The 71541-nt window shown below is 48.4% G+C and overlaps 1 protein-coding gene across 1 annotated transcript; it reads left to right on the top strand.

Moving 5' to 3' along the window:
* Window positions 1-23377: 23377 nt before the first annotated feature.
* On the top strand, window positions 23378-28778 carry WNT9B (Wnt family member 9B). The gene is made up of 3 exons (XM_060255264.1): window positions 23378-23723; window positions 27326-27591; window positions 28305-28778. The coding sequence occupies exons 1-3, from the start codon at window positions 23378-23380 to the stop codon at window positions 28776-28778; spliced, it is 1086 nt and encodes a 361-aa protein (XP_060111247.1).
* Window positions 28779-71541: the final 42763 nt, after the last annotated feature.

Raw genomic sequence — 71541 nt, 5'->3', positions numbered from 1 at the left:
ATCATAGTCTCTTAATGTTCTAGTTAATTTATCCATTTCACTCCACGATAGAACTTTCATAGTCCAATCCCATTTATCCGGTATTTTTTCTTGCTTCCAAAGCTGCGCATACAATGTCCTAGCAGCTGATAGCAGGTACCAAATTAGAGTCCTATAAATCAGATCCTTCTTGATAAGTATTGGAGCATTGCCAATGAGTATGTTGTGTGAGAGTGTGTATTCTTGACAGTGGAAGTATGGATTTGTTGGGTGCGTGCCTGTGGGTTTCCTAACTCCCCACCTGCATATGGGGCAGTTCTACGGTTCAAAACTCACCTGTTTTTGCCCATGAGTGAAAACGACTTGCTCAATCATGACGAGCGATTGGATTTACTGATTTCTGTAGCTTCGCGTCCTAGTTTACCTGACAAGGGGAAATGCCTGCTCCCCTCTAAGTGGTGCTCATTTGCCCCATGGCTATTAGGGAGCGGCTAATTGGTGGCCTGCTGTTTATGGAGAGGTGCGGTTTGTGTCATCCAGACTGGGGCAACTCTGGCAGAATGTGGATGGTGCCTCCATTCTCTGGGGAACTACCCGAAATGTAGTACCCCAGATTTTTTTTTTAAAAACCCTGCCTCCTTGCAGTCCCAGCTTTGAAGCGGCATTCATGGAGAGAAACACATTCTGCAAAGCTGTGTTGAGGGGGGATTGCTTCTCGCAAATCTCGCACAGCCTCTTTTTGTCTAGGTGCTGCGAACCAAGAGCTTGTAGAAAAAGAGCTTTTATTTGTAGAAAAAGCCCAGCAGGAACTCCTTTGCATATTAGGCCACACCCCCTGATGCCACCATTGTTTCACACACAGCTTTTATTTGTAGGAAAAGCCCAGCAGGAACTTCTTTGCATATTAGGCCACACCTCCCAATGCCACCGTTGTTTCACACACGGCTTTTATTTGTAGGAAAAGCCCAGCAGGGACTCCTTTGCATATTAGGCCACACACCCCGATGCTACCATTGTTTCACACACGGCTTTTATTTGTAGGAAAAGCCCAGCAGGAACTTCTTTGCATATTAGGCCACACCCCCTGATGCCACCATTGTTTCACACACGGCTTTTATTTGTAGGAAAAGCCTAGCAGGAACTCCTTTGCATATTAGGCTACACACCCTGATGCTACCATTGTTTCACACACGGCTTTTATTTGTAGGAAAAGCCCAGCAGGAACTCCTTTGCATATTAGGCCACACCCCCTGATGTTTCACACATGGCTTTTATTTGTAGGAAAAGCCCAGAAGGGACTCCTTTGCATATTAGGCCACACCCCCTGATGTTTCACACATGGCTTTTATTTGTAGGAAAAGCCCAGCAGGGACTCCTTTGCATATTAGGCCACACCCCTGACACTGAGCCAGCTGGAACTGCGTTCCTGTGCATTCCTGCTTAAAAAAAAAACCCCTGCTTGTAGGAAATGGATGCTGAATACTGGTGCTCTGGATGGGCCCAGGCAGATGGTACTGAGTCACGGCTATGGCGGTGAGCTGGGAAGAGTTGGTGATTTTTGCCTTGGTATAAGGCAGCCTTACCTTTCTGCCATGGTCACGCACAAGCATTCCTGTAGGAATAAATACTAAAAGGTCAAGGTAGTCCCCTGTGCAAGCACCAGTTGTTCCTGACTCTGGGGTGCTGTCGCATCACGATGTTTTCACAGCAGACTTTTTTATGGGGTGGTTTGCCATTGCCTTCCCCAGTCATCTGTGCTTTTCCCTCAGCAGGCTGTGTACTCATTCGACCGACCTGGGAAGGATGGAAGGCTGAGTCAACCTTGAGCTGGCTACCTGAACCCAGCTTCCACTGGGATCGAACTCAGGTTGTGAGCAGAGCTTGGACTGCAGTACTGCAGCTTACCGCTCTGCGCCACGGGGCTCCTGAGGAATAAATACTGAGCTACCTTATAGGGTTGTAAGAACAAAATGCCTGAGAGAATGCTTTCCAAATGCCCAGGGCTGGAATTTCAGCAGGAGCTCCTTGGCATAGTACGCCACACCCCCTGATGTAGCCGATCCTCCAAGAGCTTACAAAAAAGAGCCTTGTAAGCTCTTGGAGGATTGGCTACATCAGGGGTGTGTGGCTTAATATGCAAAGGAACCCCTGCTGGAATTCTATCTCTGGACCCTGTACTAAGAGCCCTGTAAGCTCTTGGGGGATTGGCTACATCAGGGGTGTGTGGCCTAATATGCAAAGGACCCCTGCTAGAATTCTATCTCTGGACCCTGTACTAAGAGCCCTGTAAGCTCTTGGGGGATTGGCTCCATCAGGGGGGTGTGGCCTAATCTGCAAAGGAACCCCTGCTGGAATTCTATCTCTGGACCCTGTACTAAGAGCCCTGTAAGCTCTTGGGGGATTGGCTCCATCAGGGGGATGTGGCCTAATATGCAAAGGAACCCCTGCTGGAATTCTATCTCTGGACCCTGTACTAAGAGCCCTGTAAGCTCTTGGAGGATTGGCTCCATCAGGGGGTGTGGCCTAATATGCAAAGGAACCCCTGCTGGAATTCTATCTCTGGACCCTGTACTAAGAGCCCTGTAAGCTCTTGAGGGATTGGCTACATCAGGGGTGTGTGGCCTAATATGCAAACGAGCTCCTGCTGGAATTCCAGCCCTGCAAATGCCGAGGGTTTTTGGTTTTCTCTGGCAGCCAACTGGCATGAGTCCGGGGATTGCACAGGGCCCAGACTGTCACTCGAGGAGACTCTCGGAATGTCAGCACATTTGCACAGAAGGCCCAGGCAAGCCTGATCTTGTCAGATCTTGGAAGCTAAGCCGGATTGGACTTGGATGGGAGACCTCCAAGGAATCCTAGGGCTGCTACACAGAGGCAGGCAACGGCCAACCACCTCTGCTCCTCTCTTGCCTTGCCTCTGTGTAGCAGCCCTCTCTTTGCATATGCCACACCCCCCTGACATCACCGGAAGGTGGACTAAATTAGATCTACTCAGCATCTACCTTAGAATGCTTCTTGAATTAGAATTGTCCTAATAACATAAGAACATAAGAGAAGCCATGTTGGATCAGGCCAATGGCCCCTCCAGTCCAACACTCTGTGTCACACAGTGGCAAAAATTTTTATATATACACACACACTGTGGCTAATAGCCACTGGTGGACCTCTGCTCCATATTTTTATCTAAACCCCTCTTGAAGCTGGCTATGCTTGTGGCCGCCGCCACCTCCTGTGGCAGTGAATTCCACACGTTAATCCCCCTTTGGGTGAAGAAGTACTTCCTTTTATCCGTTTTAACCTGGCTGCTCAGCAATTTCATCGAATGCCCATGAGTTCTTGTATTGGGAGAAAGGGAGAAAAGTACCTCTTTCTCTACTTTCTCCATCCCATGCATTATCTCGTAATCATTATCTTGTAATCAAACCTGACTCCCATCATACTTTTTAAATTCCTTTCTTCCTCTGTGGCCACAGTGGCAGGAACACAGTCGTAATTCCAGAGGTGTGGAATAATGCATGAGCCGCAGGTATTCCGGGGCGATCTGACTGGATTGGAAACATCTGGGGCGGGTTGCTGGCCTTGAAAACAAAGCCCCCAAGAACCCCCTGGCAACATCTGTTGAGATGGCAAACTCTGGACCTGGGGCGTCGAACTCATTTGTTATGACCGCTGGATCTGACATAAAAGAGATCTGATTGGGCCGAGCCATGTCAGGCCGGGCCATGGGTGTACCTATTTCAGATTAGGTAGCAGAGATAGAAATTTTATAAAGAACACAGACAAACACAAATATATATATTTTTAAAACTTAAAACATGCTTAAAACGTTAGCACTCGTTGGTCTCCAAGTGCTTTATCTGTATTTCTCCCAGGGGATCCAGGGAACTGGGCAAAGGAAGCTCTGGCTCTTTCCTTCCTTTCCCCAAGGAGCCTCAGCCAATGCAGAAAATAGAGGTTTTGGTCTGTTGCTCTTGTGCGATTGAGCAAGCCTTGCAAAGCAAGCTGTGATGCAGAAGGAAGCGAGAGAGAGGGAGAAGGAAGCAGATGACAGCCAGTTGCTCAGGGGCCTGAAAGGAGCCCTCCGAGGTCCTGATTCGCCCCCCAAATTGCATGTTTGATACCCCTGCTCTGGAAAATTCCTTCTTCCCCCTTAGCAGGTGTTTGGTCCTGGAAGCCATGCCCAGAGGCTGCAGGCTCTCCTTGGGGTCCCTAAAAGCCCAGTTTTCCATCCTTGGTCTTGCAGAACAATTTGGCCACCCCGTTTTGCCAATTTCCCAGACTCCTGGGAAGGAGCAGGCAGGGAGGGAAGCGTTCTCCCTTGCAGGAAGTGCACTTGCCCTGCAGCTTCGAGGAAGCCGAAAGCAATCTCACTCCCTTTTTGCTCCCGGCTATCATTTCCTTAATGCAAAACAAATATTGAATATTGCCTTAGGTGGATTTGGTTGCTTAAGGGAGCTGCAATCTTAACAGCAGCTGCTTTCTTTGGGTTTGTTAGGACATTTCACCCAGCTGTTAGTGGGTAAAAAAATAAATAATCATCACGCATCGTTTCCTCATTTATTACCGGTTACTGCAGCACCTTTCAAACTGCGTGTGGAAAACGATGGGGGGGTTCCTACAAAACTTATGAGATGTCCAGCCTTTTCGAAAAGTCTGGCAGCGGGAAGCAAGCTGTCTTCGGGAGAAGACACAGCAGCATTGGGTGTAAGAACATAAGAGAAGCCATGTTGGATTTAGGGGTGGAGTCTGGGGAGGACAACCGGGACCTCAGAGGGGTGCAAGACCATAAAGTCCATCCTCCAAAGCTGCTATTTTCTCTAGGAGAACTGATCTCTATAGTCTGGAGATAAGTTGTGATTCTGGGGGATCCCCAGGTCCCTCCTGGAGGCTGCTGGCATCCAGAGTTTGTTAGCAGGCAGGCAGAATAATTTGTGGGGGAGGGGCACCCAGATGAATGCCAGGGTCATATTTTTTGGTGTAAACTTGAGGAGCCTGAGGTCGATACAGGTCTCCAAAACAGCTGCTTGAAGTGGTACCCCCAGGAGTGGAATTCTAGCAGGAGCTCCTTTGCATATTAGGCCACACCTCCTGATGTAGCCAATCCTCCAAGAGTTTACAAAAAAGAGCCTTTGGCTACATCAGGGGTGTATGCAAAGAATTCCACCCCTGGGTACCCCAGAGGGTCTCAGCTTGCTCCTAGCCCAGGCATACCTGGTTTGGGATAACAGAGTACCTTGAACCAAAATTGTTGGCTAAAGTCTTACCTTGCCTAGGTAGCTGTTGGGCTGAACTTGATGTGACCACCCCTATCTCTAGATTTGCTTGGCTGATCACAGGTCTTCACGATTAATGCCTAATCTCTGAGAAGGGTTGTGCTTCTCGCACACTGGTGGGGCTCGGGTAACCACCGGCCAGCTCTGAGTTGGGAAATTCCTGGAGATGTGGGGGTGGAGCCTGGGGAGGGTGGTTTTTTTTGGGAGGGGATCATCAGGGTATAATGCCATTGTCTGCCCTCCAAAGCAACCATTTCCTCCAGGAGAACTGAGCCCTGTAATCTGGATAACTGTTGCAATTCCAGGAGATCATAAGAACATAAGAATAGCCAACCCTTTGTGTCACACAGTGGCCAAAAAACCCAGCTGCCATCAGGAGATCCACTAGTGGGGCCAGGACACTAGAAGTCCTCCCACTGTTGCCCCCCCAAGCACCAAGAATACAGAGCATCACTGCCCCAGACAGAGAGTTCCAACAATACGCTGCGGCTAATAGCCCCTGATGGACCTCTGCTCCAGATGTTTATCCAATCCCCTCTTGAAGTTGTCTATGTTTGTAGCTGCTACCACCTCCCGTGGCAGTGAATTCCATGTGTTCATCACCCTTTGGGTGAAGAAGTACTTCCTTTTATCCGTTCTAACCCGACTACTCAGCAATTTCATCGAATGCCCACGAGTTCTTGTATTGTGAAAAAGGGAGAAAAGTACTTCTTTCTCTACCTTCTATAACCCATGCATCATATTGTAAACCTCTATCACGTCACTCCTCAGTCAACGTTTCTCCAAGCTAAAGGGCCCAAAGCACTTTAACCTTTCTTCCAACCCTTGAATCATTCTAGTTGCCCTTTTCTGGGCTTTTTTCAATTTTCTATCTATAACCACTGATGGACCTCTGCTCCAGATGATCACCAGGTCCCAACTCGAGGATGCATCAAGACAGGGAGCTGTGTTAGTCTGTTTGTAGTAACGGAAAACAGCAAGAATCCAGAAGCGCCTTTAACAAAATTTGCAGTAGGAGATGAGTCACTACTCACTACTTCAGATCCCTGAAGAAATGAGGCAGTGACTCACGAAAGCTCTTCCGTGGCCTCAGTTGTTGTTAGTCTTTAAGGTGCTCCCCATTTGTGCCACAGAGCCCTCACCCTCAAGAGTTGTGGGATGCTGCCGTAGCATCATTGTATCCAGGACATTTTTTTGAAGCAGGAACTCCTTTGCGTATTAAGTCACACCCCTCTGATGTAGCCAATCCTGGAGCTTCCAGTAGGCCCTGTACTAAGAGCCCTGCAAGCTCCAGGAGGATCGGCTCCATCAGGGGTGTGTGGCCTAATATGCAAAGGAACCCCTGCTAGAATTCTGTTTCTGGACCCTGTACTAAGAGCCCTGTAAGCTCTTGGAGGACTGGCTACATCAGGGGTGTGTGGCCTAATATGCAAAGGAACCCCTGCTAGAATTCTATCTCTGGACCCTGTACTAAGAGCCCTGTAAGCTCTTGGAGCATTGGCTGCATCAGGGGGTGGGGCCTAATACGCAAAGGAGCCCCTGCTGGAATTCTATCTCTGGACCCTGTACTAAGAGCCCTGTAAGCTCTTGGAGGATTGGCTCCATCGGGGGTGTGTGGCCTAATATGCAAAGGAACCCCTGCTAGAATTCTATCTCTGGACCCTGTACTAAGAGTCCTGTAAGCTCTTGGGGGATTGGCTACATCAGGGGTGTGTGGCCTAATATGCAAAGGAACCCCTGCTAGAATTCTATCTCTGGACCCTGTACTAAGAGCCCTGTAAGCTCCAGGAGGGTCGGCTACATCAGAGGGGTATGGCCTAATATGCAAAGGAGTCCCTGCTACAAAAGAAGCCCGGATTGTATCTGCATGCTGCCTTTCACTCCATGGGGACGGTGCATCTCATTGGATTAAGATTTCCCGGTGGGGGCAAAGGGATGCAGGTTAGGAGAGCGGTACGTTGACACAGGACCTGTCTCTGGAGGAGGAGGCCGCAGCCATCTTTCTTGGGGCTGGTAATTTGGAAATTTACTTGCTTAACGATTAACCAGTCTGGCTCCCTGGCCGGAAGAAGAACTCTATGTGGGTGTCAGGGTGGAAGCATTCCATGGTTGGGCAAAGGGTAAGCGATAAGCATCTCTCTACAGGCTCCTTCTTCTGTGGCTGGAGGCCTTTTGGCTTGATGACGAGGCATGCATGAGGGGTCACAGGCTGCGATGCACACAGTCTCCTGGGGGAAGACCTGTGTGGTCAGGTCCAGCAAGTGCCCCTTTATGCTTGTCATAACCTTGCGCCTGGCTCCACCCCCAAAGTCTCCTGGCTCCACCCCCAAAGTCCCCAGATATTTCTTGAATTGGAGAGCCAGTTTGGTGCAGTGGTTAAGTGTGCGGACTCTTATTTGGGAGAACCAGATTTGATTCCCTCTTGGCCCCACCTACCTCACGGGGTGTCTGTTGTGGAGGGCGAAGATATAGGAGATCGTAAGCTGCTCTGAGTCTCTGACTCAGAGCAGTTTACAATTTCCTATATCTTCGCCCTCCACAACAGACACAACAGATTTGATTCCCCACTCACCCACTTGCTGCTGCTGGAATGGCCTTGGGTCAGCCATAGCTATCATAGGAGTTGTCCTTGAAAGGGCAGCTGCTGTGAGAGCCCTCTCAGCCCCACCTATCTCACGGGGTGTCTGTTGTGGAGGGAGAAGATATAGGAGATTGTAAGCTGATCTGAGTCTCTGATTCAGAGAGAAGGGTGGGGTATAAATCTGAAGTCGTCATCGTCTTCTTCTTCGGAGTGTGCTGTGTACAAAGCAATAGAAGACAAAAAACTTCTACAGGACAATACGAAGTGGAGTGAATACCTTTCGAAGTCCATTGACTTCCATAGACTTGGATTGGGTATAACTCTGCTTAGAACTGCACCGATAGAAGGAAATGGTCTCTGGGTAATTTTGCATCTCTTCAGGTAACCTCAGTAGATGTTTCTTTTCGCCCCTGCGGAGATTGACTTCTTTTTATACTGCAGAATATGGTCCCTTCTTGCTTTTGACAAGACAACATGCATTTGGCCAGATTCTTACCAGGGCTGGTGATTGCCTGGAGCTCTGGTCTTCTGGGGGCGCCGAACTGGCCTTCTGGGGGTGCCAATGGGACACCCCCGTGTGACACAGTGTCATTATCAGTGAAGGGGGGCAGCAGAAGTCAGCCAGACGGTCTAGGGCCGGCCTTGAGTCTTACAGTCATTAGCTGAGGAAGCCAATGTGTCCTTCCCACCCCCCTGTGTTTTCTCACTGATTCTCCCCCTCTTTGGTTATAATACTTGGTCTGGCAATGTACTCTTATCTTTATTATGTTTTTTCTCTTGTTTTTCCTCCAAGGCATAAGAAGTGGTTCTTTCCTCCTTGGAAAGTGGGTTAGGTAGAATCACAGAATCATAGAGTTGTAAGAGACACCCCAGGGTCATCTAGTCCAACCCCCTGCACAATGCGGGAAATTCACAAACGCCTCCCCCCTAAGTTCACAGGATCTGCATCGCTGTTAGATGGCCATCTAGCCTCTGTTTAAAACCTTCCAAGGAAGGCAAGCCCGCCACCACCTCCTGAGGAAGCCTGTTCCACTGAGGAACCGCTCTAAACTCACAGATCCTCCCCCTAAGTTCACAGGTTCCTCATTGCTGTCAGATGGCCATCTAGTCTCTGGTTAAAAACCTTCCAAGGAAGGCGAGCCCACCACCTCCCAAGGAAGCCTGTTCCACTGAGGAATCGTTCTAATGGTCAGGAAGTTCTTCCTAAGGTTTTTTTTTTAAAAAAAAATATTTGAAACATTAGGAACACAAAAGATACTATTAGTAACGCAAAGAATAATATAAAATCCTAGAATGGACAGCGATAGAAGGAAGGACGGACATTCAGTGGAAGATTAAGACTTTGTACCCGTGGCTGGGGGGAAGAGACTAGGAGTAAAGAGGGGGGGGGGAGGGAGGGAGGAAGGGCGTGTTGGAAATATAAAAAATATTTGTTGTAATGGATTTAAAAGATTAACAAATACAGATTATTTATTGTGTTTTAACAATTTTATTGATAATATATGGTAACAATATCTATTCATATCATTACTAACCTTAACCCATATGATAATTTCTAATCCCCCCTCCCTCCGCTACTAGACTCCCGCCGAAGTTATATACTTGAAGTTCACTTATAAGGGTACCTTTAACTATAACAATCTACATTCATATTCTACCTCTTTCTAATCCTCATTATTAAAAAATTGTCCAATGTCTTTTTACGTTCCATTCTTTTTCTACATATCCTCTAAATTTCTTCCACTCCCTTTTAAACACTTCCGAATCACAGAGTTCTTGTTAGTTTATCCATCTCACTCCACGATAAAACTTAAATAAAGATTATTTATTTATATAAAAAAAGAATAATATAAAATATGAAACAAAACTGCAACCAATCTAAAACCCTAAGCAAAAATTTTTTCCCTATAATTCGATACTATGTTATTCCCCTGTTCATTGTACATTAATCTGTTATCATTTAAAAGTGATTTATCCTTTTATTAAAAATATAAGCTTCTGAAACAAAAGATTAGATGACAGAATTTCTCTCTCTTGAAGAAACTGAACTATCGGAAACCAGACTGTTTGAACTAATTTACGTGCAATTTCTATCTTAGCAATTGCTAATGGTGTCAACATTATTAGCAATTGTTAAGATTGAAATGGCATGTAAATGGAGACAGCAAAAAGGGCCCAGGTTGGAGGAATGGTATAACGCTGTCTGGAATCATTTTGTGCTGGGTGAATTAGATCTCTTTTCAGGGTTACGAAATTTAGTTCCTTATCAGAAAAAATTTCAATCAGTCTGGTTTCCGATAGTTCAGTTTCTTCAAGAGAAACTAGTTCTTCCTCATGTTGAGCTGGAAACTCTTCTGATTTAATTTCAACCCACTAGTTCTGGTCCTACCTTCCGGGGCCACAGAAAATCATAGAATCATAGAGTTGGAAGGGGTCAGCTTGTCCAGAGAGCTGCCACACAGATCTGCCACACGGAGAGCTGCCACACGGAGGCCAGTAAGCCTCCGAATTAGGTGAGGTGCCGGCTCAGGGCTGGGAAATCCCTGGAGATTTGGAGGGTGGAGCCTGAGGAAGGCGGGGCTCGGTGAGGGGAGGGGCTTCAGTGGGGTGTCATGCCATAGACTCTGCCTTCCAAAGCGGCCATTTTCTCCTGGTGAACTGGTCTCTGTCACCTGGAGATCAGCTGTAACCCCGGGAGATCTCCAGCTACCACCTGGTGGTGGGTGCAGCTTTGAACCCTGATATCTTCTCCCACCACTCTAACCACTACATCGCATTGCCTCTGTCTCGTTATAGGAAGGGCCTGCAGTGCTTTCCCACACTCCAAGAAAGTCACTGAGAGCTAGTTTGGTGTGGTGGTTAAGAGCGGATAATCTGGAGGACTGGGTTTGATTCTCCACTCCTTCACATAAAGCGGGGTGCTGGGTGACCTTGGGCAAGTCACAGAACTCTCTCAGCCCCACCTGCCACAGAGTGCCTGTTGTGGGGAGAAGAAGGGAAGGGGATTGTAAGCAGTTCTGAAACTCCTTCAGGTGGTGAAGGGCAGGGTATAAAACCAACTCTTCTCCTTCTTTCTCTTTCTTCTCCTACTTCTCTTCCTGAGGCCAGTTTGGTGTAGTGGTTAAGTGCACACTCTTATCTGGGAGAACCGGGTTGGATTCCCCACTCCTCCACTTGCACCTGCTGGAATGGCCTTGGGTCAGCCATAGCTCTCTTATCTGGCAGAATAGGGTTTGATTCCCCACTCCTCCACTTGCACCTGATGGAATGGCCTTGGATCAGCCATACCTCTCTTATCTGGGAGAACCGGGTTGGATTCCCCACTCCTCCATTTGCAGCTGCTGGAATGGCCTTGGGTCAGCCATAACTCTCGTAGGAGTTGTCCTTAAAAGGGCAGCTTCTGGGAGAGCTCTCTCAGTCCCACCCCACCTCACAGGGTGTCTGTTGTGGGGAAAGAAGATAAAGTAGATTGTGACTGCTCTGAGACTTTGAGATTCAGAGGGCAGGATATAACTCCAATATCTTCTCCTCCTCCTATCTGTTTTTTTAAAGTAGACTATGGATAGTTTTACTGTATTCAGCTAGTGCCTTTGCTAATGGATACGTGCTGCTCAGTGCTGCAGGATAAGCTGTAAACTTTTAAGAAGTTCAAATTCTTTGTTTAACTGTGCAGCACTGTTGGTGGTTATTCCTGTTTGAATTGCATGGAAGGCAAATATTGATCTGAGTGTGTAATAATTGTCCCTGCCACGGCACCATCCAATGTCTCTGGGAAAACTCTGCAAAGCAGCTCATTAGTTGCAAATCATCATGTTCTGTTTTGGTGAAACAAAATCAGCGATGCCACATGAAAGAAACCGGAACTTGGTTTTCCTGAGGAAATCTTGGCATTTCTGCCCTGCCGCTCATTTCCTCACCATCTTCAATATTTAGGGTTGCCAAGTCCTCGACAGCCTCCGGTGGTGTGATGACGTCACCCACGAGTGACGGCAACGTCGTGTGCCGGCCGTTCTAGGCATTTCTGGGAAAACGATGCACCATAGAGTTTTCCCTCCCAGATTGCTAGAGTGTCTGGGGAAACCATAGAGTTTCTCCGGAAATGCCTAGAGTGGCCGGCATGCGATGTCACCAGCGTGATGACGTCACTTGCGGGTGATGTCATTGTGTCAGCGGCATCGGGGGAGGTTCCCCCCACCGGCCCAGTGTGGACCGGTGGGTTGGGAACCTCCCAAGTGAGAGAACCCTTGCTCGGACCATGGGATTGGCAGCCCTATCAGTATCTCTGTTAATTTTTTGCCAAGACGTAATGTCTTTTAAGCTCTCTCTTTGCCTTTAGTCAGTACTGCTTACAGGTTGTTTCCAAGTGGTTTCCCCCCTCCATTTTGGCATCCAAAGTGAAGTTTTTGTTGTTGTTACTACTGCTGTTGCTGCAGCTGCTACTACTGCTTCCATACAACATTGTCTCCAACCGTCCAGTTTCTGGGTTTTCTCTTGCTTGACTCCCCACTTTACCAAACCTCTTTTAAAAAATATTTTAAAAGAGTCTATTGATACTCTGGTTTCCCTTCAGATCGCATAAATCTTTCGCCTTTTAAAAGAGTTTATTGATATTAAATACAATACATAATGGTACAATACATATTTTGATATATCCTAACTTATCTATAAGAGCCCGTGGCGCAGAGTGGTAAAGCTGCAGTCTTGCAGTCCAAGCCCTGCTCATGATCTGAGTTCAATCCCGGCAGAAGCTGGGTTCAGGTAGCTGGCTCCAGGTTGACTCAACCTTCCATCCTTCCGAGGTCAGTATAATGATTACCCAGCTTGCTGGGGGGAAAGCGTAGATGACTGGGGAAGGCAATGGCAAACCACCCCGTCAAAAGTCTGCCGTGAAAACGTGAAAGCAACGTCACCCCAGAGATGGAAATGACTGGTGCTTGCACAGGAGACTACCTTTACCTTTTTAAACTTATCTATACCATCAATATTTTATAAAATATACAGGTAAATGGAAGAAGAGAGGAAAGAAACACATTCAAACAAAAAAAAACAACAACTAAAATATTACAGAATTTAAAATGTGTGGCATTTTTGTTATACAACGAAATAAAAGTTTGGTTACTAAGCAATCCTTATTCTTATTTCAACAAAATATCAACACAGGTACCAAGTATTAATGAAGTTTGGAATTTCACCTTGAGAGATTAGGTTTTCCAATACAGGGAACCAAATTGTTTGAAAGTTTGTAGGAAAGGCATTATTTGTTAAAAATTTCATATCCGCTGTTATTCTGCACATAGTGTATGGGTTCCATAGCTTTTTGTGACAGACGTCAATTGTAGGTTTTCTTTTTTCTTTCCACAATAAAGCGATTGTGGCTTCAGCTGCATACAATAGCATTGCTATGGTCTTCTTTACAATATTTGGAATCGAGTCCAATAAGCGCAAGTTTAAAAGCAACGACTCTGGGGAGATTTCTATTTCATAGCCTGGGATGGTTTTAACCGAACCTCATTTGATACAAACAGCCCCATAGGCTGCAGTACTGTAGTCCAAGCTCTCTGCTCATGACCGATCCCGGCGGAAGCTGGCTTCAGGTAGCCACTCATGGTTGACTCAGCCTTCTATCCTTCCGAGGTCGGTAAAATGAGTACCCAGCTCACTGGGGGGAAGTGTAGATGACTGGGGAAGGCAATGGCAAACCACCCCGTAACAAAAGTCTGCCGTTGAAACGTCCTGATGCGACGTCACCCCAGAGTCAGAAACGACTGGTGCTTGCGCAGGGGACTGGCCGTTACCGTTACATTTGATACAATCTTTTGGAAGGAAAATTACAGTCACCAGGGGCCTATGTTCCCTCTCAGCTGCAGAGTCTTATGAACAAAAATTCTACTATGTGAGTTACTGGCATTAAAGTTGTGAGCTACTTAGGGTTGCCAAGTCCAATTCAAGAAATATCTGGGGACTTTGGGGGTGGAGCCAGGAGACATTGGGGGTGGAGCCAAGATCAAGGCTGTGACAAGCATAATTGAACTCCAAAGGGAGTTCTGGCCATCACATTTAAAGGGACGGCACACCTTTTCAATGCCTTCCTTCCATAGGAAATAGTGAAGGATAGGGGCACCTTCTTTTGGGGCTTATAGAATTGGATCCTTTGGTCCAATCCTTTTGAAACTTGGGGGGTATTTTGGGGAGAGGCACTAGATGCTCTACTGAAAATTTGGTGCCTCTACCCCAAAAAACAGCCTCCCCCAGAGCCCCAGATACCCGCAGATCAATTATCCATGATTTTCTATGGGAATAAATCTTCATAGGAAATAATAGAGTTCCCAGCAGACATTTCCCTCCCCTCCCCCCGCTTTCTGACGACCCTGAAGCGGGGGGAGGGCCTCCAAACCGGGGGATCCCCTGCCCCCACCTGGGGATTGGCAACCCTAGAGCTACTGCATGAATCAGTGTGCTTTGGGGTCCTCCTTCCTGAGCGAAGACAAAAATGTGTGAGCTGGAGGCTAAAACTCTGTGAGCTAGCTCGCACTAACACACTGTGAGCTAGCTCACACCGCCAGGGATAGTTTTGTAGGCAAAAAAGGTGCAGGAGCTCAGTAGCATATCTCATTTGTATATGCCCCAGGATCTGTGTGCAGCGGGGAGAGAACTCCTCACTGCATGTAGACCCTGGCTGGAGGTTCAGGAGCTGTGCTCCTGTGAGCTCCTGCTGAATTCTAGCCCTGACAGTCACAGAGCAGTTGCGTATCATTTGCACATGAAGTTGCACATTCTTTAAGGTCCTCCCATGCTGGCATCAACCCCCTCTGGCTAGCATTCCACTGCTGTGAGAAGACTTTTCTTTCTAACTTGTTAAAAATTAGTCATTGCTATTGAGGTGTAGCTTTATAAGCATCTACTGTCTCAATTTACTACTTCCTCTGAATTCCCAGGCTGTGTATTGTAAAAGATCTTAGCCCTGTTTGTTGCAAAAGACCGGGACAAGTTTCATCCCAGAATAGGGTTGCAAAGTCCAATTCACGAAATATCTGGGGACTTTGGGGGTGGAACCAAGAGACATTAGGGGTGGAGCCAAGATCAAGGCTGTGGCAAGCATCATTGAACTCCAAAGGGAGTTCCGGCCATCACATTTAAAGGGACGGCACACCTTTTCAATGCCTTCCTTCCATAGGAAATAATGAAGGATAGGGGCACCTTCTTTCGGGGCTCATAGAATTGGACCCCCTGGTCCAATCTTTTTGAAACTTGGGGGGGGTATTTTGGGGAGAGGCACTAGATGCTATACTGAAAATTTGGTGCCTCTACCCCAAACAACAGCCCTCCCAGAGCCCCAGATACGTGCGGATCAATTCTCCATGATTTTCTATGGGAATAAATCTCCATAGGGAATAACAGAGTTCCCAGCAGACATTTCCCTCCCCTCCCCCCGCTTTCTGACGACCCTGAAGCGGGGGGAGGGCCTCCAAACCGGGGGATCCCCTGCCCCCACCTGGGGATTGGCAACCCTATCCCAGAAGGGTGGCTCTCAGTTCCCTTTATTTTGAATACAATGGCAGCTACAGAAATGATAAATGCACAGGTCTTCCCATGCTTCAGGCATTATTATTTCCCTGTGCCAAAACCAATAGCAAACCCCCTGAAGGTCTAGGAGAGGCCGATCTATTCAGATCATTTTTTTTTTTTTTTGGTTTGGGGAGGGGAAAAAGTATGCCATAACTGTGGAGGGTTAAGCCTAGATATTGACTCATAATAGCAGAATACTTCCGAGAACTGCTCCTTTGTGTAAACTCACACTCTGATGATCTCTGAGCAAATAATAAACGTGCCTGTGTAAGTCCAATAAAGGCTTCACACACCCCAGTATCTCTCCACGTTTATAGTAGGGGAAACTGAAACCAGAGGGCCAGTCCGGTGTAGCGGTTAGTGTGCAGACTCTTATCTGGGAGAATCAGGTTCGATTCCTCCCTCCTCCTCCACATGCACCTGCTGAGTGACCTTGAGTCAGTCATAACTCTCTCAGAGCTGTTCCGCTGAAGAGCAGTCTTCTCAGAGCTCTTTCAGCCCCACCTCCCTCACAGGAAGTCTGCTGTGGGGAGAGGAAGAGAAAAAGATTGGAAGCTGCTCTGAGACCAGGGCTGGTTCTTCCACTAGGTAAACTAGGTGATTACCTAGGGCGGCAGCCTTCTGGGGGCGCCAAATTGGGTGCCCCTATGTGACTTGGTGATGTTATCAGCGCGGGGGGGGGGGGCACCAGAAGTTAGCTTTGCCTAGGGTGCCAGACAGTCTAGGGTCTGCCCTGTCTGAGACTCTGAGTGAAGGGCCCGGTATAAATACATACCAGTTCCTCACTAGCAGTTGCTCTGCCCTTGGACTTCGACTTTCCTTGGAGCAAGTGACCAATTCCCCACTAGTCACTATGCAGCTGCATTTTGCCTCATGGATCCCTCCAGTTTCCCCTGTGATGACTTGGACTTGTTGGGGTTTTTTTGGAGATCCAGAAGCTGCAAGGGAAATTGGAGGGAGCTGCAAGTCAAAATGCAGCCACACAGCAATTGGCCAATACCCTAACTTCACTTGATCTGGACTCTATACTTATGTTGATACAGCCCAAAATTGCATTTGCCTTTTGAGCTACCGCATCACACTGTTGACTCATGTTCAGTGCAAAAATGTCTCCATGCACACAAAAGCTTATACCCAGAATTAAACTAAATTAACTGTGCCACTGGGCTCAAACTTTCTTTGGAATTTTCAAGCGATCTGTGCTGTTTTCTCCTGACATTGTGCATGATCTGCTTTGACTGTGGGACATCTAAGCCAAACCAAGGAACCATGCTCATCTTCTTTGTTTTGTTCTAATTTTAGTATATGTGGAGCAAAAGCGAAAGAAGAAGAAGATATTGGATTTATATCCCGCCCTCCACTCTGAAGAGTCTCAGAGCGGCTCACAATCTCCTTTCCCTTCCTCCCCCACAACAGTCACCCTGTGAGGTGGGTGGGGCTGGAGAGGGCTCTCACAGCAGCTGCCCTTTCAAGGACAACCTCTGCCAGAGCTATGGCTGACCCAAGGTCATGCCAGCAGGTGCAAGTGGAGGAGTGGGGAATCAAACACGGTTCTCCCAGATAAGAGTCCACCCACTTAACCACTACACCAAACTGGCTCTCCACTGCCTCTGGAAAGGGACTGGCGTTCATCTTAAGACTGCCAGTTTGGCATAGTGGTTAAGTGTGCGGACTCTTATCTGGAAGAACCGGGTTTGATTCCCCACTCCTCCACTTGCAGCTGCTGGAGTGGCCTTGGGTCAGCCAGAGCTCTCATAGGAGTTGTCCTTGAAAGGGAAGCTTCCTGGGGAAGCTCTCTCAGTCCCACCCACCCCACAGGGTGTCTGTTGGGGGCGTGGGGAGAAAGGTAAAGGAGAGTGTAAGGCGCTCTGAGACTCAGAGTGGAGGGCAGGGTATAAATCCAATATCATCATTTTCTTCTTGTGGCTATCTTGCAGCTAGCTTTGAAACCTTTTTTTTGGGGGGGGGGGATACATTTATATTTTTGTATGTGTGTGCGTGTGCACCTGGAAGTCATAGCAACCTGTAGTGACTGACCCCCTACATGGAGGATATTCAGGGAGGTGGCTGAATAAAGCCTGCCCCTGCCTCCCAGTACTGGTATTTCAAGGAGGTCTCCCATCTGAGTACTTGCCAGAGTCGACCCTGCTTAACTTCTGAGATCTGAGGAGATTGAGCTGGCCTGGCTTATCCAAGTCAAAGTGCTAGTTTCCAAACTTTATGAGGCAGACGTTATCGTCCGCTGTCTGTAATTTAACTGACATATTCAGAGTCTCATGTCAGAAAGATAAGTGTATTTATGAAAGTTGTGCTACATATGCAACATTCAATACACAGGTTATGTCGGCAAAACAAAAAAGGAACAGTACTAACATGCGTTATTTGATCATGCGCCAGATTTTTTTTTTTAAAGTACAGAAGCGTCGTTAGTTAAAAGATGATTGAGAGGGAGAAAATGGGCTTGAAGTCTGAGAGCCGCAGGTTCAGATCCCCATTTGGCTCTGAATTTTTGGCTAGCCTCTGCAAAGATCTTTTTTTATCAGATGGAGATGGAAAACGGTATAGCGATGTCTTTTTCTACTGAGCGGATGAATTAACTGGCGTATTAGCCGATGGGACTGTGAGTGGATTGCTTGTTTGGCTTTGATGTCGTTTAAGAGTCATTAAAACCTGCCTTGAGTCAAGGGAAAAGGCCAAGTGTAAATGTTTTCATAAATTGGTCAGAGCCCTTCCCTAGGTGGCCCTAGGGTTGCCAAGTCCAAGAAATATCTGGGGGCTTTGGGGGTGGAGCCAGGAGACTTTGGGGGTGGAGCCAGGAGCAAGGTTGTGACAAGCATAATTGAATTCCAAAGGGAGTTCTGGCCATCACATTTAAAGGGAATGCACACCTTTTAAATGCCTTCCCTCCATTGGAAATAATGGATAGGGGCACCTTCTTTGGGGGCGCATAGAATTGGACCCCCTGGTCCAAACTTTTTGAAACCTGGGGATTATTTTGGGGAGAGGCACTGGATGCTATACTGAAAATTTGGTGCCTCTATCTAAAGAAACAGCCCCCCAGAACCCCAGATACCCGCAAATCAATTCTCCATTATTTTCTATGGCAGGGGTGGGCAACGGTAGCTCTCCGGATGTTTTTTTTTGTCTACAACTCCCATCAGCCCCAGCCATTGGCCATGCTGGCTGGGGCTGATGGGAGTTGTAGGCAAAAAAACCACCCAGAGAGCTACCGTTGCCCACCCCTGTTCTATGGGAATAAATCTCCCTAGGGAATAACAGAGTTCCCAGCAGACATTTCCTTCCTCCCCGCCCCGCTTTCGGACGACCCTCAAGAGGGGTAAGGGCCTCCAAACCAGGGGATCCCCTGCTCCCACCTGGGGATTGGCAACCCTAGGTGGAAACGGATTTGAGGGGAATACCCAGAAATGAAATAAGGACGATCATATTAACGTCAGTTGTTCGAGGGACGCATGTTCGTAACTGGCTTAGTGCAAATGAAGAAGTGCATGTGAATAAGCTGATGCCTAGCTACTGGGGAAAAACAGACTGTGGGGCTCATTTCCATCCAGAAATGACATGCTTGTGCAGGTCTCATTTGGGGCAGGGGCTCCCAGGAGCAGAGCTCCGGAACCTCTACATTTCATTTTGCTCTTTTTTAAACCCCGCGCCCCCCCCAATTCTTGCTTCTGGTTTCCATTGTTCAAACCCCCTGTGAGAATTTTGCTGAATTCTAAGATTGGACAAACTTTCTAATATTTCCCCCCCACAAAAAAAATGGGCAAAGAACCAAAAAAATCTAAAACAGACGGATGGAAATCTTCATCATGCCTCTGTGGCCGCATAGGAAAAAGTAATTTAAAAAGTATGATGGGAGTAAGGTTTTATTATGGCTTTTTTTTTTGAGCAGGAACGTACAGGAAGGCAGTTCCAGCTGGCTTGGTGTCAGGGGTGTGTGACCTAACATGCAAATGATGTCCTGCTGGTCTTTTCCTACAGAAAAACCCCGCGTAAAACAATAGCGATGTCGGGGGTGTGGCCTAATATGCAAATGAGTCCCTGCTGGGCTTTTTCCTACAAAAAAGCCCTGATGACAACTATAATTCAAGAGGCATTTGAAGGTAGATGCTGAGCTGATATAATTTAGTAGACCTTCCGGTGATGTCAGGGGGGTGCGGCATATGCAAATGAGCTCCAGCACCTCTTTTTCTATGAAACGACCCCTGCGCTGGTGTCTGGAACTGTTAAAAACCTTCCTTGGAGGTTTTTAACCAGAGGCTAGATGGCCATCTGACAGCAATGAAGATCCTGTGAATTTAGGGGGAGGTGTTTGTGAGTTTCCTGCCTTGTGCAGGCGGTTGGACTAGATGGCCCTGGAGGTCCCTTCCGACTCTAGGATTCTAGGATTCTTCAGGAGGTGGTGGGCTCTCCTTCCTTGGAGGTTTTTAACCAGAGGCTAGAGGGCCATCTGACAGCAATGTTGATTCTGTGAATTAGGCAGAACGTGAGAAGGAGGGCAGGAAGGATTGCATCGGTGGTTAGTTCTCGTGGCCCTTTCTTACACATCCAGGGAAATGCTGATGGCCACTTTGGGCTCAGGCAGCAGTTTTCCTCCAGGCCAGTTTGGCCAGGGATCCTGGAGGTTTTTTGCCATCTTCTGGGCATGGAGCCTGCAGGGGTCCCTGGGAATGTATGTGTGGGGCGAAGGTATTTTTAAATTTCCTGCATTGTGCAGGGGGTTGGACTAGATGACCCTGACGTTCCCTTCCATTTCTATGATTCGATTAGCTTTCGTGAGCTAGTGCTCACTTCTTCAGGTACAGTGACGATGAAGCTGAGGCAGGGGGCTGTGGCTCAATAAAGTTCACTTTGGAATAACTGCTGTCAGACTTCAAGGTGCCCCTGAACTTCTGTTTTGTTTTAGACACAGTTGTCCAGGGGCAAACACAGATAAACTTTAGTGTCTCCCTTGCATCACTTCAAATGCAATGCTTTTCAGTAACAGGATCTCACCTTTGTCTGCCGTTCCCTGAGTCCTGGGCTACCCGTGCAGCGGAATGAAGCCGTAGAATAAAGTGGCAGAGCCGCATAGTGGTTAGAGCATCCGGCAAGGGCATGAGAGACTCAGGTTCAAATCCCCACAGTGCCATGAAGCTTGCTGGGCAATCTTTGGCTCGTCACGCTCTTTCAGCCCAACCTACTTTGCAGGGTGATGTAAGCAGGGGTGGAATTCTAGCAAGAGCTCCTTTGCATATTAGGCCACACACCCCTGATGTAGCCAATCCTCCAAGAGCTTACAGGGCTCTTAGTACAGGGTCCAGAGATAGAATTCTAGCAGGGGTTCCTTTGCATATTAGGCCGCACCCCCCTGATGTAGCCAATCCCCCAAGAGCTTACAGGGCTCTTAGTACAGGGTCCAGAGATAGAATTCTAGCAGGGGTTCCTTTGCATATTAGGCCACACACCCCTGATGTAGCCAATCCTCCAAGAGCTTACAGGGCTCTTAGTAGAGGGCCTACTGTAAGCTACAGGAGGATTGGCTTCATCGGGGGGGGGGGGGGGTGACCTAATATGCAAAGGAGCTCCTGCTAGAATCTCACCCCTGGATGTAAGGATAAAGTGTATGCCATTCTGTGCTCCTTACAAGAAGGGTGGGGTAAAAACGTACAAGGCAACTAGAATTCTGAGGCAGCAGTGTCGGCTATATCATATCAGATTGCAGGTGAAGGTTCATATCTCCAGTGCTCACTCCTCCCAGTATTCTCTGGGGGGGTCAGTATATTAGGGAGTGCTAATCTAGCACTTGGCTTGTGAAGCTACTTTTCCGCTTACTTTTCCGAGAGCCACTTTGGTGTAGCGGTTAAGTGTGCGAACTCTTATCTGGGAGAACCAGGTTTGATTCCCCAGTCCTCCACTTACAGCTGCTGGAATGGCTTTGGGTTAGCCATAGCTCTGGCAGAGCTGTTCTTGAAAGGGCAGCTGCTGTAAGAGCTCTCTCAGCCCCACCCACCTCACAGGGTGTCTGTTGTGGTGGGAGAAGATATAGGAGATTGTAACCTGCTCTGAGTCTCTGATTCAGAGAGAAGGGTGGGGTATAAATCTACAGTCTTCTTCTTTTTCCTCTTCTTCTTCCGGGGAATTTTTAAAATAGGGAAGCATAGGAAATGCAACTTCTCACTAGTAATCTTTTATCTGCTTCATTTAACTCAGGGGTAGGGAATCTTTTTCCTGCTAAGGGCCATTTGGATATTTATAACATCATTCGTGGGGCATATAAAATTATCATCTTAAAAAACAGTGCTCCACTGAGGGAGAGCGATTCAGGCTGGCAAACTTAATGCAAATAATTGGTTTTTTTCTATTTGAAGTCATGTGGGAAGAGCCTAATTTGGCACACACACACGGCCCACCACCCTAGGCAAATGCTGGATGACCTTGAGTCAGTCACAATTCTCAAGGAGCTGTTCTCTCAAGAGCAGGTCTCTCAGAGCTCTCTCAGCCCCACCTCCCTCACAGGGTGCCTGTTAATGGGGGGAGGAAGGGAAGGAAATTGTAAGCCACTCTGAGACTCTGAGTGAGGGGTGGGGTATAAATCCAATCTCTTCTTCTCTCTTCTTCTTCTCTTGATGCTTGGGGGGCCACAGTGGGAGAGCTTCTGAATGATGGCCACTGTGGCCTCTGGTTTTGGCCACTGTGTGACACAGGGTGTTGGAGTGGTGGACCACTGGCCTGATCCAACATGGCTTCTCTTATGTTCTTAACCTCAAGAAAAAAAAAACTTGCACAGATATTATGCCACTGTGCATTGTAACTGCATATTGTAACTCTGCATCCTGAGTTCCACCTTAGTAACACCCTTCCCACCAACTCCTGGTTGGCGTAGAAAGACTCAGAGATCTCCAGTCCTGCTTATATCTGAGGAAGGAAGCATTGACTCTCAAGAGCTCTTATCCCCAAATCTTGCTGGTCTCCAAGGTGCAGTTCACCCAGAGAACTCACATGTGGGTGAAGCGGGCCTCAGTTTGGTGTAGTGGTTAAGTGCGCAGACTCTTCTCTGGGAGAACCGGGTTTGATTCCCCACTCGTCCACTTGCAGCTGCTGGAATGGCCTTGGGTCAGCCATAGCTCATGCAGAAGTTGTCCTTGAAAGGGCAGCTTCTGGGAGAGCTCTCTCAGTCCCACCTACCTCACGGGTGGGGGGATGGAGGTAAAGGAGAGTTTAAGTCGCTCTGAGACTCTGAGATGCAGTGGAGGGCGGGGTATAAATCCAATTTCTTCTTCTCCTCCTCCTCCTCCCCCTTCTCCTTCTCCTTGGTTCTATAAGGATTCCCCCTTTCCCTATTTTGCTCAAATCACATTGCCTTGCAATATCCAACACCCCCTGTTTGACCATAGCCTTGGCTTTCTCAGTTTGGTGTAGTGGTTAAGTGCACAGACTCTTATCTGGGAGAACCAGGTTTGATTCCCCCCTCCTCCACTTGCACTTGCTGGAATGGCCTTGGGTCAGTCATAGCTCTAATAGAGAGCCAGTCTGGTGTAGTGGTTTAAGTGCATGGACTCTTATCTGGGAGAACCGGGTTTGATTCCCCACTCTTCCACTTGCACTTGCTGGAATGGCCTTGGGTCAGTCATAACTCTGGCAGAGGTTGTCCTTGAAAGGGCAGCTGCTGGGAGAGCCCTCTCAGCCCCACCTACCTAACAGGGTGTCTGATGTAGGGGAGGAAGATAAAGGAGATTGTGAGCTGCTCTGAGACTCAGATTTGGAGTGAAGGGCGGGATATAAATCCAATATCTTCTTCTTCTCCTCCCAAAAAACACAGGAATTGCTTTGAGAAGCCATAAAAAGGCCATTTATTATCCAGGGCCTTTATCCATGGAGGAACAAAAGAATCTAAAGATATTAACCTTGTCAGTCCCATTGGTGAAAATACCAATTTAACCAGTACAGGATCACCGCTAACCACAGCCTTGCCTCCACGGTGATGATGCCTGTTTCAAGGCGTACAAGAGCATTTGGGACACCGTTAGGCACTTGTAGGATTGTTCTCTCTTTCTCCTTCCCCTCCTCTAGGCTGACTCGGAAGGAAGCCTTAATCCAGTTCCCTCTGCTGGGGCCCTCCACGCATCCCGCCCAGGGGAGAGCTCACCTGAAGCAATGCGACCTGCTCCGGCTGTCCCGTAAGCAGAAGAGGCTTTGCCGGCGGGAACCAGGGCTGGCGGAGACACTGCGGGATGCCGTCCGGCTGGGGATTGTGGAGTGCCAGTACCAGTTCCGCAACGAGCGCTGGAACTGCAGCCTGGAGGGGAGGGCAGAACTCTTGAAGGAAGGTAGGTGGGTCAGGAGTGTGTGGGGGGGCAGGGATGGATGAACAATTAGGCCAAGTAGGCACTGGCCTATGAGCCCCCACGCCTTAAGGGGTCCTGGGCCAGCTCCCCCCCCCCAGTTTCCCCCCTGCTTGCAGCCCTCCCAGACTGCACGCACAGCCAGCAACTGAGCCGCTCTTTGCCCGACTAGCCTGGTGTGGCTGCTGCTGGCGTCGTCGCCAAGTTTGCCTCTCTCTGCCTCTCCTCCACAGCTTTGTCAAAGGGGCTTTTGAGAAGGTGTCTGCAGGCTGCAGCGGGGGGCAGGGTAGGTGCTCCAACTTTCATTTGAGGCCCCCCCCCGAGATTTTGACTGTCTAGGGGGTAGGGTTGCCAATCCCCAGGTGGGGGCAGGGGATCCCCTGGTTTGGAGACCCACCCCCCGCTTTAGGGTCGTCAGAAAGCGGGGGGAGGGGAGGGAAATGTCTGCTGGGAACTCTAATATTCCCTATGGAGATTTATTCCCATAGAAAATCATGGAGAATTGATCCGCGGGTATCTGGGGCTCTGGGGGGGGCTGTTTTTTGAGGTAGAGGTGCTAAATTTTCAGTATAGCATCTAGTGCCTCTCCCCAAAATACCCCCCAAGTTTCAAAAAGATTGGGCCAGGGGGTCCAATTCTATGAGCCCCAAAAGAAGGTGCCCCTATCCTTCATTATTTCCTATGGAAGGAAGGCATTGAAAAGGTGTGCCGTCCCTTTAAATGTGATGGCCGGAACTCCCTTTGGAGTTCAGTTATGCTTGTCACAGCCTTGATCTTGGCTCCACCCCTAATGTCTCCTGGCTCCACCCCCAAAGTCCCCAGATATTTCTTGAATTGGACTTGGCAACCCTACTAGGGGGCCTCTACAGGGTTTAACCCTGGGGGGGGGGCTGCCCTGGACTCTGAAAATCCCTGACGGAGGCAGATACGTTGTGGCTCTCCCCCCCCCTTGCCTCCCAAGAGGGTCCTCGCCCAACCAAGCTTATCCTGTGTGCTGCAATCACAACCTGCCCCCCCTCCTATAGTGCCACTTTTTTTCCTGTCGGGACTCCATGCGGGGCACACGGAACTGGGATTGCAAAATCTAACTCAAACAGTATCTGGGGACTTTGGGGGTGGAGCCAGGAGATTTTCTCTCAAATAAATAAATAAAAACACAGCTATGCAGTTCCCTGAATACAGCCTGCATTTCCTCACCCAAGCAGCTGCAAATCATCTCTCTCTCACTCTTTCTCTCTCTGTCTCTCTCTCTCACACACACACACAAAAGCAAAACTAAAACAGTTTGCAATCTCACACTCGTCTGGTTTCGCTGGGGCAATTTACTCACGAGTCGCTGGACTTCCCCTAACACAGAGAAGGGAAACCGAAGGTTCGAGTTTACCTTTTATTATGCAAACGGCCTCTGAAAAGCTTGTCCAAGAAAGGGAGGGTCTGGGCTGCTTTCACATCTACCGGGAGCAGCCACGTAGTTCTGCCTGCTCTCCCCGCCCCCCTTCAGCCTTAAAGACACAGACACACCATCCAAAAAGGAAGCCTTTGCAAGCTTTCTCTGAGCGTTCTGAAGGGGAAAGGCACATGGGGGTTGTGGGGGCGGAGCTTCCCCCCACTGGCCAGCTGACTGGGGGCGGGAAGGAGCCTGGGAACGTGGGAGAACCCCCGCTGGGACCTGGGGATTGCAAAAAACAAAGGAAAGTTGTACACGGATATTTCACAGAAAGTCTGAAGACAAACAACCCAAAATAAAGCTGCACAAAGTTTCGACACTTATTATAACGCTTTATACCAATATTGCAAAAACTTGAAATTTAATACGTGTGCTGACTCACTGACGCAATAAAGTCCATCTCGGTCCAAATGGTTTGCGGTCCCTTGGAATGTGATGGCCAGAACTCCCTTTGGAGTTCAACTGTGCTTGTCGCAGCCTTGCTCCTGGCTCCACCCCAGTGTTTCCTGGCTCCGCCTCCAAAGTCTCCTGGCTCCACCCCCTAAGTACCCAGATATTTCTTGAACTGTACTTGGCAACCCTAAGCTCTGGGTTGGGAAACACCTGGAGAGTTTGAGAGTGAAGCTTGGGGAAAGGTGGGGTTTGGGAAAGGGAGGAGCCTCGACACGTTCTAATCTCCTGTTGCGTATGGAACGCAGGGCTGAGAGTAGCCAACGCTGCGGGGGAGGGCTCCTTGGCCTCCACCCCCAAAATCTCAAGGCATTTCCCAACCTGGAGCCCTAGGTGGGTGTGACGTAGCTTGTGATTTCCACAGGGGTCATTTTGTAGAAAAAAAAGGTGGTGGCAGGGCCTTTTTTGGAGAAGAAGCCCAGCAGGAACTCATTTGCATATCAGGCCACGCCCCCTGGCATCGCCGTCGTTTCACAGAGGGCTTTTTTGCAGGAAGAAGAAAAAGAAGATAATGGATTTATACCCCGCCCTCCACTCCGAAGAGTCTCAGAGCGGCTCACAATCTCCTTTCCCTTCCTCCCCCACAACAGACACCCTGTGAGGTAGATGAAGATATTGGATTTCTATCCCGCCCTCCACTCCGAAGAGTCTCAGAGCGGCTCACAATCTCCTTTACCTTCCTCCCCCACAACAGACGCCCTGTGAGGTAGATGAAGATATTGGATTTATATCCCGCCCTCCACTCCGAAGAGTCTCAGAGCGGCTCACAATCTCCTTTACCTTCCTCCCCCCCCCCAATAGACACCCTGTGAGGTGCGGGGGGGGGGGGGCTGGAGAGAGCTCTCACAGAAGCTGCTCTTTCAAGGACAATCTCTGCCAGAGCTATGGCTGACCCAAGGCCATTCCAGCAGGTGCAAGTGGAGGAGTGGGGAATCAAACCCGGTTCTCCCAGATAAGAGTTCCCCACACTTCACCACTACACCAAACTGGGGAAAAGCCCATCAGCGACTCATTTGCAGATCAGGCCACACCCCCTGACACCAAGCCAGCCGGAACTGTGTACCTGTGCGTTCCTGCTCAAAAAAAGCCCCGGGTGGTGGGGCTCAGCAGGGATTGTTATGCAGCTGCACCTACTGTTCAATGGACAAAGTGGGGAGGAGGAGGGGGGACTGTCAGAAAGGTTCAGGAGCTGTGCTCCTGTGAGCTCCTGCTGAATTCAAGGCCTGCCTGCACTCCTCCCTTAAATCTTCTGGGGATGTTCATCTCAGCCCTATCCTAAGTCTCTGTGTTCCATAGACAGCAGGAGAAACTCTGCTGTCAGGGCCCCTCTGACAGCAGTTTGGTGTATGTAGTGAGAGCCAGTTAAGTGCACAGGCTCTTATCTGGGAGAAACGGGTTTGATTCCCCACTCCTCCACTTGCAGCTGCCGGAAGGGCCTTGGGTCAGCCATAGCTTTCGTAGGAGTTGTCCTTGAAAGGGCAGCTGCTGTGAGAGTCCTCTCCAGCCCCACCCACCTCACAAGGTGTCTGTTGGGGGGGGGGGAAGATAAAGGAGATTGTGAGCAGCTCTGAGACTCTGAGTGGAGGGCGGGATATAAATCCAGTGTCTTCTTCTTTTCCCTTTCTCAAATGGAAATTCCGCTTCCTCCCAACGTGTTTGTCTTGCCTCACTGCCTGCTCATCTCCTGCAGGCTTCAAAGAAACGGCCTTTCTCTATGCGGTGTCTTCGGCGGCACTGACTCACTCCCTGGCTCGAGCGTGCAGCGCGGGGCGGATGGAGCGCTGCACGTGCGACGACTCTCCGGACCTGGAGAACCGCAAGGCCTGGCAGTGGGGGGTGTGCGGAGACAACCTCAAGTTCAGCATCAGGTTCCTGAAGAATTTCCTCGGCCAAAAGAAAGTTGGGAAGGATCTGAAGGCCAAAGTGGATATGCACAACACCAACATGGGCATCAAGGTAACCTCTGGAACCTTTTGGCTGGACTACTGTAATATAGTCTTTCTGGGGCGGCCCTTGAAGACAAGTGCGGAAGTCACCTGTTGGTTGACAGGGACTAATCATTCCCCAAATTTGTTGCATTTAACAACAACAACAACAACATTTTATTTGTATCCTGCCCTCCCCGCCGGAGCAGGCTCAGGGCGGCTAACAACACAATTCAAGTTTAACTATGCAAATAGATAAAATTACATTTAAACAACATGAACATTTAATTAAAAATCTGCTTAAGTTTTAAAATTAAATTAAATTAAATTAGTAAAAGTGCTAATGCTATGCTATGCTACAAGCCTACAAAGTAGGCCTTTGAAATATTTAAACTGGCTATTTTGGTATTTTTTAGTCTGGTTCAATACTTCTGTGGTCTCATTGAATGAACCACGTAATTTAATACTGGGAGCAGTAGATGCTTGTTGTTGTTTTTTACTTCATCCCCTTCAGGGCTCTTTTGTAGCAGGAACTCCTTTGCATATTAGGCCACTCCCCCAGGATGTAGCCAGTCATCCTGGAGCTTGCAGTAGGCTCTGTACTAAGAGCCCTGTGAGCTCTTGGAGGATTGGCTACATCAGGGGGTATGGCCTAGTATTAAAGGCGTTCCTGCTACAAAAACAAAAGCCATGTTCCAAGACCTTTGCGTGCAATGCCTGATTCTCTCTTTTGCCCTCCCTCAGGCTGTGAAAAATGGCCTGAAGACAACTTGCAAGTGCCATGGGGTTTCCGGCTCGTGTGCCGTGCGAACCTGCTGGAAACAGCTGTCCCCGTTCCACGAGACGGGGAAGCTGCTCAAGCTGCGCTACGACCACGCCGTCAAGGTCCTCAGCACCTCCAACGACGCCATGGGCCACTCGGAGCTGGCCAGCCCTCAGCCCCACGGCCGCTTGCCCAAAGGCCCCTCGGCTCCCCGCCCCACGGACCTGGTTTACATGGAGGACTCCCCGCCCTTCTGCTCACTCAGCAAGTACTCGATGGGCACTGCCGGAAGGACCTGCTCCCGCGAGCTCAACTGCGACAGCATGTGCTGCGGCCGTGGGTACAACACCCAGGCCCGCCTGGTCTCCTTCGCCTGCCACTGCCAGGTGCAGTGGTGTTGCTACGTGGAGTGCCAGCAGTGCGTGCAAGAGGAGGTGGTCTACAGCTGCAAGTAGTCGGTGTAAAGACCCTGAGCAGGCCGAGGGGGAGCAGCTGAAGGACTCCGACTGCTCAAAGATGCGTCGTGCTTCCTCGGGACTTTGGTGTTCGTGGCACGTAGGGGACCCAAGAGAACCCAGAGTGTTGCCCTGGTCCTGGAATTCACCCCCTGGGGCACCAGGGGGTGAGGAGGAAGCCCACCGGCTGAAGTGTCATGGTGTGTGTGTGGGCTATGTTTGAATAAGCAGTTGCTTGGTGGGAATTCCAGGATGGTCTTCTTTTCCTAGGAGTCATATGAACATATGAAGCTGCTTTATACTGAATCAGACCCTCCGTCCATCCAAGTCAGTCTTGTCTACTCAGACTGGCAGCGGCTCTCCAGGGTCTCCAGCTGAGGTTTTTCACGCCTACTTGCCTGGACCCTTTTTAGTTGGAGATGCCGGGGATTGAACCTGGGACCTTCTGCTTACTGAGCAGATGTTCCATCACTGAGCCACTGTCCTTTCCCTGACTGGCAGTGGCTCTCCAGGTCTCCAGTTGAGGTTTTTCACACCTACTTGCCTGGACCCTTTTTAGTTGGAGATGCTGGGGATTGAACCTGGGACCTTCTGCTTACTCAGCAGATGTTCCACCACTGAGCCACCGTCCCTTCCCTGACTGGCAGCGGCTCTCCAGGGTCTCCAGCTGAGGTTTTTCACGCCTATTTGCCTAGACCCTTTTTAGTTGGAGATGCCAGGGATTGAACCTGGGACCTTCTGCTTACTGAGCAGATGTTCCACCACTGAGCCACCGTCCCTTCCCTGACTGGCAGCGGCTCTCCAGGGTCTCCAGTTGAGGTTTTTCACGCCTACTTGCCTAGACCCTTTTTAGTTGGAGATGCCAGGGATTGAACCTGGGACCTTCTGCTTACCAAGCAGATGCTCTACTACTGAGCCACCATCCCTTCCCATACCACAGAGCTGAGTTGCTGTCCAGGGTCTCAGGCAGAGGTCTTCCCCAGCCTGAAATGGTTTGCAAGCGGATGGTCATCTGACAGCAATGTGGATCCTGTGAATTTAGGGGAGGGGGCGGTATTTGTGAGTTTCTTGCATTGTTCAGAGGGTTGGACTAGATGACCCTGGAGGTCCCTTCCAACAGTGGTGAGCCTGGAATCGTATAGGCTGATGGTGTTCCTTGGGAGGGAGGGTAAAATAAGAAGCTGTGGTGTAAAGACCCTGAGCATTTGCAGGAGGGATACAGAGCAGGGGAAACGGTGGGTGGTGGGGAAAGAGGTGTTGAGATCTGAGGCGGTGGCGGTGGAGGTGGGGAGTACCCTCGAGTGGACTCCCCTTGCAGAGATATACAGGGGCTATTTGGCAACTGGCAAGCTTGTCTCTCTAGACATTATTCATCCATAATGGGAGGGCTTCTAGTGTCCTGGCCCCACTGATGGACCCCTGATGACACCTGGGTTTTTTTTGTGTGACACAGAGTGTTGGACTGCGTGGGCCACTGGCCTGATCCAACATGGCTTCTCTTATGTTCTTCTGTGACACAGGGTGTTGGACTGGATGGGCCACTGGCCTGATCCAACATGGCTTCTCTTATGTTCTTCTGTGACACAGAGTGTTGGCCTGGATGGGCCACTGGCCTGATCCAACATGGCTTCTCTTATGTTCTTCTGTGACACAGAGTGTTGGACTGGATGGGCCATTGGCCTGACCCAACATGGCTTCTCTTATGCACTTATATTCTCTTATAATCATCTTATAATTTGTATGGGGAGGGAAGGTCATGTATTTTAGGGGCAGGGTTACTAGAACCGAGCAAGCCTGAAGACTGAGACCAGTTTCACATTCGATCTTTAATCCTGGTTTAGCCCTGTTGCCAAGCTGACATTCTACACTAAAATCATAGAATCAGAGAAACCAACTCGATGACTCTATGATTTTAGCGTAGAATGCCAGCTTGAGGACAAGGCTAAACCGGGAGTAAAGGTCTAGTGCAAAATTCATGTGAGTTTGCTTGCCTTTTTGGTGGGAGTAAGGATGCCAACCTCCAGGTGGAAGCTGGGGTTCCCCCCAGGATTACAACTCATCTCCAGACTACAGAGATCAGTCCCCCTGGATAAGATGGGTGCTTTGGAGGGGGGACTCTGTGACATTGTACCCGAGTGAGGAATTAATCCGATCAAGAGGTTGTGGAAGGAAGTTAAGAAGATGGGGTCTGAGGGTAGGAAGAGTGAACAAACCCAAGCCTTGGCTATGGAAGACCCCACCCAAACATTTGATCTTTCCTACCCATTTGGTGCATGTACGTCTGTAGGGTTCCCAAATTCTCAGCCATTTTTCTCCAGTGGCACTTTTTAATGAGGAGCTTAATAATACATAGGAATTGGCATGCGAAGGTTGCCAATTCCAGACTGAGAAATTCCTGGAGATTTGGGGGCAGAACGGAGGATGGCAGGGTTTGGCAAGGGAGGTGGCTCCACAGAGTTCGCCCTTTACAGTTGCCATTTTCTCCAGGGGAACTGCTCACTGCCGTCTGAAGATCGGCTGTGATTCTGGAAAGCCTCCAGGCCCCACCCGGAGGTTGGCAGCCCTAAGCATGACCAGCAGTGTGCTTGCTGGCACGTTCCTTCATATTTCCAGAGACAGGCCTGTGCAGGAGTGGGGCTGGGTGTTTTCTCCCTACCACCACCAGCTCTAGTATGGGTGACGATGAGGACTAGGCGCTTGCTCCGTTCCTTACAACAAAATGGTTCTGAGGATTCCGTTCCGGGTCCTGAGCATTCCGAACACCGCAGTGCAGCCAAGGCTGTTGATTCGCTGCCTCTACTCTCATTTTGTTTTTCAACCAATAGACGACTGCAGTTCTATAGTGTAAGAGCCGTGCTCTCTGGAAGTTTCTCACTTTATCACCACCGGCTTCCTCAGATCTAAAAATCCCACTGTTGCCAGCGGAGCTTTGACGCCTCTTGATTTTTTGACCACCCTGCAAACGGACTCATTAAGTAAGAGCTTAATGCCTTTATTTATGCGTTAGCCCTATTAATCCTTAATGGCGACGGCGAGTGTAGTTGGAGCCTTCTCGTGGGACTTTGGGACACTCGGCGCTCATTTTTTAGAGCAAAGGGGCAGTGCGAGAAGGAACGTTGATTCTCACACACACACATAAACACATATGTAATATGTAATAGAGACGTTTCCATCAGCAGAGAACAGTGGGCAATGTTATAGGCATCGTCAAGAAGTGTCATACAGCCTTATAGGGTTGCCAATCCCCAGGTGGGGGCAGGGGATCCCCTGGTTTGGTGGCCCTCCCCCCCCCCCGCTTCAGGGTCATCAGAAAGTGGGGGGAGGGAAATGTCTGCTGGGCACTTCATTATTCCCTAAGGAGACCCATTCCCATAGGGTATAATGGAGAATTGATCTGTGGGTATCTGGGGCTCAGGGAGGGGGCTGCTTTTTGAGGTAGAGGCACCAATTTTTTAGCATAGCATCCAATGACTCTCCTCAAAACACCCCCCAAGATTCAATCCTATGAGCCCCCAAAGAAGGTGCCCCTGTCTTTCATTCAGGCCCAGAGCTAGGGGTTCAGGCGCCCCAGGCCGAGCCCCGCCCTCCCAAGGAGTCTTCTCATGCGAGCGGCTTTGTGCGAACACTCGGCCACCTCTCTCCCGCTACAAAGGGGGCTGGGATGCGGCACAGCCTTTTCCGGGCTCCCTCTGAAGCAGGAGAGGGCCAGGCAAGCTGCACATTCTTTCTTCAAGAACACGTGGCTCAGGCTGCCTCTTGCCCGGCCATCTCTGGCTTCAGAGGGAGCCGGGAAGCGGCAGAAGCGGCTTCTTCCCGGCTCCCTCCGAAAGTGTTAAAAAGGTGTGCTGTCCCTTTAAATGTGATGGCTAGAACTCCCTTCGAAGTTCAATCATTCTTTTCGCACCCTTTCTCCTGGCTCCACCCCCAAAGTCTCCTGGCTCCGCCCCAGATATTTCTTGAGTCGTATTTGGCAACCCTATTGGCTATGCGGATTTTTAAAAAAAGTTTGCTTGGGCAGCAACTTCTACCACAGCATGAAGACTTACACGGTGTTGGTTGGCTCTGCCTAATGTGGCAGCCATTTTTTTTTGTAGCATCCACTATGCCGTGTCAGAATTCAAAATGTGCCCACAGGCTCAAAAAGGTTGGGGGTCCCTGGTGTACTTGCTTGGTTCTGAGGCACAGAATTTGGAGGATAGGTAGCAGGAGCCGGAACGGAATGGCTGCCGTCACTGTACGCTAGGAAGTTTCAAGCCAAACATGCTCTTTTGATGGCTTGGCTTTCTGCTTTGGGGAAGAGATAAGTGGACGGGAACTATACGAAGCACTGCAGACAGGCATTTGAAGTTTTTGCAGGGCACATGGTAGGATCTCAAGGACACGTTCTTGGATTTTGCAAAGGAGGTTTCCCAATGTGTGATTTACAAAATATTTACAAAAGAGGAAGCTGTGCAGGTTACAGAGGATCAAGCATCCGGGTTGAAGGAGTCAGGGCTTGGAATCGATATCAAATCTTTTCAGTCCCTGTCCCTGAAGTCTAAATATTGATTGGGCAGATAAAATGCCTGTCTGCAAAGACAGTTATCCGTCACTTTGTCTTGGAATTTTCGTTGTTGTTACACTTCACCCCTCTGGATTTCTCGGCGATCGTGATCTCTGCAGTATCACCTCATCTCTAAAATAAGAAAATCCATTTCCCCCCCCCCCCCTTCCCCACACATGATGATGATGATATGATGATATTGGATTTATATCCCGCCCTCCACTCCGAAGAGTCTCAGAGCGGCTCACAATCTCCTTTACCTTCCTCCCCCACAACAGACACCCTGTGAGGTAGGTGGGGCTGGAGAGGGCTCTCACAGCAGCTGCCCTTTCAAGGACAACCTCTGCCAGAGCTATGGCTGACCCAAGGCCATTCCAGCAGGTGCAAGTGGAGGAGTGGGGAATCAAACCCGGTTCTCCCAGATAACAGAGCTCTGGCTGACCCAAGGCCATTCCAGCAGGTGCAAGTGGAGGAGTGGGGAATCAAACCCGGTTCTCCCAGATAAGAGTCCTCACACTTAACCACTACACCAAACTGGCTCTCTGGCACATGGAACCATTCCTCATCTCTTCCTGCCCTCTTCTAGTTCTTGATTTAGTTCAGCTCTAGAAATGCGGTCTGGGGAAGGACCAGAAAACAACAAAACTGATCTTGGGCAATCCCACTGAGAAGGAAGACATCTAAAGGCAATGTATCTGACTTTCTGGACTCTAGAAAGGACGGGACTTTGGAGCAGTGCCTTGTGACGACCCGGTGACCTCTGACACATAACAAAAGGGAAAAGCTTGCTTGCTTTTTTTTTTTCTTTTAAAGTATTTAGTACAATAAACTGCTTAAGCCTTTAAAGGGAAGATGCGGGGGTGCTTTCCTACCTCAAAAAATGTACAGCTACTTAGAATAGGGAAAAGAATAGATATTTATATTATTTATGACCTTTACCTGTTTTCCCATAAAGTTGCAGATAGATGTTTTATTGTGTTGCTGTCCTGAGTGTACATGATTTAAAAAATGTAAATAGTACCATGTATGCCTTTATTTTTACTATATATTTTGTACTCTTTTTTTGCTTTTCTGGCTGTGTTGTACTGATGGTTTGCCGTGCTCTGTCTTTGTGTGTTCCTGGAAATATAACTCTTTTGTTTGTTTTCCAAAGCGTGTTGTTTCTTTTCCTGGTTTCCATTTTTGAAAGAGGGGAGAAAACGGTGAATGTGCTAAGGAAATACAACCAAACTCTCTTTGGGTGAACCAAAATTGAATGTTCCTCTGCTAGAAAAAGCCGGGGCGAGGCGGGGGGGGAGTCATCTATAAGACATGATCTCTGTCATCTGGTTACAGAACTTACATTTAATCACCTACCTTTGAACTCCTGATTAATAAATTTACCTATCAATACAGGTACTCTGCCTTGGCCTGGATGGCCCAAGCTAGCCTGATCTCATCAGATCTCAGAAGCTAGATGGGGTCAGCCCTGGTTAGTATTAGGGCTGCCAAGTCTCATTGGGGCAATTTACTCACCATGGGAGTTGCTGAATGCTGTATACGCAACCAAGTTCCTCAGACTAACACAGGGAAACTAGAGGTTCTACTTTACTATTTACTATTTTCCTGTGCAAACGAGTTCTGGAGGGGCTGTAAAACAAATGGAGGGAGGGAGCTCACAACAGCCATGTTGTTCTGCAGGCTTGCCCCACCCCCACTCAGCCTGCCTCTGGATATTTAAAGGCACATACACCTTTCTAAAAGTAAATTATTCCAAGCGTCTTCTTAAGCTTTCCTAGGTGGAAAGGCACAAGGTGGCTGTGGGGAAGGGGCTCCGCCGCTGGCCAGGGGCAAGAAAGAGCCTGCAAAATTGGGAGATCCTCCACTGGGACCTGAGGATTGGCAAGCCTAGTCAGTATGTGGATATCCAAGGTTGTGATGCAGAAGAAGGCAATGGCAAACCATTTCTGTTAGTCTTTAGCATTGAAAACCCTACAGGAGCACCATAAATCAGCCGCGACATGATGGCACTTTCCAGGGGTGGAATTCTAGCAGGAGCTCCTTTGCGTATTAGGCCACACACCCCTGATGTAGCCAATCCTCCAGGAGCTTACAAAAAAGAGCCTTGTAAGCTCTTGGAGGATTGGCTACATCAGGGGTGTGTGGCCTAATACGCAAAGGAGCTCCTGCTAGAATTCCGCACCTGGCACTTTCCACCAAAAGTGCTCTTACGTAGACATTAAAGGAGACTTGTGAGAACTTTTAGTTTAACAAAAGTTATCACTCATGGTTGAGGTGTGTGTGTGTGGAGGGGAGGATTATTTTGATATTCTTATCAACCCGCATGACCACTCCGCTCCTCAGACCAACTATTGGTTATTCCCTCCAAAATAGTGGCTAGGATGGTGACCACTCGATCTAGGGCTTTTTGAGCTGCTATTCCTATTTTACGGTCTAAGCTTCCAGAAGTTGTTGAGTCTCCACAATACGAAAGGCAGAATTCTTCAGGGAGGCTTTTGACGCCACTATTTTTAAATTATATGTTAGTTCTGATGGATTTTAAGCTGTATATTAGTTTTATTCAGGTGGTTAGGTAGCCCTATTGGTCTGAAGCAGCAAAACAAAGTTTGGAGACCAGTGGCACCTTTAAGACCGACAAACTTCTATGTTGCACACACACTTCTTCAGATGCATTGAAATGGAAGTTGCCAGTCCAGCTAATTAGCATACAGCATAATAATAATTATTACTTTTATTATCATTGTAACTCAACTTGAGACTAGTTTTGCAGAAAAGTGGGTTAAAGTAATAATAATAATAATAATAATAATAATAATAATAATAATAATAATAATAATAATAATAATAATAAATTTTTATTTATACCCCGCCCTCCCCGCCGAGGATCTAAATAGTTAATTTCCTTAAGGGTCCGGCATCAGAAGCAAAATAGTGGCCGGATTTTTTAGACTGGGAAGAGTCCATAGAGGCCATCTAGTCCAACCCCCTATTCAATGCAAGACCAGTCTAGAGCAGGGATGGCCAGCCTGCAGCTGGGAGCCACGTGTGGTTCTTTCACACATATTGTGTGGCTCTTGAAGCCCCCACTGCCCCATCGGCTGACTTGGAAAAGACATTTGTCTCTTTAAATCTCTTCTCCAAGTCAGCCCGGTGGCTTGGATAATGCATTTAAAGTGAAAGTTGCTTTCTTTCCACCTCGCCCTCCCTCTATCTTCCTTCCTTCCTTTGGCCGTCCCTGGCTTAGACCATCCCTGCCAAGTGTTTATTCAGCCGCTGCTTGGGGATGGCCAGTGAGGGGGAGCTCACTTCCACTAGGCAACTAATTCCACTGCAGAACTACTCTTAACTATATATAAAAAAATAAATCCTGAAATCCAGCCGGTACCTTTCCACTGGTAATTTAAACCCATTGTTGTGAGTCCTCTCCTCTGCTGCCATCAGGAGCAGCTGCTTGCCCTTGTCGAAGTTCCAGCCCTTCAAATACTTCAAGAGAGCCATCCTGTCCCCCTCAACCTCCTCTTGAGCCAGTTTGGTGTAGTGGTTAAGTGTGCGGACTCTTATCTGGGAGAACCGAGTTTGATTCCCCACTCCTCCACTTGCACCTGTTGGAATGGCCTTGGGTCAGCCATAGCTCTGGCAGAGGTTGTCCTTGAAAGGGCAGCTGCTGTGAGAGCCCTCTCCAGCCCCACCCACCTCACAGGGTGTCTGTTGTGGGGGAGGAAGGGAAAGGAGATTGTGAGCCGCTCTAAGACTCTTTGGAGTGGAGAGTGGGATATACATCCAATATCTTCATCTACCTCACAGGGTGTCTGTTGTGGGGGAGGAAGGTAGAGGAGATTGTGAGCCGCTCTGAGACTCTTCGGAGTGGAGGGCGGGATATAAATCCAATATCTTCATCTACCTCACAGGGTGTCTGTTGTGGGGGAGGAAGGTAGAGGAGATTGTGAGCCGCTCTGAGACTCTTCGGAGTGGAGGGCGGGATATAAATCCAATATCTTCATCTACCTCACAGGGTGTCTGTTGTGGGGGAGGAAGGGAAAGGAGATTGTGAGCCGCTCTGAGACTCTTCAAAGTGGAGGGCGGGATATAAATCCAATCTCTTCATCTACCTCACAGGGTGTCTGTTGTGGGGGAGGAAGGGAAAGGAGATTGTGAGCCGCTCTGAGACTCTTCAGAGTGGAGGGCGGGATATAAATCCAATATCTTCATCTACCTCACAGGGTGTCTGTTGTGGGGGAGGAAGGTAAAGGAGATTGTGAGCCGCTCTGAGACTCTTCGGAGTGGAGGGCGGGATATAAACCCAATATCTTCATCTACCTCACAGGGTGTCTGTTGTGGGGGAGGAAGGGAAAGGAGATTGTGAGCCGCTCTGAGACTCTTCGGAGTGGAGGGCGGGATATAAATCCAATATCTTCTTCTTCTCTTCTCCAGGCTGAGCCTTCCCAAGTCCCTCAGCCTTTCCTCACAGGGCTTGGTCTCCAGGCCCCTGGTCATCCTCCTTGCTCTCCTCTGCACCTGCTCCATTCTGTCCACATCCCTTTTGAATTGAGGCCTCCAGGTCTGTACACAGCACTCCAGATACTGGAGTATGAAACAAGAGAGCCTGTTTGGTGTAGTGGTTAAGTGTGCGGACTGGGAGAAGTGGATTTGATTCCCCCCTCCTCCACTTGCAGCTTCTGGGTCAGCCATAGCTCTCCTAGGAGTTGTCCTTGAAAGGGACGCTTCTGTGAGCGCTCTCTCAGCCCCATCCTGTTTGTTGTGGGGGAGGAAGATAAAGGAGATTGTGAGCCACTCTGATACTCTGAGATTCAGAGCGAAGGGCAGGATACAAATCCAATAACATCACCACCACCATCACCACCACCATCTTCTTCTTCATCATCATCTATAAAGGCACCAAATAAAATATACCTGTACTGCTTAACTAACTGAAGCTTAGTTGGTTGACCTGATTTAAAATTCGGAGCTATATTCTCAAGCCACTCAAATGGTCACCAAACAATCACGACAAGCAGTGTACAAACATGGGGCAAGAAGGGTTGGCTGTTTTCCAAAATGTTAGCCTTGGTTGCCTGGGGATATGAACCTGAGATTCCAAGATAGTTACCACCCCTCCTCGGTTTTGCCGGGTGATTAAGGTATGGAGAAAGTATTCATGGATTCAGGTCAAAGGAAAGAAAGCCTTTTTTTTCCCCCTTTGAGAATTTCTTCCATCCACAGATCTTCCGAGATGGGCCTCCTGCCAACTCTCCAGTGCCAACCAACAACTGCTTAAAAGTTCATGGAGCCCAGCCACAATGCGGTGACAGGAGGGCAAGGGGATTTTGGGCATGGCTGAGCAGAAGCTGCGCCACCTTGCACGCTGCCCTTGCCAAGAAGCCATTTCCCACGACATTTTAATCCCAGTGGTGCTGGGAGCCTGAGGGAACTTCATCCTCTCGAGTTCAGCGCATTTCAGAGATGAGGTGCTTGTATGTATGGCTGAGTGGCCAATTATTTCGGCCTGGGCAGGGGTGGGGGGGAGGAGAAAGAGAAAATGATCTTTCTGGGAGGAGTCCAAGGGGATGAAAGACAAAGAAATTACAACCAGAACAAGACTGCCTAACCTGATCACGGACTAGGGTTTTATTCCAGTCCCCAGGTAGGCTGGGGACTAAAGCTATACAAAACTCCATGAATTCCAACCTCAAAAGGAATACAACATACAACAATCTATGAAAAGTACAAAATTTCTTATGAAAATTACAAATTTTCTTATAGAACCAACCATAGACTAAACACGTAGCAAGAACGTCCGCTCCACCTATCCCCACAGTCCTTCAGATCGCAATTAATGCAAACTCTTTCCAAGTCCAGAGTCCAAGTCTTTCCAAGGAGAGTCCAGGCTGTAATCTCAAGATGTAAATGTTCTCACAAGAGTCCAACGCCCCAGTATGAAGAATACCCAACGCAGCTTGACAAAATTATACATGCGATGAGGTTGAACCCTCATTTTACTCCAGCTTCGAAAAGCTTAAGGAACGATCAAAACATTCTCAGACAATATCTCTCAATACCGCAACCTTCCATATGGTGGTTCATACTGGAGAGTTGGACTCTTGTGTATTCTTTTTGAGGCTGGAATGCGCGGAGGCTTGTATAGCTTTAATCCCTAACTCTACTTTCCACATCTCTCTGTTTGGTTGTTCAGTCCACAGGTAGGGAATCCCATGGTTTGGAGGCCCTCCCCCCATTTCAGGGTCATCAGAAACTGGGAGGGGGGGGAAATGTCATCTGAGCGCTCCATTATTCCCTACGGAGACCGATTCCCATAGGGTATAACGGAGAATTGATCTGTGGGTATCTGGGGCTCTGTGTTTTGAGATAGAGGCACCAAATTTTCGACATAGCATCCAGTGCCTCTCCCCAAAACACCCTCCAAGTTTCAAAAAGATTGGACCAGGGGATCCAGTTCTATGATACCCAAAAGAAGGTGTCCCTGTCCTTCATTATTTCCAATGGAGGGAAGGCATTTAAAAGGTGTGCGGTCCCTTTCAATGCGATGGCCAGATATTTCTTGAATTCGACCCGGAAACCCTATCACGGACGCTTCTCTACAAGCAGACTTGATCAGAGAACTTGTATGATGAAGAAGAAGAGAACATACAAGAACTCGTGGGCATTCGATGAAATTGCTGAGCAGACAGGTTAAAACGGATAAAAGGAAGTACTTCTTTACCCAAAGGGTGATTAATATGTGGAATTCACTGCCACAGGAGGTGGTGGCGGCCACACACATACATACATACATACATACATACATACATACATACATATATATATATATATATATATATATATATACATACACATACACATACACACATACATACATATATATATATATATATACACACACACACACATACACACACACACACACACACACACACACACACATATATATATATATATATATATATATATATATATATATATATATATATATATAATTTTTTTTGGCCACTGTGTGACACAGAGTGTTGGGCTGGATGGGCCATTGGCCTGATCCAACATGACTTCTCTTATGTTCTTATGTGACACAGAGTGTTGGACTGGATGGGCCATTAGCCTGATCCAACATGGCTTCTCTTATGTTCTTATGTGACACAGAGTGTTGGGCTGGATGGGCCATTGGCCTGATCCAACATGACTTCTCTTATGTTCTTATGTGACACAGAGTGTTGGACTGGATGGGCCATTGGCCTGATCCAACATGGCTTCTCTTATGTTCTTATGTGACACAGAGTGTTGGACTGGATGGGCCATTGGCCTGATCCAACATGGCTTCTCTTATGTTCTTATGTGACACAGAGTGTTGGACTGGATGGGCCATTGGCCTGATCCAACATGGCTTCTCTTATGTTCTTAAGAGACTGGATTTCTACCCTCCCCTTCACTTCGAGTCTCTCAGAGCAGTCTGCAATCTCCTTTCCTTCCTCTCCCCACAAGAGACATCCTGTGAAGGAGGCGTGGGGCTCCCAGCCTCCTGCTGGGGGGAGGTGTTCCCCAGATATGGGACACGGAGCAGGCTGGTGGGGGATCCCCACCCCCAAAGAACTCTGTCAGTGTTCGATGTACCTGATGCAATGACATTATGTGGAAGTGAAGTCATCATGATGGGCACATTGTGCAGGGGACACTCTAGCATTGTGGTCATGCTGCCAAGTCTTGATGTCACAGACCTGGGTTAGCCTGATCTCATCAGATCTGGGAAGAGAAGCAGGGTCAGCCATGGTTAGGACTTGGATGGAAGACCTCCAAAGAAGTCCAGGGTCACAACGCAGAGCTAGGCTGTGGCAAACCACCTCTGAACATCTCTTGCCTTGAAAACCATAAATCAGCTGTGACCTGATGGCACTTTACACACACACACACACACACACACACACACACAAATGTTACCTGTGTGATTGTTGGTAGGGACGATGGGCTTTGAATATTACTTCAATGGAATGCTGTTATCTGGTCTCCTAGGAGACAGATCGAGGTAGGACCACCAGATGCTACTACCCGCTCATAACTAGCCATAGAGTAGATGTAAATAATGTAAGGCTTGGGTGTCAAGCATCGGTATTTCGAATAACCAAGCAATTGTTTGATACAAAGACTTGTTTTATTGATAATTGAATTTGTTTCTCAGTTAGCTTCCCGCGTCCTGTGAGAGCTTCTAAATTCTTATGATCTGTCCAAATCTCAAAAGGGACCCTGGCTCCTTCTAACCAGGACCTCCAGGTCTTTAATGCAAACGTCACGGCAAATGCCTCTTTATCCCACACGGACCAATTCCGTTGTTCCTGAGAGAATTTTTTAGAAATGTAGGCACAGGGTTTTAGCCTCCCCTCATCATCTGGTTGCATCAGAATGGCTCCCACCGCGACGTCAGAAGCGTCACATTGAACAACGAAAGGTCTTAACTCATTTGGGTGACTGAGGATGGGTTCACTAGTGAATAGTCTTTTCAGTTTATTAAATGCCTCCTGACATTTGGCTGTCCACTCTAATTTCACCCCTGGTCTCTTCGCTTCCAGGCCTTTCCCTTTTGTTTTGAGGAGGTCCGTCAGGAGCAGCATGGTCTGTGCAAAGCCCTGAATGAAATTACGGTAAAAATTTGCAAAACCGAGGAATGATTGGAGCTGTCTACATGTCCTCGGGGGTTCCCAATCTAGCACTGCTTGAATTTTGGCAGGGTCCATGGATAACCCTTTCCTGGATACTCTATATCCTAGGTAGTCCAGTTCTTTGTACTCCTTGAGGATGGAGCGTACTTCTTCTACCGTTAAGTACAGTCTCTCGTTCCTAGGGGGTGGCTCAGGGCCCCAAGCTTTATCCCACTGGTGGTGTTCACATTTTTTATCAGTAAAGTCTATGGTCTGGTCTCCCCATTTAATGTCTGGTTCATGTTTCGCCAACCACCCCACTCCTAGTACCACGTCAAAGGATGCAGATGGAGCTATCACAAAGAGTTCTGTGTCCCAGTGGTTTTCTATGCCCACCAGCACCGCTTGAGTTTGATCAACGCATGGTTCCCCTTTCATTACTGTCCTGTCCATCTGCTCGAATTGTATGGGTTGTGGTAAGCGGATCTTGGGGAGACCCAAGGCTTCTACTAACTTGGGCGTAATTACTTCTCTTGTGCACCCTGAATCAGTTAGAGCCCAGACATGGACAAACCACTTTAGTCTTGAATTTAACAAAGTCAATGGGACAAAAAACAAAGTTCCAGTTATTCTCACCCTTAATGGTGCCGTTAATTCCACGACCTGCTGCTCAGCACCTCTCAGTTCAGGTCGTTCCTGTTTCCCGCCAGCTCGTCTTCCCAGGACATCTCACTTAACTCATCTATGATGATGGTTTCTTCATCCATGGAAGTAGCGGCTACAGTGCTCCCTTTTGCTGATTCTTTAGGGCGACTTGCGATCTTTTTTGACGTCGGTGTGCTGGACTTTGGAGTAAGGGGAGGGGCCGAGGTCGAGGCACAGCCGATTGTGCCGGGGGGCGGGGGGGAGGCGGGATTGGAGGGGCAGCCGCCAATCTTGCCGGGAGGGAGGCGCCCCTGTGGGAGCCAGCGCCCAAGACTATTGCCTAGTTTGCCGACTCCCATGCGCTGGCCCTGGGTGCCAGAGTTCACTCCAAGATGGAGATTTGATTACGTTTAGGGCACAGTTTGAATGCAAAGTGTGAGTATAATATAGCGGGTTCGATGCAATGAGGCGATGTAGCAGTAGTGAACATAGCTCTCTTTATTCAGTACAGCACAATAACGGCTGAACTCTAAGACTCGCTTATGGGGCCAACTATGTACAGTTCAAGGTTCCCACACTAGGACGCCATTGGATCATTTAAACCAGCAGGGGACCTGTGATTGGAACAGGGCAGTAGGGATTTGTTCCCTAGTCCCTCAAGCTCAGACCTAAAGGCTCCATGAGCCAGGCAGGAATACAGGTAATAACATCATTAGTCCACATGCACAACAGTGAGACTGTGGATAGAAGCAGAAATAGCCATACCCCCGGCTGCCATTTTGATCTGGGAAATCCGTCTGTTGATATCGGCAGTTTGTAAAGGGCGAGATGTGCTCCCAACAGCATCGCCAAAAAACGTGGCACATTGGGGTGGATGGGGCTGAAAGTTGCCAGATCCTCTCTGGTCGGTGGGGGAGATATGGTTGCCAACTCCAGGTTGGAAAACTCCAGGAGATTTGGCGGTGGAGCCTGGGGAGGACAGGGACCTCCGTGGGGTACCGCGCTACACAGTCCTCCCTCCAAAGCAGCCATTTCCTCCAGGGAAACTAATCTCTGCAGTCTGCAGATGAGCTATAATTCCAGGGGATCCCCAGGTCCCACCTAGGGCACGCATCTCTAGGGCCAGCCACACAACTGGCGCTGTAAACTGGACCTGTGCAAGGACTCTGCTGTCCACTATGAATGCAGCACCTGGGATTGGGATTGGGCCTTTCAACCTATCACAGTCAGGTGGGGTCCTGATTCAGTGCCAGGCTGCAGGAGGAGGAGGGGCTTAACCACCACCACCACTGCCCCCACTCTCTCCTTTGCCAGTTAACTCCCCTCAAGAGCCAGTTTGGTGTAGTGGTGAAGTGTGTGGACTCTTATCTGGGAGAACCGGGTTTGATTCCCTGCTCCTCCACCGGCAGCTGCTGGAATGACCTTGGGTCAGTCATAGCTTTCGCAGAGTTGTCCTTGAAAGGGCAGCTTCTGTGAGAGCTCTCAGCCCCACCCACCTCACAGGGTGTCTGTTGTGGGGGAAGGAGATAAAGGAGATTGTAAGTCACTCTGAGACTCTGAAATTCAGAGCGGAGGGCAGGATATAAATCCAATATCATCATCATCTTCTTCTTCTTCTAGTTAGCCCTGGAATAGAGAGGGAACATTGTCAAGAAAGACTGTCAAAGTGTTTTCTAGCTGAGGAGGAAAGAATGTTGATTTCTCTAGTCTAAACTGCACACTTAACTCCTTTCTACCCCAGCTCCATGGCCCCTGTCGAAATCATGGGCCAGCTTGGCTGCTATTGGACTTTAAAAAACAACAACACTGGGATGATCCAATCCATACTCTTTGGCCAGCAGGGTGTCAAGCAAGGCCCTGAGCTCCTTAGATGGTTGTCCGTTTGCACCTGAGATCACAGAAGGCTGTGCGACTTGTCGAAAGGCCCTTTCTTCTTATAATTGCCTGTATAAATTGTCTCACATCTGGCAACTCTGGTGTAAAACTAGACTGCGTGACTCTGGCCAGGACAAGCCAGTTTATGTACCTTGGAGGCTGATTCTGACATTTCGAAAACAGCTGTTTTGGGAATGGTCCAACCCAAGAGAACCTCAAGTGTTGACAGAAGCCTGTCTTCTGTGAGCTCGAGTGACAACCTGACATATCTCTCTCTCTCACACACACACATCATTAGGCAACTGTTCACATTTGTTCATGGAGTGGGGTTGCCAAATTCCTGACAATTTGGAAGGGGAGACTCTGGTGAGATCAGCAGGGATGTGATGCTGTGGAATCCATCCTTCCAATCGGCCATTTTCTCCAGGGGAACTGATCTCTGTAGTCTGGACTTTGGAGGTCAGTTGTAATTCTGGGGGGACTTTAGGCCACATCTGGAGATTGGCAACCCAACATGGAGACAATGAGCCACTCCCCATGGCTGTTTCAGCTCTGGAAAACGGCAAGGGAGTAATCTCTCCCCATCCTGAGGTTGAATGGGACCCCAAAGGAGCTGGAAACATCTGTTGGCCAATGTGTATAAAATGGGTCCAAGAACACTGACTACTCAAGGCAGAAATCACATCTAGTTTGAGCCCAAATCAATGCTTTGGAAACAAAAGCTTTGGGGAGTAATTTGGTAACTGAGATACGTGGTATCGGTTCCCCCACCCTGCCCGAAGCAGAGTTGTCATTCAGCCACAGTTTTGCCTTCGTATTCCACAATGCAATGCAATGCAATGCAACAAAAGATAATTACAAGATAATGCATGGGATGGAGAAAGTAGAGAAAGAAGTTCTTTTCTCCCTTTCTCACAATACAAGAACTTGTGGGCATTTGATGAAATTGCTGAGCAGACAGGTTAAAACGGATAAAAGGAAGTATTTCTTCACCCAAAGGGTGATTAACATGTGGAATTCACTGCCACAGGAGGTGGTGGCGGCCACAAGCATAGCCACCTTCAAGAGGGGTTTAGATAAAAATATGGAGCCCAGGTCCATCAGTGACTATTAGCCACAGTGTGTGTGTATATATAAAATTTTTTGCCACTGTGTGACACAGAGTGTTGGACTGGATGGGCCGTTGGCCTGATCCAACATGGCTTCTCTTATGTTCTTATGTTCTTAAAACTCTTCTTTAAATGTGATGGCCAGAACTTACTTTGGCGTTCAATTGTGCTTGTCACACCCTTGCTCCTGGCTCCACCCCCCAGTCTCCGGGCCCCACCCCCAAAGTCCCCAGATTAGTTGTGGGGGGGGGGAGAAGATATAGGAGACTGTAAGCCATTCTGAGTCTCTGATTCAGAGAGAAGGGCAGGATATAAATCTGCAGTCTTCTTCTTCTTCTTCTTCAATCCATTGCATAGTTTATAATGATAGTATGTGGAGCTGCATGGAGATGCCCCAATGATCCTATGGAATAACTGCAATGATCCCCCCCCCTCCACACCTCTGCAATAGATTTTTCTCCAGAGGTTTTTCTCTGATTGTGCCCAGAGATGAAATAAACCCTCCTTTGTATGAATGGCAATCTGATAGAATACCACGAGCTGCACTCTCACACACTCAAACCCTGAGATGTTCCTGTTAATCAAGTTTCTAAATTGAATCACATATGATATCACAAATACTTTTGTACACGCTTGCACTGCCACATGGGGACTGCAGTTCAGGCCAGTATGTTGTGAACGCAGGCCAACACGATAAATACAGTCAATCATCAACCAGCAGATTCTTGACTAAACTGCTGGGAACAGCAGCTCATATATGCCAAATAGAGCTGATTTGGGTCGATACAGAAGCTGCCTATGATAGTTGCTAGGGTGCCAACTCCAGGTTGGGAAATTCCTGGAGATTTGGGGGCGGTGGGGAAGGATATGAGTGGGACATAATGCCGCAGAGTCTACCCTCCAAAGTTGCCATTTTCTCCAGGGGAACTGATTTCTGCCCTATGAAGATGAGTTGTAATTCTAGGATACTTCCAGGCTCATCTTGGAGGTTGACAACCGTAGAGAGCTCTGGGACATCTATAGTTCAAGCAAGACAGAAAACTAGGTATGTGTTGAAGAAGAAGAAGATATTGGTTTTGAATTATGAGGAAACCGTTAGTCCTCCATTTGTCAGCTCTTGGTTGCAGCGTTCCAGGAGTTTTCAGGGGTGGAGGGTTGGAAGGTTGGGGTTTGGAGAGGGGAATTCCTCAGGGGGATCTAAGGCCACCGAGTCCACCTTCCAAGGCAGCTATATTATCAAGGGAGACTGATTTTTGTCATCTGGAAACTAGTCATAATTTCTGGAGTTCTCCGCCAACATTCCCTTTAAGCTGTGGAGTCTTCAAAAATTCTACTTCATGAGCTACTGGCATTAACGTTATGAGGTAGTGCATAATTTAGTTTGTTCTGGGGGCATTTTTCCTGAGCTAAGATAAAAATGCGTGAGCTGCAGGCTGAGAAACTGTGAGCTAGCTCACAGTAACTCAGCTTAGAGGGAACGCTGGTCTCCACCCACCACCTGGAGGCTGGAAACCTTAAACCTAATCCCATAAGATTCCGATGTAGTATTCCAATGAATTTCTCTTTTAGGATAGTGTATCAGAATAATGCTTTTGTATCGACATACTAAAACAAAGGGATATTGGCTTTTTATCTCATTACATATATTAAACCCATCTTCTACTATATTTTAATGTATTTTTTTTCCTCATGGCAAACTAGAATGATGTATATATTTATGTTACATGTTAAAAGGTAAATTAGTTGGACAGGAAAAACTTCTGGGAAAGAAATGCCTTCTTTTTGACCCAGGTTTATTAGCAATAGAATAATTAACAGGCATTCTCACATTCTGACATGTTACTGTGTGATGGTTTCCCACGCTAACTCAACCCAGATCAAAGATTTTCTGAATTTGTTAATTTTACTATTCTGCTATTAGTTTTTAACTTTGTACCACTTGGCATTCCAAACTCCACCAACCATATGCGGCTCTGCTTACTGTACCTCATTCCTCGTCTGAAGACGTGTGCATGCACACGAAAGCTTACGTTCTGAATAAAACTAAGTTGCTCTTAAAGGTGCAATCGACTCCTCTTCTGTTCTAATCCCATAAGGTGCCTGACATGGAAGAAAACAGGCACTATGAACAAGATAAATTTGATTTTGAAATTCCTTATTTGTAACATTTTGACAATCCACTTATGGAAAGCTGGATGTGGGTGGATAGTCTAGATCAGGGGTCCTCAAACTATGGCCCGCGGGCCAGATGCGGCCCGCTGAGGACGTTTATGCGGTCCACCGGGTTATGGCAAAATCAGACCGGAAGTGACATTTGACCTAAACTCGCGTTAGCAATGCACACTTCCGGCACTGGGCTGAGGCGGCGGAGACAGAGTGTGAGGCGATACCGAGGTGAGGTGAGTTCCCAGGCTGGGGTGTGTGGTGGGGGAAGGGAGAGAGATGCAGAAGACGGAGAACTGACGACCCGCGGCCTTGTACAGTAACGGCAGCCACCACAACAGTCCGGCCCTCCAACAGTCTGAGGGACAGTGAACTGGCCCCCTATTTAAAAAGTTTGAGGACCCCTGGTCTAGATAGTCTCTGGGGCAGGAGGAGAGGTAGACTAGATGGCCTTAAGGGTTCATCTGGCTCAGCTGTTCCCTGGCTGAACCGCTTGAACTCTCCTTCTTAAGATGTAGCTTTTTGTGCCTGTTTTTTTTGCTGCCCTAGACTCAGAATGCAGCCGCTTGCGATAATATGTGCCTTCTTTGGAAGAGGCCGACATGAGCTCACACATGCATCTTGCTCAGACATATATATATTTTTTCCTTCAGGGACCAGGTGCAATCTTATTCATAAAGGCATGCATGTACGCTTCTTGAGTTTCAAGAGCTTCCCCAACTCTGCAAACTCCTCACTACCTTTGGTGTTCTGTTGCAGGTGCTGGGGCTGTTTTCCAAACTGTTACCTAACAAAGCAGCCAAATTCCATACCACTTTCCTAACGACTTGGCCTGCTTCACTGCTCCTCCCACTGTTCATGCAGTCCACAGGTGTTAATCCTTGGGAGTTTCCCAGAATGCCTCTCTTCAAGGCAGAAGGTTCTGCAAGCAAGGTTCGTTGCCAAGGAACGGCACTCCCTTTTGATGCTTCGTCTAGGGCCTACCGGGAGTTGGGCAGGCAGAGTTCTTCAATGTAAACATGGGGTTTCCCCCTATATTCTGCTTTCATAGGGGTGATGTTATTTTTGTTTTATGGCTGTGGTATTACATTTAACACTGTACAAGCCCTCTTGGAAATACTGCGCCTTAAAAGGTGGAAATATGTTTCAGATAAACGATAACAAATAGGGGTTGTCAAGTCTTCTGAAGGACCAGAAAAAAAATCCCCACTTTCTAATTTTAAAAATGTGAGTAATAATTGGCATTGTGGCGATATGGACCAGCTCTGGCCTGCAAACCCTATTCTGCTCTGCTCTCCTAGGTTTTCCCCCCCTCAACACCTGGAGAGGCCTTTCTCTCTCTCTGGAGTTCCTGCTACGAAAAAAGCACCGGATCTCTGTATTCTGGAGATGACCTGTAATTCCAGGGGATCCCCAGGTCCCACCTGGAAGCTGGCATCCCTAAGAACTCTTAGTAACTCTATGACACTAAGTCGAGTTACTTTTCAGATAGGGTTGCCAGTCCCCAGGTGGGGGCAGGGGATCCCCCGGTTTGGAGCCCCCCCCCGCTTCAGGGTCATCAGAAAGCGGGGGGCGGGGAGGGGAGGGAAATGTCTGCTGGGAACTCTGTTATTCCCTATGGAGATTTATTCCCATAGAAAATCATGGAGAATTGATCTGCGGGTATCTGGGGCTCTGGGGGGGTTGTTTTTTGGAGTAGAGGCACCAAATTTTCAGTATAGCATCTAGTGCCTCTCCCCCAAATACCCTCCAAGTTTCAAAAAGATTGGACCAGGGGGTCCAATTCTATGAGCCCCAAAAGAAGGTGCCCCATCCTTCATTATTTCCTATGGAAGGAAGGCATTGAAAAGGTGTGCCGTCCCTTTAAATGTGATGGCCAGAACTCCCTTTGGAGTTCAATTATGCTTGTCACAGCCTTGATCTTGGCTCCACCCCTAATGTTTCCTGGCTCCACCCCCAAAGTCTCCTGACTCCACCCCCAAAGTCCCCAGATATTTCTTGAATTGGACTTGGCAACCCTATTTTCAGATTACATTTCTGAATAATGGAGGAACATTCCAATGAGAAGCCGGTGCTGCTTGCCAGAAATTCACTGCCCTTTTGCCCAGACTGGCCCCGTAGGTACGATACGAAATTGTTTTCAACACTTTTTGCTTCTTTTCAGCCTCAGCCCCTGACATGGCATGCTCTGAGCGAGGGATTGAAACAAAACCCAGGGGGGACACCTGAAACCAGCATGTTGCAGATTGTGTTTTTTTTTAAAAAAAACCCCAAAACCCACAGCCCTCCACAACTTCCCCCCCTCCTTCTCTTCTACGCCGTGTCGTCTCTAAGCCCAGAGGCACCCCACAGCCCAGCCACACAGGTGTGTGCCTTGCCTCCTTCAAAATGGGATCAAGGAATTGCTGATGGAAAAGGTATGTGTAGGGGAGAGACACAAGTGTCATGCACTCGCTCACTTACCCACACACACACACACAGTCCAGCCTCGCTCGCTGCCAACGTAGCGTCTCATATTTCCACCCGTTCTGAGAGCAGCACAAGGTGGGTCAGGTTTAAACATGAGGAATCTTCGTGACTATTCGCCCCAAGGGGGACCAAGTTGGATTCTTTTAGGACAGACAACAACATGTCCCAAGAAATAATAATGCCTTGTGGTGTTCAACTCTGAACTCTGAGGTGTAACTAAAACCCAAGGGTGTGTTCTCCAGGAATGCGCGAGGATGTGAGAGCAGAACCCCACGTTATACAACCCAAAGCAGATAGCCTGCCCTGTTCTGGAGAATCAAGGTGGGTGAGATGGCAAGATGAAAAATTAACATAACATACCTGCTAAAATATGAAGAAGAGGAGAATTGCAGATTTATATCCCACCCTTCTCTCTGAATCAGAGACTCAAAGCGGCTTACAATCTACTATATCTTCTCCCCCCACAACAGACACCTTGTGAGGTGGGTGGGGCTGAGAGGGCTCCCACAGCAGCTGCCCTTACAAGGACAACCTCTGCCAGAGCTATGACTGACCCAAGGCCATCCCAGCAGCTGCAAGTGGAGGAGTGGGGAAACAAACCCGGTTCTCCCAGATAAGAATCCACGTATTTAACCACTACACCAAACTGTCTCTCAACCTGTCTTGGTATGGCTTGATGATAAGATTGCCAGCTCCAGGTTGGGAAATACCTGGAGACTTTGGAGGTGGAGCTGGTGAGGGAGGGGTTTGGGAAGGGGAGGGGCTTCCGTGGGGTCTAATGCCATAGAGTCCACCCTCCAAAGCAGCCATTTTCTTCAGGGGAGCTGATCTGGGATGTCTGAAGCTCAATTCAGGTGAGTAGCCACGTTAAAGGTGCCACTGGAGATCAACTGTAATAGCATGAAATCTCCAGGCGGTAACTGGAAGTTGGCAACATTGTGGCTGGGTCCAGACCAGCAGCTTCGGGCACACCGGAAGCATCTCAAATCGGGCCAGTTCAAAAGGGAGCAGCCGAATCCCAATCGGATGCTCCCGTGCAAGGCGCTCATTCCCCACACGGCAGGCGCTTTGGTGTGATCAGACGGCTGTTGTGCAGTATCCCCTGGGTGTGGTTTGGGTTTCTTTTTTTCATAGATTTTTAGTGCTCATGTGCTCTGGGCAGTATTCTTTTAAAAAATACCTGTGAGTGCTTAGAGCGGATTGGCAGGTCCACACCACCGATCCCCCTTGCTTGCATGCTCCTGCATTCAGACTCCTGGAAAGGCAGATGGCGTGTGGCAGAAGAATGAGAGCCAGTTTGGTGTAGTGGTGAAGTGTGCGGACTCTTATCTGGGAGAACCGGGTTTGATTCCCCACTCCTCCACTTGCACCTGCTGGAATGGCCTTGGGTCAGCCAGAGCTCTCTTATCTGGGAGAACCGGGTTTGATTCCCCACTCCTCCACTTGCACCTGCTGGAATGGCCTTGGGTCAGCCAGAGCTCTCTTATCTGGGAGAACTGGGTTTGATTCCCCACTCCTCCACTTGCACCTGCTGGAATGGCCTTGGGTCAGCCAGAGCTCTCTTATCTGGGAGAACTGGGTTTGATTCCCCACCCCTCCACTTGCACCTGCTGGCATGGCCTTGGGTCAGCCATAGCTCTGGGAGAGGTTGTCCTTGAAAGGGCAGCTGCTGTGAGAGTCCTCTCAGCCCCACCCACCTCACAGGGTGTCTGTTGTGGGGGAGGAAGGTAAAGGAGATTGTGAGCTGCTCTGAGACTCTTGGGAGTGGAGGGCGGGATATAAATCCAATATCTTCATCTACCTCACAGGGTGTCTGTTGTGGGGGAGGAAGGGAAAGGAGATTGTGAGCCGCTCTGAGACTCTTCGGAGTGGAGGGCGGGATATAAATCCAATATCTTCATCTACCGCAAATTAAGATATCAAAATGGGCGTTTGAGAGAGAACTTGGCTGGAGGTTTCAGTTGACTTACGAGGAAGCAGCAGAACGCAATCCAAGCCGGGGTTTGCATGAAGGCTAGAATTTTTCCTTCAGAAGTCAACAAGCAACAGAGGGACTCCTGTGGAACTTTATTATTGAGTCTTAGTACTCAGTTTGGAAAACTCAGAGACTGTGTAGGGTCCTCCCTGGAATATTGTTTTGAGAGTTTCGTTTGTTTTCTATTTATACTGTATGAATGCATGCCCACGGTTGTAGGCTGTTCATTTCATGTCAATAGAATTTTGTATACACTAGTCAAGAGTGTTTGTTTTTGCCCAATATTTTGTATTTTTGTATTTTACATATTGTGCTGCCACTGTTCTTTTGCATTGAATGGAGAAAATAGAGGCAGATGATAGCCAGTTGCTCAGAGGCCTGATAGGAGCCCTTTAGGGACCTGATTCGGCCCCAGGGCCACGTTTGACACCCCTGCCTAGGGGTTGTTATAAGGCAGCTGTGACTGGACATAATGCACATGTACACAGGGACGGTGGCTCAGTGGTAGAGCATCTGCTTGGGAAGCAGAAGGTCCCAGGTTCAATCCCTGGCATCTCCAAAAAGGGTCCAGGCAAGTAGGTGTGAAAATCCTCAGCTTGAGACCCTGGAGAGCCACTGCTGGTCAGGGAAGGGACAGTGGCTCAGTGGTAGAGCATCTGCTTGGGAAGCAAAAGGTCCCAGGTTCAATCCCCGGCATCTCCAAAAAAGGGTCCAGGCAAATAGGTGTGAAAAACCTCAGCTTGAGACCCTGGAGAGCCACTGCTGGTCAGGGAAGGGACAGTGGCTCAGTGGTAGAGCATCTGCTTGGTAAGCAGAAGGTCCCAGGTTCAATCTCCGGCATCTCCAACTAAAAAGGGTCCAGGCAAGTAGGTGTGAAAATCCTCAGCTGGAGACCCTGGAGAGCCACTGCTGGTCAGGGAAGGGACAGTGGCTCAGTGGTAGAGCATCTGCTTGGGAAGCAGAAGGTCCCAGGTTCAATCCCTGGCATCTCCAAAAAGGGTCCAGGCAAATAGGTATGAAAATCCTCAGCTTGAGACCCTGGAGAGCCACTGCTGGTCAGGGGAGGGACGGTGGCTCAGTGGTAGAGCATCTGCTTGGGAAGCAGAAGGTCCCAGGTTCAATCCCTGGCATCTCCAAAAAAGGGTCCAGGCAAATAGGTGTGAAAAACCTCAGCTTGAGACCCTGGAGAGCCACTGCTGGTCAGGGAAGGGACAGTGGCTCAGTGGTAGAGCATCTGCTTGGGAAGCAGAAGGTCCCCGGTTCAATCCCCGGCATCTCCAACTAAAAAGGGTCCAGGCAAGTAGGTGAGAGAAACCTCAGCTTGGGACCCTGGAGAGCAGGGGAGGGATGGTGGCTCAGTGGTAGAGCATCTGCTTGGGAAGCAGAAGGTCCCAGGTTCAATCCCTGGCATCTCCAAAAAAGAGTCCAGGCAAATAGGTGTGAAAAACCTCAGCTTGAGACCCTGGAGAGCCGCTGCCAGTCTGAGAAGACAATACTGACTTTGATGGACCAAGGGTCTGATTCAGTAGAAGGCAGCTTCATATGTTCATATGTTCAATGGATGGACAACCTGTCTTAGAAAAGATCCACTGCTGTCCACAGCTGCCGTTCTTCCACGGAAGAGCAAGCATCTGTCGCTGTGATGCATTCAGTATTCCCCACATCAACGAGGACCCTCCCGTTGACTACAGCTGGCCTTTGGCGCACACCACGTCCTCAGTGACAACCGTTTCATCTCTGCCGATCGAATTTCCACAAAACTCCCCTCGCCCGCCTCCTTTCCAGCTCACATTAGTTTCACTGAACAGTTATGTCAGCCCTGTGCGGGTTTGTCCTGCCCTGCCCCTCTCCCCTTCTTTTGCATTCTTGTCAGTTTAGATTACAGACCGCTCTCCTGTCTTCCACTCGGCTTTAAAATGCCTGCGGTTTCACGATGTGTCAGGAGACTTACATAAGGAGAGCACTTTGCCCAGACGATAGAGGATGTCAGGGAAGGAATGCATCTCTGGGAATTCCTCCGGGCCATCCTTTATTAGATTCCTCATGGACTTTCAGGGTGGTTTGGGGGTGGTGGTGGTGGTAGTTAGGCATGTTGGAGAGAGGCAGAGGTGAGAGTGAGAGAGAGGTCATTACTGTAAACATTTGCTTGGCTTAAGATACAAGCTGAGTTGCCACCGATATTGGACGGGTCAAAACCAGCAAAGGGGGAAAAATGCGCTTGAAGGGCAGTCAGGACTGGATCTGACAAGCTAGTTGAGATTATGCCCACCCATGATCCACCAGGGAAGATGAAAGTAAGCCAGCATAGGCCGGCGGGTCAATGACAGAGTGGCTGAAATGGTACCTCCCATCTCCTGCAAAAGGCAGTACCAGTAAGAAGGTACTTGAAGGTACTTTCACCCCTGCCTGCCAGGGTCTTCCCTAGTTCCTCCCAAACCTGCCAAATCTGGTCCCTGTTCCATCTTGGCCTGTCTGATTTGATGAAGTTCCTTAGGGGAGGGACGGTGGCTCAGTGGTAGAGCATCTGCTTGGGAAGCAGAAGGTCCCAGGTTCAATCCCTGGCATCTCCAAAAAAGGGTCCAGGCAAATAGGTGTGAAAAACCTCAGCTTGAGACCCTGGAGGGCCGCTGCCAGTCTGAGAAGACAATACTGACTTTGATGGACCAAAGGTCTGATTCAGTATAAGGCAGCTTCATATGTTCATATGACAACAACATTTCTGAAATATACCATGAGGAGGTCTGTCAAGAGAGAAGTTTTGTCCAGGCCTCAGTTTGAGCAGGAGCTCACAGGAGCACAGCTCTTGAACCCTTCTGAAGGTTCCCCCCCCTCCTCCCCACCTTGTCCGTTGAATAGCAGGTGCAGCTGCATAACAATCTCTGGATGAGCTCCACCACCTGTTTTTCTACAAAACGACCCCTGGTTTTGTCTGTAGAACATGGATGAAGGGAGGTCTTATCACATGGACAGAAAGGTTGAGATGGGCTCTAAGTTGGAGCGCAGCGGCACTTTTAAGACCAACGAAATTTAACTCTGGGCTGACGTTTTCACGTGCATGCAGGCAATTGTACCTAGAATTAAACTTTGTGGGTCTTCAATGTGCCACCGGACTCAAACTTGGTTCTGTTGCTACAGTCAAACATGGCTACCCACTTGAATCTATCTTCGGTGGAATGGGCTGTGAGTGGAAATGTCAGTGGCTATTATCCATGACACCCTGAACTGGATTGGCCAGGCTAGCCTCCTCAGGTCTTGGAAGCTAAGTAAGTCAGCCTGGCTAGTATTTGAAAGGGAGACCTCTAAGGAATACCACGGCCGGGATGGGGAGGCAGGCAATGGGAATAGCACCTCTGGACTTCTTTCGCCTTGAAAACCCAACAGAGTCACCATAAATCAGGTGTGACTTCAAGGCAAAAAATAAAATAAAAATTATCCATGATAGGTCTAACTGCTTCAGAATTGACATCAAATCTGAGTTTTCTTTCCTCTTTAAGGAATCTCTTTGAGAGCCAGTTTGGTGTAGTGGTAGGGTTGCCAAGTCCAATTTAAGAAATACCTGGGGACTTTGGGGGCGGAGCCAGGAGACTTTGGGGGTGGAGCCTGGAGACATTAAGGGTGGAGCCAAGATCAAGGCTGTGACAAGCATCATTGAACTCCAAAGGGAGTTCCGGCCATCACATTGAAAGGGACGGCACACCTTTTCAATGCCTTCCTTCCATAGGAAATCATGAAGGATAGGGGCACCTTCTGTTGGGGCTCATAGAATTGGACCCCCTGATCCAATCATTTTGAAACTTGGGGGGTATTTTGGGGAGAAGCACTAGATGCTGTACTGAAAATTTGGTGCCTCTACCTCAACAAACAGCCCCTCCAGAGCCCCAGATACCCGCGGATCAATTCATTATTTTCTATGGGAATAAATCTCCATAGGGAATAATAGAGTTCCCAGCAGACATTTCCCTCCCCTCCCCCCGCTTTCTGACGACCCTGAAGCGGGGGGAGGGTCTTCAAACTGGGGGATGCCCTGCCCCCACCTAGGGGTTGGCAACCCTATGTAGTGGTTAAGACTGCAAGACCTTCCTCTTTAGGATGGCCTTTACCTGACTGAATGACTGATGGACTCTCCTTAAGTGATTCCGCCATCATACATACTTGCATCTGATAGAATAGCACCAGAAATGTTGATTTTAAATTGGAATGTTTTAAGTTGAATGTTGATTTTAAAATTTGTTGTATAACTCATTGTACAGACTGATTATGTTGTTAGCCGCCCTGAGCCTGCTTCGGCGGGGAGGGTGGGATATAAATAAAATGTTGTTATTATTATTGTGTGGACTCTTATCTGGGAGAACCGGGCTTGATTCCCCACTCCTCCACTTGCACCTGCTGGAATGGCCTTGGGTCAGCCACAGCTCTGGCAGAAGTTGTCCTTGAAAGGGCAGCTGCTGGGAGAGCCCTCTCCAGCCCCACCCACCTCACAGGGTGTGGGGGGAGAAGATAAAGGAGACTGTAAGCCACTCTGAGTCTCTGATTCAGAGAGAAGGGCAGGGTATAAATCTTTTTCTTCTTTTTTTCTTTTCTGGCATCCGACCAAGCTTGTCAATCAACAATCTTTTAACCTACCCGTATCTGCGCACTTTCAGTTCAGGAGACGAGACACCCCATCCTCTCGAAAGAGATGAAGTGGAGGAAAGGTCAGAACCCAGCTTGAGTTAGAAGAGGTGGAAGATCACAGGTTCAGCCAGTAAAAAGTATTTAAACGTTCCATACAGCCTAGGGTTGCCAAACTCAGGTTGGGGCTACAAACATACGTATCATCCCTTATCCCGTTTAGTTGTAGATTAAAAGATAAAATACGATACCAAAGCCCTTTCAGAAGGATTAGATATTCTCATGCAACCCACATCTGAAAGATTCGGGGGTGTCTTGGTTATGGTTATCAGATATAGGCCCAATTATGTGAAATCCGCATGACTATAACCCAAACCATCCAATTTGTCACTTTTGATAGTACGAGGTCAGTGCTTTTCCGAGTCCAGAAGAAATTTCCCATCTAAATACATGTATCAAAACTGAACTATTAGATCAGCTTGTTCTGAGATTTTTCTGGTCAACTGTCCACAACTGTTGATCTATTCAAAACAACCTTTTCCCCAAGGGCACAGTGAGAACACAGCTGACAAAGTAGAACTCAATTGTCAGGCCTGGAGTTTGGTCACGCAATACTCCTACAGACACTTTTAATTAGGGCTGCCAAGTTCCCGGGCCAAGCGGGGTTTCCCCCACCCTGGAAGTTCCCAACCCACTGGCCCAATGGGATCCTCCCTCGACGTCACCTGCCAATCTAGGAGCTTCCGGGAAAACTCTATGGTTTTTCTGGATGCTCTAGCAATTTGGGAGGAAAACCCTATGGTACCATAGAGTTTTCCCTCCCAAATTGCTAGAGCGTTGGGGAAAACGATAAAGTTTTCCTGGAAGCTCCTAGAATGGCTGGCGTGTGACGTTGCCAACACGACAACATCACTTGCGAGTGACATCATCACGCCGCGCATATAATAATAATAATAATGATAATTTTTTATTTCTATCCCGCCCTCCCCGCCGAAGCAGGCTAAGGGCGGCTCACAACATAAAATGCACTGCACATCAGTTATACTTATAAAAACATAGTTAAAACAAATTATAAATTATTAAAATTAACATTTAACAATGTGGCGTTAAAACATTAGGTCTTCAATGGAATTCAGCGACTAAAAGCATTTTCAGCAGCATTTCCTAGCTTTGTCACTAGTTGAAGGCCATCCTGAAGAGGTGGGTCTTACAGGCCCTACAGAATTGATCTAAGCATCGTAGGGCCCGCACCTCCTCAGGGAGTTGATTCCACAGTAGTGGAGCTGCAACAGAGAAGGCCCGATCCTGGGTGGCCTTCAATCTGGCCTCCCTTGGCTCGGGGACATTCAGCTGGTTTTTCCCAGATGACCTCAGCGCTCTCTGGGGCTCATATGGCATGCAAACACAGCCCCCCACCGAAGTCCACGGGGGACTTGGGAACCCTGATTTTTATAGAGTTCCCAACCTCCAGGTAGTGCCTGACGATCTCCCACAATTACAATTGATCGAATGATGACCTGGAGAAAATGGCTGAATTGGAAGGTGGACACTCTGACATCATACCCTGCTGAGGTCTCTCCCCTCCCCCAACTCTTCCGTCCCTGGGCTCCGCCTCCAAAATTTCCAGGTATTTCCCAACCCAATTATAATAATAAAAATTTTATTCTTATATCCCGCCCTCCCCTGCCAAAGCGAGCTCAGGGCGGCTCACCTGACATGGTTTACACCATGATTACACTAAAATCCAGTCATTGCAATAAAAGACAATCAAAATAGTTAAATACATTCAATTCAATTAAATAAACAATTAAGATTATTAACAGCTACAAAATAAAGCGCCACAGTTCAATATATGTATAAGATGGCTAGGTGTCATTTCTGGGTTCCATCTTAAACGCGAGTTGATAGAGGGTGGTTTTGCAAGCCCTGCGAAACTGATTTAGGTCTCGTGGGGCTCGCACCTCCTCTGGTAGTTGATTCCACCATTGGGGAGCCATTGTGGAGAAGGCCTGCTCCCTTGTTATTTTCAGTCTGGCCTCCCTTGGTCCAGGGATTCGTAGTAGGTTTTGGGAACTGGCTCTCAGTGCTCTCTGGGGAACATATGAAGAGAGGCGGTCTCTAAGGTAGGCAGGTCCTCAGCCATATAGGGCTTTAAAGGTAATGACCAGCACCATAATCAACTATGGTCTGCAACACTATGGTTGGTGTACCACAGAGAACACCCACCCAAGCTGCCATTTTCTCAAAAGGAACTGATCTCTGCAGGCTGGAGATCTGGGAGAACTCCAGGAAGATGGCAGCCCTAATTTCATGGCCTCCTTCTCGCTGCATAGCTGCCCAGTCCTGAACCTTTGCTTTCCTAGATCAAGGCAGGCTGGCAGTCATTGAGGGGGTCTGCCCATTAGATACACATTTCCAGTTCCTCAGCATAATCGTGAGGGCCAGAAAGTCAGGAGGGCCTCCTCCACCACGACTCTGCCTCACAGAGGGGGTCAAGCCAAGGGCAGCTGGAGAGAGCATTAAAGATTAAACAAGAGACAAGCGAAAGGGGCTGGAGTCCGGGGGTAGCAGGAGGAAGGACCACGTGCAAGTGAGCGTCCCAGGGTGGGTCCAGAGCAGGCTGGACCTCGGCCTCTCCCAAGTGGCTGTTCTCCGACGTGGCCGCGGCCCCATGCCTTAGATCGCTGAGCTGAACGGCATCTCGCCTCAGTGGCCTGCAGCAAAAATTCCACCGCCTGACCCCACAGCCTTCTTCCACCACCAACGTAGCAGCCAAGAGGTGTTTGGGGAGGGGGAGAAGCCCTACAAGAAGGGAGGTCACACAGAAGAGCAGTTCTCTAAGCCGGCACCTTGCTGGGCCTCCCAAAGGAAGATGAGCAGAAGACTCCCGTAATTCTCTGTGTCTGCATCGAAGTCACTCCGAGCGATGGCTGGGCCAAGGACGATGTGAACTTCCTCTCCTGCACCAAGGGTTGCCAAGCCCAATTAAAGAAATATCTGGGGACTTTGAGGGTGGAGCCAGGAGACATTGGGGGTGGAGCCAGGAGCAAGGGTGTGACAAGCACAATTGAACTCTAAAGGAAGCTCTGGCCATCACATTTGAAGGGACCACGCACCTTTTATAAATGAGAGCCAGTTTGGTGTAGTGCTTAAGTGTGCGGACTCTTATCTGGGAGAACCGGGTTTGATTCCCCACTCCTCCACTTGCAGCTGCTGGAATGGTCTTGGGTCAGCCATAGCTCTCATAGGAGTTGTCCTTGAAAGGGCAGCTGCTGTATGAGCTCTCTCAGCCCCACCCGCCTCACAGGGTGTCTGTTGTGGGGGAGGAAGATAAAGGAGATTGTGAGCTGCTCTGAGACTCAGATTTGGAGTGAAGGTCGAGATATAAATCCAATATCTTCTTCTTCTTCTCCTCCCCAAAAACACAGGAATTGCTTTGAGAAGCCATAGCTTACAGTCTCCTTTATCTGCTCTGAGACTCTGAGATTTGGAGTGGAGGGCAGGATATAAATCCAATATCTTCTTCCCTCCATTTGAAAATAATGAAGGATGGGGCACCTTCTTTGGGGGCTCATAGAATTGGACTCCCTGGTTCAATCTTTTTGAAACTGGAGGGGTATTTTAGGGAGAGGCACCGGATGCTATGCTGAACATTTGGTGCCTCTACCTAAAAAAACAGCCTCCCCAGAGCCCCAGATACCCACAGATACCCTGTGAGAGTCAGTCTCCATAGGGAATAATGGAGTGCCCAGCAGACATTTCCCTTCTCCCTCACCCCCAATTTCTCATGAATTTGAAGTAGGGGGAGAGCCTCCAAACCGGGGGATCCCCTGTCCCCACCTGGGGATTGGCAACCCTACCTGCACCTTCCAGATGCCTCCACAAGCAGTCATGGAATCCTCCCACTCCCCACTAAGTTAGATCCAGGTGGGCAGCCATTCTGGTCTGAAGCAACAGAACAAAGGTTGAGTCTACTGGGGCACCTTTAAGTTTGGGCGTTTTCGCACTGACCTTAATGGGCAGCGATGCCCCTCTTCACCGCGCAGGATCTGCGCGGATTTCGCACTAATTGCCGCGGAGCACCCGGAAGAGCCGGAAAGTCCCGCGGCTTTTGCGGCGCAAACGGAAACCGCCAAAAACCAGTTTCCATTTGCGCCGCAAAAGCCGGGGGACTTTCCGGCTCTTCCGGGTGCTCCGCGGCAATTAGTGCGAAATCCGCGCAGATCCTGCGCGGTGAAGAGGGGCATCGCTGCCCATTAAGGTCAGTGCGAAAACGCCCTTTGCTGGTCTTGGAGGTGCTGCTGGACTCACATTTTCTTCAGTCCCAAAAAGTAGTTTGTGGAAATGCCCCCTTTACTTAGGCAAATGATGCCATAGTCTGAGACAATAAAAACTCACACGTCGGTTCCTGCATGTTTTAAAGAGATATTCTCGAGGCAGAATCTCAACAGGAGCAGTTTACAATGGCGCAAGAAGAGGGAAAACTACCCTGGGCAAAGCGTCACTCTTTTACACCACTTTTAAAGGAATGGGAGCTACTCCGGGTCTACTGGCAATCCCTAATTACCTTTACGTACAGAAAAAGAAAGATAGCCGTCTCCTTACTTTATCAGGGCTTTTTTTTTCTTTTTGAGCAAGAATGCACAGAAATGCAGTTCTGGCTGGCTTGGTGTCAGGGTGTGTGGCCTAATATGCAAATGAGTTCCTGCTGGGCTTTTTCTACACAAAAGGTCCTATCCTTTATATTGTTATTTCTCATTCTCCTTTTGATCAGGGATCCTATGGAGTTTTCCAATGTTCAGGGCTTTTTTTTCTGGGGGAAAGAGGCAGAACAGAGTTTTAGAACCTCATTGTGGAAACAAAATTATAAAAAAAAATTTCAAAAGTTCATGAGGGGTACCCGTGTGTTTCTCCTTCATTTCCCTCTTGAGTTCTGGTACCTCTTTTTCCACAAAAAAGCCCTGATAATGTTCACATACAACGATTCTGCAAGATAGGCCAACTCCCCATCCCGCACCTGTGGCTGGCAACCCCAAACAATTCCCATTTTGCACAGGGGATTGAGGCTCAGAGAAACTGACTTACCTATAAAATTCATGATAGTGACATAAGAACATAAGAGAAGCCATGTTGGATCAGGCCAATGGCCCATCCAGTCCAACACTCTGTGTCACATAGTGGCCAAAAAAACCAAGTGCCATCAGGAGGTCCACCAGTGGGGCTAGAAGCCCTCCCACTGTGCCTCCCCAAGCACCAAGAATACCCCCAGCCCCATCACTGCCCCAAACAGAGAGTTCCAACAATACTCTGTGGATTGTGGATCACAGAGCTGAACAGTGTATCAGAGGCCTGAACTGTGGATTGTGTCTGCATGCCCAAGGTATATTTCAGAATATTCCAGAATGGGTTCTTAAGGTAAATGGTTTCCTGTGTTAGGTCCTCATGGTTATTTTACTAAACTTTATTACCTAACGCATCCAAGGGTGAAATAAAAGCTAATAGGAAACTGAACCAATAAAAGGATAAATCTTGGTCAATGAATAACATTTCTCTGCACCAGCGCAAAATATACAATCCATCACTGGAAAAAGGCACTCTGGTTGGAAAACACGGTGGGGCCAAGTTCTGCTCCTTATATAGATACAAGCAGTGGTCGTTTTGTAGAAAAATAGGTGGTGGAGCTCATCCAGGGGTTGTTATGCAGCTGCACCTACTATTCTATGGAGAGCCAGTTTGGTGTAGTGGTTAAGTGTGCGGACTCTTATCTGGGAGAACCGGGTTTGATTCCCCACTGCTCCACTTGCACCTGCTGGAATGGCCTTGAGTCCGCCATAGCTCTGGCAGGAGTTGTCCTTGAAAGGGCAGCTGCTGTGAGAGCCCTCTCCAGCCCCACCCACCTCACAGGGTGCCTGTTGTGGAGGAGGACGGTAAAGGAGATTGTGAGCCGCTCTGAGACTCTTCGGAGTGGAGGGCGGAATATAAATCCAATATCTTCTTCTTCATCTTCTATTCAATGGACAAGGTGGGAAGGAGGAGGTGGAACTCTCAGAAAGGTTGAGGAGCTGCACTCCTGTGAGCTCCTGCTGAATCTGAGGTCTGGATATGAGGAATATTAAAACTGATTTATCCAGTTAACAAAACACAAGGGTTGGCAAACTACAAATCGGGGAGGGGAGGGACTTCAATGGGGTACAATGCTATAGGGTCCATCTTCCGGTGGCCGTTCCCTCCAGATGAAGTGATCTCTGTTGTCAGTTTTAATCCCAGGTAGTAGCTGGAGATCTCCTGGGATTACAACTGTTCTCAGATACTGCCCCACCGAGTCTCCCATGCGATCGCATCCTAAATTTGGAAGGTGGCCTTGCATCCTATCCCCATTGAAGTCTCTCCCTCCCCAAGCCCCACCTTCCTCAGGCTCCCCCCCCCCCGCCCCCAATCTTCAGGTATTTCTCATCCCAGACAAACAACCCTACAAAACACTGCATAATGAAAGTTAGAGCAGGAATGGCTTGGAGACGCCTAAGTTTAAATAAAATATCAGAATGTAAGGCTGCCAATCCCCAGGTGGGGGCAGGGGATCCCCCGGTTTGGAGGCCCTCCCCCCGCTTCAGGGTCATCAGAAAGTGTGTGTGGGGGGGAGGGAAATAGGCATTATTCCCTGTGGTGAATTGATCTGGGGCTCTGGGGGCCTGTTTTTTGAGATAGAGGCACCACATTTTCAGCATAGCATCCAGTGCCCCTCCCCAAAACACCCTCCAGGTTTCAACAATATTGGTCCAGGGGGTCCAATTCTATGAACTCCAAAAGAAGGTGCCCCATCCTTCATTCTTTCCAATGGAGGGAAGTCAAAAGGTGTGCAGTCCCTTTAAATGTGATGGCCAGAACTCTCTCTGGAGTTCAATTATGCTTGCCACGCTCTTGTGGCTCCACCCCCAATGTCCCCAGATATTTCTTGAATTGGACTTGGGAACCCTAATCGGAAGCCAAAATTTAGGATGCGATTGCATGGAAGACTTGGTGGGGCAGTATCTGAAAATCTGTGCTGTGGCATTCACGCAGCCCCTGTCCTGCTGCCGGGAGAGGCGTGGGCCACACCCGCTCAAAAGGAGCATTCAGACAGCTCATGCGCATGCAGGTGGGTATATCACGTGCCCCAGCTGTTCAGACAGCCAGGAAACACACCCTACATACGTTTTAGAGGTTTGCTACTGGGAAGTCCCTAAAACAAGGTTGGTATGGGCGGGATCCAAGGGAAGATGTCCGCGTGTGAAGGCGCACATTAAATCTGAATGGAAGGTGTGGCTAAGTCAGGCCAAATCTCTCATGTGATCGCACCCTTAGCGTATCCAGAGCTGTTTGCCAGATGATCCAAGATGGTGTTGATAGGATGCTGAGTGGATCCACTTCAGCCTGGTTGTGTTGAAGGTCTGTTGGTCTGCTTATCCACCTGAGGGGACAATCTCTAGCTATTAGATATAGGAATTGCATTTTTAAAATTACACCGTAGGGTAGTTATGCTGGACAGATTAAATGCATTCCCCTCTAAAGTTCTACAGGGGAAATATCATCGGGTACCTCTGTGTGAAAGACTTAATTCAACTCAATTCAACATATAACTGCTTGACTGTCACTTGTATAACTTCCATAAGGAATTTTTTGGAAAGCTTTGTCTCCTGATTACTGGACTAATCTATCCCTCTGTCAACATTTATTGAATGATACGAAATTGGTGATGACTAGCCAACTTTTTGGCGGATATTCTTAAATTTAAATCCGACCCTGTATGGCTGTATACGTTGTTTATGGATATATTTTGGTTTTATTTCAAACGTTTAGACCTCCTTTTACCCCTCTGTATATGTCTAAATGTGTATGTTAAATGAAAGATCTCGATGATGATAAGTTAAACATTTCAACCTTCCTTCAAGGACTTACGGGCTGATAACAGCCAGCCAGTTTGGGGTGGATGGGAGATGTCCCAAACTGGGCAGGCTCAAAAAAGCACCCCAAAGCTCCCCCACAAGCCGTTCCCATTTTGTCCGCAGGGTGACTTGGTGCAATCAAAACAACTGTTGCACACCATCCCCTGTAGCTTGGTTTGGGCTTCTTTTTTCCCATTCATTTCTTGGTTATTAGCATTTGCACGCACGCACCGATGCGCTTGAAAGCAATCTCTCTCTTTTTTTTAAAGCTGGAAGTGGCTAGAGGCGGCTTGGGGGTTCACACTGCCAAGGCGCCTCGCTGGCGCGTTTCCACGTCCAGATGCCAGTGCGGCTCAGAAATCTGCTACCACTTTGAATGTGGTAGCCTTTTGAGCCACTCTGAGGATGCCAGAGGACGGGGTGAGTACAAGATGGAGGCACGCAGCAGATATGCTCATTGGGATGGATTTTTCGTCGGTTTCTGAGGCATCTCTAGGTCACCTCAAACTGCCGGTTTGTAGTCAGCCCTTGTTACACGTTTCCAGGTTCTTCCATTTTAACCTCGCATCTCTAGGTCACCTCAAATTGCCGGTTTGTAGTCAGCCCTTGTTACACGTTTCCAGGTTCTTCCATTTTAACCTCGCATCTCTAGGTCACCTCAAACTGCTGGTTTGTAGTCAGCCCTTGTTACACGTTTCCAGGTTCTTCCATTTTAACCTCGCGGCAACGGACAGAGAGAATGGCCAGCTGAGCTCACCCAGCAGCTAAACAGAAATTAAAGTACCCTTTCCCCCACGACCACGTAGGGTTTCTTTTCAAATGGACATCTTTTTAACTTCCCTTCCTTCTCTAGCCTTCCAATTCGCAGCTGCTACGCATGAACTTTTTGCCCCCCCCCCTCCACCTCTTCCAGCCAGCCTTTCTTTAACCTTCCTTTGGAAACAAGCCTCCACAACCCAATTTGACAAGTTGGTCTGCTGAGAGGTGTTCTTCACTCCTTCCTGGAACAAGCCCATTTATTAAAAAAAAAAAAAAGGCAGAACAAATCTGGCAGACTCTCGACTGGGTAAAGAAGTCGCCTTAGTGCTTTTTGGGAGCAGCTGACTCTTAACGGGTGGTCAGCGATTAGAAGAATTGCAGCATGGGCAGTGTCAGCCATTAGCGAAAGGTCAAAGGTCTCTGCAAACATTTAGCATCCATTAAAATCTAAAAACTCCTCTGTATGTCTGTGTTGTGGGTTTGCCTCTCGCTTCGGGCTACTGGGTGACAGCTGATCGTTCCATCAGATAGAAGGGTGTGGGGGGGGGCGTCTGATTGTTGCAGGCAAGATCCTTAAATTAATCATCTCCTAGAAGCGGAGGGATAAAAATCACCGGGACATAGGTTTGCCAGCTCCGGGTTGGTAAATACCTGGAGATTTGGGGGGTGGAGTCTGGGAGGGCAGGGTTTTGGGGGAAAGGACGTCAGTGGGGTACAATGAGAGTCGATGAGAGTCGACCTTCCAAAGCATCCATTTTCTCCAGTGAAACGATCGCTGCCGCTTGGAGATCAGTTGTAATCACAGGAGATCCCCAGGCCACCCCTGGAGACTGGCAACCACACAATTTACCCCTAGTGCTGCCTCTCAAAACCACCTGTGAACATGTGTCTTCTTCTCTCCTCCTTCCCAAATCATCCCAGCACCTTTGTCAAGAATCTCGCTGCGTATCGCTGAATAATAATGCCGATACTGTGCGTATCTTCTGAGAATGCATTTCTGTAACGTTGTGTGATTCATCTCGCTTTATACCCCTCCCTGCTGTTTTGCTTATCTCCGTAACTAGCTAGGAAGCCTTTTCCACCGGCCTAGATATGGCTCAAGGCCAGACTGCTACACTTTTACTGATACGATGCACCTGTATTCCCAAGACTCTGAAGTAATGCCCGCCAAATATTCCCGCTTTGTATTCTTGCGTTATGCTTGAAATAGTAGAAATAGTAACAATTTAGGATAAGCTATAAAGAGGAGCGGTTTGGAGGGAACCATTAGTTTTGCCCTACGTCTGTCAGTGAATAAACCTGCCTTTGAAATGGATGGATAAAAGGAAGGATGGATAAAAGGAAGTCCTTCTTCACCCAAAGGGTGATTAACATGTGGAATTCACTGCCACAGGAGGTGGTGGCGGCCACAAGTATAGCCACCTTCAAGAGGGGTTTAGATAAAAATATGGAGCACAGGTCCATCAGTGGCTATTAGCCACAGTGTATGTGTGTATATAACATTTTTTGCCACTGTGTGACACAGAGTGTTGGACTTGATGGGCCGTTGGCCTGATCCAACATGGCTTCTCTTATGTTCTTATGTTCTTATGTGTGATTTACTGAACTGAAGGGGGGGTCTTGACAACCTTGCTTTCCCACCAAGATCTAACTTATTTATTCAAAATTGAGTACTGTGTTCAGTTTTGGGCACCACATTTTAAGAAGAATATAGACAAGCTGGAACGGGTCCAGAGGAGGGCGACGAAGAGAGTGAGGGGTCTGGAGACCAAGTCCTATGAAGAAAGGTTGAAGGAGCTGGGCATGTTTAGCCTGGAGAGGAGGTGGCTGAGAGGTGATAGGATCCCCATCGTCAAGTCCTTGAAGGGCTGTCATCTAGAGGATTGTGTGGAATTGTTTTCTGGGGCCCCGGAAGGTAGGACCAGAACCAATGGGTTGAAATTAAATCAGAAGAGTTTCTGGCTCGACATTAGGGAGAACTTCCTGACCGTTAGAGTGATTCCTCAGTGGAACAGGCTTCCTCGGGAGGTGGTGGGCTCTCCTTCCTTGGAGGTTTTTAAACAGAGTATAGGTGGCCATCTGACAGCAATGAGGATCCTGTGAATTTAGGGGAGGGGAGGTATTTGTGAGTTCCCTGCATTGTGCAGGGGGTGGGACTAGATGACCCTGGAGGTCCCTTCCAACTCTATGATTCTATGAGGTTGTCTGAGAAATTCGTAAAAAGATAGTTGCCAACATTTTTTAAAACTGGCCTGACTTCCATGCCCACCCTTAGCAGACGTTCAACAGAACTAAAGCTTTTCTCATCATTTGTTATCTCTGAGCCAGATGAAACGTCTTCAGATAAAGTTCTACGGGTCAGACTTGTAGCGTATCAAAAGCTTTATGCAAAGACGCCTTTGTTAGAAAGGCTCCCGGCTGCTGCACTCTGACTGGCCGCTCTTCCTGAGGCAATCAGGGAATAACCAGTTGATTGAATCATGCAAATGAGGGATTCTGAGCGCCTGTTTTCTATTGGTCTGTTTAAATGTTGGAGGTGTGGTTGGGGTGGGGTTTGTGTGTATATAGCTGCGGCTTGCCACATGTGTGTTCTCGCTAAATAAAGAGCTATGCTGAAATCACTCTAGTGTCTGAACCCACTACTTAACAGATTGATCTTACGAATCCACAACCGAGGGGCTGGAGGAAAAGTGATAACCCAGTGGGCTTATGCAAAGGCAGCTGGCTTCCTTTTCAGGCAGGACCAGAACTACACTTTTATGGGGAGGGGGGTGGGGATTAAAAAATGACACCCCCTTATGGGCCCATTCTATCTTATGGGCCCATAGAATAGAATGGACTCCACACCCAATTTGGTGCCTGCCCCTCCATCAGTGCCCCCTCTGTCCCCTCCCCCAGATCCAGGCCTGATTTCAGGCTGGGTCTCTGCAAATCCCATGAGAATACCCTTCTCCCCTCCCCACAAACACACACTTCACATCACTAGTACATCACTAGTGGTAGGGAAGCAATTTTACTATCCATGAGATGACTAGGGTTGCCAAATCCCTCACAGCCTCCGGTACCATAATAGGTGCCATAGAGCTTCCCTCCCAAATTGCTAGAGCATCCAGGGAAACCATAGAGTTTTCTCGGAAGCTCCTAGAGCAGCCGGTGCGATGACGACACTTCTATTAAAGGGACATAGCTTTGTTTCTCTCCAGGCAGTTGGCCACTCTGATTCAGAGGTACCCTAATTTGGAACATGGAGCTATGCTAATTCATAGAAGAAGAAGCTGCAGATTTATACCCCACCCTTCTGTCTGAATCAGAAACTCAGAGCGGCTTACAATCTCCTGTATCTTCTCCCCCCACAACAGACACCCTGTGAGGTGGGTGGGGCTGGAGAGGGCTCTCACAGCAGCTGCCCTTTCAAGGACAACCTCTGCCAGAGCTATGGCTGACCCAAGGCCATGCTAGCAGCTGCAAGTGGAGGAGTGGGGAATCAAACCCGGTTCTCCCAGATACGAGTCCGCACACTTAATCACTACACCAGACTGGCTCTCTGTTAGAGCTATGGCTGACTCAAGGCCATTCCAGCAGTGCAGGTGGAGGAGGGGGGAATCAAACCCGGTTCACCCAGATAAGAGTCTGCACACTTAAGCAACTACACCAAACTGGCTCACACTTAACCACTACACCAAATTAGCTGCTGACAGACTTATCATGTATTGACAGATCCCCGTGAACCTGTCAAATCACCACTTGCATCCAAGACTGTGGTCTGTTCATAAAAACCAATTAGCAACAAGTGTACTTTTAGTGAGTAGCTCATAACTGCAGAGTTTGTTTTATTTTTCACAATGATCCTGTGAGGTAGGTTAAACAGAGAGCAGTCGAGTTACCAGCTCTGGGTTGGGAAATAGCTGATGATTTGGGAGGTGGAACCTGAAGAGAGCGGGATTTCAGGAGGGGAGGGACTTAAATGGGATATAATATCATGGATTCCACCTTCCAGAGCAGCTATTTTCTCCAGAGGAACCGACATCTATTACTTGGAGATCAGTAGTGGGAGATCTCCAGCCGTTGCTTGGAGGTTGGCAACCTTAGCACAACAGCCCAAGGGCATCCAGTGAATTTTCAGCATCATTTTGAGCCCAGGTCTTTCTATTCCGAATCCAGGCCTGGATTTATCACACAACAATAGGCGTTCACGTGTTCTGGCTTAGCAGTAAACCACCCCAGTGAAGTCTTAATTTTCCAAAATTCCTAGACACCCGAGAATTCCTTTTGTCTAACTGATTTTATGCTTGTCATTAAGCTAGGCTGTTAAATGGTGGGGTATGATTAAAGGGCGGGGAGAAATATTGGGCTTTCTGCTGGGTCTTGTTTAATCCTAACCATCCACTGTTTCTTCCTCATCTCCATAAAGTTACAAGTTAATATGCTGGGATGGGTGGCTGGGGGTGTACCCATTGCCCTTGATGGAGAGAACCACACATTCTGGATTAGGGTTGCCAAGTCCAATTCAAGAAATAGCTGGGGACTTTGGGGGTGGAGCCAGGAGACTTTGGGGGTGGAGCCAAGATCAAGGCTGTGACCAGCATAATTGAACTCCAAAGGGAGTTCTGGCCATCACATTTAAAGGGACATTTAAAGGGACATTTAGAGAGCCAGTTTGGTGTAGTGGTTAAGTGTGCAGATTCTTATCTGGGAGAACCGGGTTTGATTCCCCACTCCTCCACTTGCACCTGCTAGCATGGCCTTGGATCAGCCATAGCTCTGACAGAGGTTGTCCTTGAAAGGGCAGCTGCTGTGAGAGTCGTCTCAGCCCCACCCACCTCACAGGGTGTCTGTTGTGGGGGAGGAAGGTAAAGGAGGTTGTGAGCCGCTCTGAGACTCTTCGGAGTGGAGGGCGGGATATAAATCCAATATCTTCTTCTTCTACCTCTTCAATGCCTTCCGTCCATAGGAAATAATGAAGGATAGGGGCACCTTCTTTTGGGGCTCATAGAATTGGGCCCCCTGGTCCAATCTTTTTGAAACTTGGCGGGTGTTTTGGGGAGAGGCACTGGATGCTATACTGAAAATTTGGTACATCTACCCCCCAAAACAGCCCCCCCAGAGCCCCAGATACCCGCGGATCAATTCTCCATGATTTTCTATGGGAATAAATCTCCATAGGGAATAACAGAGTTCCCAGCAGACATTTCCCTCCCCTTCCCCAGCTTTCTGACGACCCTGAACGGTGGGGGGGGGGGAGGGGGGGGAGGGCCTCCAAACCGGGGGATCCCCTGCCCCCACCTGGGGATTGGCAACCCTATTCTGGATGCACGTTGTTGCCACTAAAATGAACTCAGGTACATTATATTCTGCCTCAAATGCAAGAAGGTGACCATATTTCCAGGCCAGCCACATTTTTTTTAATAAAATATTTTTATTTATTTATATTTATAATTCAATTTCAAGTCAATTCTCCTGTGCCCAGCAGGGCTCAGGACAGATTACAGCAGCGATTCGAAACAATTATCATGCAATAATAAAGCCATTAACTTGTAGGGCAAATTAATTGAAACGTACTATAGCAATACAATTCATAAATCCCCAAATTAACTATCTGTAAGGGAAGGAGTGTTAAATGTGCGTCCGGGGGGCTGAATGAGGCACCTGCAAGGCTCCAATCAGGCCTCTGAGCAACTGGTTGTCATCCGCTTCCTTCTCCCTCTCTCTTGCTTCCTTCTGCATAACGGCTTGCTTTGCCAGGCTTGCTCAATTGCACAGGAGTTACAGAGCAAAACCTCTATTTTTCTCCATTGGCTGAGGCTCCTCCCTTCGGGGGGGAAGTGGAGGGGAGGCAAAGCTTGCTTAGCCAGGCTCTCTCAATCACACAGCAGGGCTACTGAGTCAAGCCTCTCTTCCTTCTATTGGCTGAGGCTCCTCTCCCTCCTGGGGAAGGAAGGAAAGAGCCAGAGCTTCCTTTGCCCAGTTTCCTGGATTGCATGGGAAAGATACAAAGAAAGCATCTTAAAGGCCAATGAGTGCTAATGTTTTAAGCATGTTTTAAGTTTTTTTTT

This window comes from Heteronotia binoei, chromosome 15 (genome assembly GCF_032191835.1).
Source record: "Heteronotia binoei isolate CCM8104 ecotype False Entrance Well chromosome 15, APGP_CSIRO_Hbin_v1, whole genome shotgun sequence".
NCBI classification, from domain to species: domain Eukaryota; kingdom Metazoa; phylum Chordata; class Lepidosauria; order Squamata; family Gekkonidae; genus Heteronotia; species Heteronotia binoei.
Note: the sequence above shows the minus strand (reverse complement) of the source record. Positions and strands in the feature narration are given on the sequence as shown.

Excerpts from the sequence above, each read along its gene's own strand:
- WNT9B (XM_060255264.1), top strand. The coding sequence starts at position 23,378 with ATGATGCCTGTTTCAAGGCGTACAAGAGCATTTGGGACACCGTTAGGC. Across the intron at positions 23,724-27,325 it reads GGCAGAACTCTTGAAGGAAG|GCTTCAAAGAAACGGCCTTT; the intron begins GTAGGTGGGTCA and ends CATCTCCTGCAG. Across the intron at positions 27,592-28,304 it reads ACACCAACATGGGCATCAAG|GCTGTGAAAAATGGCCTGAA; the intron begins GTAACCTCTGGA and ends GCCCTCCCTCAG.